This window comes from Nuphar pumila, chromosome 1 (assembly GCF_984573655.1).
Source record: "Nuphar pumila chromosome 1, dmNupPumi1.hap1.1, whole genome shotgun sequence".
Lineage (NCBI taxonomy): Eukaryota > Viridiplantae > Streptophyta > Magnoliopsida > Nymphaeales > Nymphaeaceae > Nuphar > Nuphar pumila.
Window position 1 is genome coordinate 119698337 of NC_143249.1, and position 72089 is coordinate 119770425.

General features: G+C 36.0%; 1 protein-coding gene across 1 annotated transcript; it reads left to right on the forward strand.

Annotated features, from left to right (window-relative positions):
• Positions 1–23593: 23593 nt before the first annotated feature.
• Positions 23594–28650, forward strand: LOC149849127 (CASP-like protein F16). The gene is made up of 3 exons (XM_089998559.1): positions 23594–23849; positions 23913–24033; positions 28160–28650. The coding sequence occupies exons 1-3, from the start codon at positions 23620–23622 to the stop codon at positions 28196–28198; spliced, it is 390 nt and encodes a 129-aa protein (XP_089854685.1). The 5' UTR covers positions 23594–23619; the 3' UTR covers positions 28199–28650.
• The last annotated feature ends 43439 nt before the right edge of the window (positions 28651–72089 follow it).

Below are 72089 nucleotides of genomic sequence, written 5' to 3' on the forward strand. Positions count from 1 at the left end.
AGAAGGGGAAGAACAACAAAACTCGGGAAAGAAGAAGAGGAAGGAGAGATCCAGAGGAACAGAAGGAGAGATGGGGAAGTACGTGGAGATGTTGGACATGGGGGTGAGGATCGCTGCAAGGTTTCATTCTCACTGCCCGCAAACGGCTCGAATGTACTACAAACCACCGCGCACAGACCACAACGATGCCTGGGACCATCAACCCACCGACGCCAATTCGGTCATTAGCTGCCGGAGCAAAGCCGCCGCGTCTGCTGCCTCTGGGGATTTTCCTGTGTCCGAGATCATTCTTCGTATCGTTGTTTGATTGAAACCTTTAGTAGTTGATTTTTTTTCTTTTCTTATTTTTTGACGGGATCTCTCTCTCTCTCTCTCGTGTCCGTGTTGTTAATGGTAATGATGTGGGTGGTCATAGCAATGTGGTGTTTTTTTTATAGGTGATCCCTTGATTCTTACCATAAATCATACATCCTTTTTCTTTCTAAACAATATTTGTTTGCAATACTTCTCTTTTTTTTCTTTTTTAATTCAAGTTTTACACAACCGGCATGACGACCTTTAAGTATAGCAGGCTGAGCCATTACATTGGTGACTTGCACAAACTGCTCCTACCAGATGATGGGAGCTTCCATTGGTAAAAATCGTTATGGTTTGGGCATCCTGTCATTGGGCGGAGAAGCGTGACTTCAACCATGACCCTATTTCCTCAATGTAAAACTCTACGGGTACTTTTCTCTCGCTCATAGGAGATAATTTCTCATTGTCTTCAACCTTGTGATAAGGAAGGCACATCCGATGGAAATTCTCAACATTCTTCAATTGAACATTTTAAGCTAATCCACCTAACCAGGATGCAAAGCGTGAAAAATAACAATCACTCTTGGCATAGAGAGGTGTTACAAGTACATCATGCTTCATTCTTGTATATTTTGAGTCCAAATTAAAATAGCGCAATGATGCACCTTGTGAATGAGGCTAAACTGAATAAGATATTATTTTGATCTTTGAGTGAACTTGTGAACTGCAATGCCATCAATTAATCAAAATTTATACTTCCCTATTTTTTTATTTATGTAACTATCTGGATGTCGAGTTTTTCCAATTTCTTATTTATAATTGAATTTGATTTTAAGACTGCTCTTACATTGAAAACTTTTTTTAAGGGAGATGTCTTAACGCTTGATTTTGCTGTATGCTTGTGTCCTTGGGTTTTCTTCCTTGACTTCTCCCACTAGATATAATTGTTACATTCGATTTTATATCCTTTCTTCCTTGGTTAAATTAGTATAATGATTTTATTGTTGCATTTATGCCAGAATGAGGATTGGTTTTGCTTTCATTCAGGCCGGATCAACTGAATCCTTGTCAAGTTTAGCTGGTTCCAGCAATTCTTTGGTTTATGTTCTATGCTTATTCATAACATTATTGTTTAGTCAAACTTTAAAGACTCACTGGTTAACTATATTCTCATGTTGTCTTTTTTTTGTTGGCTGTTGACTCCAGTTAAGACTCTTATAAGTTTATGTGCAAGCAGATGCATGACTCTGAAGTGTCTAGGAATCCTTCAGTTTATGATTACCATGAGTGATAAATTGGTGACTGGACTTGGTCCTCTTTTCCATAGTTCAGATCAAAATACACTCAGGCTCAGAAATTCCTGTCATCTTTTTTATTTAAATAATTGACAACCATAGCTAGCCATCAAATTGGACTGTACGTGCTTAATGCTGGACTTAGGTCATGGGTTTTTGTTGTAGCATGTTAGTGACCTGAAGAAAATATATTTACATTAGTAAGAGATTCTCTAGTTTAACCCTTTGATGTGTGGGTGAGAGAGCAAAGTTTCAAGTTCTTTAGAAATGCATTGTACTAAGAAAAATATTTTGTATTATTGAAAACTAAAAACCTATCTGTGGTTATTATGTTCACACCTTTGATGTGACATTAAAGATAACACTTCGATGCCCATCATGCCAGCCCTGAAACATTAATATTTGATAAGGACAACAGATGGCATTTTACCAAGTGGCATTAACACTAATGTGCACATCCACAGGTAGAAAGACATACCCATATGTGCATGCACACACTTTGAAAAGTAAAAAGTCAAATTGCTGCTTAATAAATAGCCACTTTGCAAATTGGTTTGTGGTGACAATTACATGGTGGTTGCATATGCAGTGCAACTTTCATATTTATGAAATAGGTTTTTCATAGAAAAAATTGCTTAATGTTATTCATTGCGGGAAAGCTGGTTGTTGTTGAGGATTCGCTCATACTTTGCAAGGATTCTCGTAGAAGTTAAATCTAATGTAGAGGTCTCTTATTCGATCCTCATTATCTTGAGCAGGTTATATAAAAGAGATATTCACATTGAAGCTGAATTGGATGTGTATATTTGTGAGGTATGTAAGGCAAGATCGCATGCCACTGTATATTGCTTGTGCAAAAATCCAGCATCTAATGTGCCTGATCTTAGCAAAGGATGGTAGCAGTAGAAGCGCAAAGTTAAAAAGGTATAGGTTTCGAAAGTCTCATCTGAAAATCATAATTCTGTTAAGACTCTTGAGGAGAATAAGGAAGGTGAAGAGGCTGGTACTCCCTCACAGCAGCCAATTGAGGATGTTATTGCTCTTGATGATGCCTCACATTTAGGAAATAACATCCCTACAAGAAAAGATGTCATTACCAACCATCAAAACGGTGATGATAAATTATAATGGTTAATAATAAATTAATCTCTATGATAAACAATGTCATAGTAAAAATAGCTATAACTGATGATATAATGTTGTCACTCTTATCCCGTTGGTTATATGAATATGAGCACGTGAAAGATGGTCGAGATTAAATATTGCCGACGATATTATTGTCGCCTTTCAAATACGATGATAAGTAATTGTTGCCAATTATCCTTTATATTTTTCAGAGTATAGATGACGATAATTATCATCACATGTATTTTTAATTATTTTCGACGCTAATTATCATCGCAACAAATGCTATTATTTGTAATCTAATAGTGATGATAATTATCGTCGTCCATATGTTGGCAATAGATTATAAATGATCAACATAATGATAATAATATATATGATCGTCAATATGCCAATTATTTGTAATCTATTGATGATGATAATTATCATCGTCCACACTATAACATCAATTATGATAAATATCGCCGTTGATGTTAAACTTATCCCTAATATTTTTTATGATGATAATTATCATCGTTCATAGTGTAACTTAAACTTGTCCCTAATTCTATTGGTGATGATAAATATCATCGCCAATAGTTAACATCAACGTCGTGGTGACGGTAATCATCATCATCCACAGTGTTTAGCCCTAATCCTATTGGTGATGGTAAATATCATCGTTGATGTTAAACTTATCACTAATCTTATTAACGATGATAATTATCGTCATTGATAGTGTAACTTTATCCTATTGATAATGATATGTATCATCGTCAATAGTGTAACATCAATGACGATAATGATTATCATTGATATAAAACTTATCTCTCTTATTAATGATGGTAATTATCATCGTTCATAGTGGATCATATTGACGATGATAATTATCGTCGTCAATAGTGTATCATCAACAATGATAAATATCATCGTTAATGTTAAGCATATCCCTATTCTTATTGATGATGATAAATATTGTCGTTGATGTTAAACTTATTGTTAATCTTATTTATGACGATAATTATTATCGTCCTTAATTTTATCAGTGACGATAAATATTATTGTAGATAGTTTATCATCAATGATGATAAATATCATCGTCTATGAAACTTATAACTATTCTTTTTGCAGGAGGTCTCCCTCCCTTTTCTTTTTGTTCTCTCCTGAAACCCCCTCCTCTGCCTTCTCCTTGCCCTCAGTCATTGCACTTGCCTCTACCCTCTCCACTCTCGGACAACTGCGTTCTCGCCCTTTGTCGTACACATGTCATTGCCGGATACTCGCCCCTACCCTTAGTTTGCAGCCATAAAGTTGAGATTTATCTGAGCCAATTTCCTTGGATACTTGGGTAACTAGCTCACCCACTTATTCCTCTATCTTTTCTTCAGATTTTGATACACAGATAGGAACATAACTTCCTCTATCTCCTTTTTTTTGTTGGTTATTGCTGAATGCAGGTTTTCCTTGATCTTTTTCAAGCTTATTTGCTTTCTGCATTTAGTTATTGTTATGATCATGCATGAAGAAAAATTAAAAATACATGCTTGCAAGAATGATTGTGTGTTATTATGGAAGGAAAATGCTCGAAGTGCCAAACTTCAAGATGGTACTATGAAGAATGTTGTGATGGTAAACATAAAAGTTTACCTTAAAAGGTTTTGTGATACTTTTCGATTAAGCTCAGGTTGAGACCGTTGTTTATGTCAAAAGATACTACAAAGGCAATGAGGTGGCATAATGGTATCACTTGCTCATTCTATTGAGGCAGAATCTTCATTCTTAAGAGTGCTTGAAGGTGACTTATGTGCATTTCTCTGTAGAGAGATGATGATAGCTTAGTTAAAGTAGCAATGTATTTTTATATTTGTGGGGTATTGCTCTTATACCGAGTACTTTGCTTCTATTACCAATTAGATAGCGTTTTTTTTGTTGCATAGGTATGCATGTTTGACACCTATTGTATCGAGTGCATTCTTTAAATCGTCATAGTTTGCTAACTCTATATTATTGCCAACAAAAAATGACTAGTACCTTCTTATCTCAAAATTTGCTCCTTATTTCTTGCTTCTAGAGTTTGTGTCTTGAAAATGACCAGTACCTTGTCATCTCAAAATTTGCTTCTTATTTCTTGCTTCTAGAGTTTGCTTCACCATCGATATTAAATATACTCCATAATATTTATCGTCAAATTTAATTGCTATATCCGACGATAATTATAGTTAGCCATTTAAACATATATGATTTTTGATATATATACAAACGATTATTATTGTCGACTTTTAATGTATATTGACAATATTTATCACCGACATTGAACAATAAAAGGAAACAATATTTATCGTCGCTTTTAAGTATCATAGTCGACGATATGTATCGTCGGTTTAAAATAATATAAGAGATGATATTTATCATCGGATTTAATTAGTATAGTCGACAATAATTACCGTCGCCTTTAATTTATATTATCAATGATATTTTAGAGCCGATCATTTTATACTGATGATATCAAATCATCAAATTTATTTTTATTAAAATGACAATATCATCGAAAAGAGTAATAAAATTGACCATAAAAAGCCAATGTTTGTGGCGACGATATTTATCATCGTTTATATTATTGGCCACCATAAATCATATATTGTCGGCGATAAATATTGTCGGTAATGTCATGTTTTCTTATAATACGTGTTTCTTTTCTTGTTTAGATTGAAGGTTGTCCTATTTCGAAGAAAGAAGTTGATGCTTGCCTCTCTGTCTAAGACATTGATAGCCAAACTTCGCTTCCCTCTACGCTTGTGCATCACACCAATGAAGATGCGTTTGAAAAGACCTTTTTTGACAATCTTTTTTATTCTAACCTGGCTTCTCCTAAGAAGCAAGAGATTGACTAAGGTTGGTAGCGGAGACCCTTTGCATGATCTTGGTCCACTGCCTTCAAACATGGTCTTTAGACCATCGATCAAGGAGACTCACCGTATATTTACAGAGACGCTTTGAGATGCCCAAATTAGTTGCATAGGTGTTTCTCTCGTGCCCTCTTTCAAGTTAGTACTAGAGAGCACTAAAAAGGTGTGCAGGGGAAAAAAATAAAATAGAGATACTCAGAACTCCAATTAATATACTTGAGGTGTTCAAGTAGAAAGATCAAAGAAGTATATGATTGTTAGCTTCATCTTGTTGGCCATTTACTGATGGGATGTGTCGGAATCTTCTAATGTAATCACCATCCCTTCCCCAGTGATATTTCATGACTTAGAATCTTTGATGTAATTCTTTTCATAATCATATTTTTCTTTAAATATATATATATATATATATATATTAATTCAAATGTTAAGTGTGAACTACCATCCAAAATATGAGCATGTGAAAAGCTGGCTAGGTTTCCAAATGGACTGCACGTCCATCTTGGCCAAAGGCATGGTCAAATTGTTTCAAATACTACTTTGTTTTTACTTTGAAAACTCGAATTGTTCTAAACTTTTGACTGGTGTTGACTCCAAAATATTACGCTTGTTCGAGAGCCAACGCCAATTCAATCAAATGCCAAAACCGCCTGAAATTTAGAAAGAGCTCCCAAACAGTTTCTGGGGTTGGCAACTCTGTAAATTCTAAAACTTTGTATTAGCAATACATGGAAACCCACGGAGGTTTATGCTGTCAGGATAGCGACTATAAGTACATCTGGCAGAGCCAAGTGGCATTTCACAAATCATACCCAGATCCTTATACCAATCCGATCCTATAGGTCCAACCCAAATTCTTAATTGGACTTGCTTCTTTATTACCCAACACAAATCCTTTCAGATGATCAACTACTGCTGGGATTGGATCACAATTAGGCTCGTGACTCTAACGGGCTAGGTATGAGCCACGTGCTGACCCGAACTGGGCCTAAGCCTAGGCTAATTAATTGATAGGTTGGGGTTAACCCTAAACAATGTGGGAAATTAGGCAGCAAATAAATGTGGTCCATTTAGAGTGATAAATGGGATGTTGATGTTGCAATGAATGCGCCTCCAACTTGTCCACTGGTGATTTAAATTTTGAAGGATGATGAATGCTCCATGCCTAGCATTAATTCTATGCATGTGGAAATGGAAAAGATGAAAGGAAGAATAAGTGATCTTACACCAGCTATGCAAATATACAAACCTTATAATTCAACCTTTGGATCAGAGACAATACAACAAGATGTATATCAGCCATTCTTCCCTTCTCACGCAGATAGGTTAAACATACATAACTAGTGGGAGTTAGAAGATTATTGTCCATGACAAAGAGCACCTCCCAAGTGTAGGTCTGGGAAACTAGATATTGAGCCGCTCATGGCTTGGCTCTTATTCAGCGTATAAAGAGCTCATTCGATAGGCTCGACTAGTGGGACACATAAAACAAGTGTTTGGCTTGTCTTGGATCATATATGTAGGTTCTTTTAACTGGTAATAAATACATTTTAAGTGTTTGAAGTTTAGAGTTTTTTTATTTTTTTGATGAATACAAGCAATAAGTTTACATTGAGAAATCACTCTCCGGCTCCGGATCAGAGACTTAGCCACGCTGGCTTTGCCTGTCATGCTTAGGGTCACTGTCCTGGCAGCGTAAAACTCTGTGGGCTTACCCCTTGCCCTCAGAAAGTCGCCACGCTTCAGCTTGTGCAGGGGTTGATGCCCATGAGATCTGAACCTAGACCACCTTCCTAGTGGCCTAGGTCCCATCCCACTACGCCAAACCCTTTTGGGGCATAAAATCTTATTACTTGGAATTGATATAATGTATTTGCTTTTGTAAATGAGTCAGCTTGTCTATAGCTCAGTACATTTAGAGTCTAAATTCTATTTATTTATTTTGTTTTGTAAACAAGCCAGCTTGAACTCAGCTCATTTAACTCAGACATGCTATGAGCTCAAGATGGGCTCAGCTCCCCACAAATACAAGCCACACTTGAACACCCTGTCTGGTTCGCCGGGCTCATTTACTAGCCTACTCAAGTGTCAATGCAATCAAACCCCATTAATTAGGTACTAGAGTCCATGTACCAATGAACATATGCACTGATCTGATACTACCAACTTGTTATGCCAACTTGTTATACCTAACGAGTTGGTTTAGGCTTCATCTCTTGGTGAGATTCTCTGTATTTTTATTTTTTCAAAACGAAGGGGTACCATCCAATTAATTGCATGCATGCACTTTGGAATGCGTGGCAATTCTTTGGAACATCCAAGCATATGCGGAGCAAGTTATATGTTACCCCCCCCCCCGAACAGGGCTACCCAGACCGGCTAGTATCCCCATGTGTGTCCGCATCACATAGCATCGTAATTTGGTGTCGTCACAAAGACTTAAGTACCCTTTACCGCCATTCTCTTTTTCTTCCTGGAACGGACATAAATGCCCTCCATCTAGAAAATGAAAACGGCGGTTCGTGAAAAGGACAAAACTGCCTTCCATCGTGATCGCGCCAAAATTTTCAGCAAAGTTTGCGTATGTAGCAAGCTTTATGTTGTAGGATTTCAATAGTTCAAAACAATTCATTTTCGCCCTAAGCAGAAAAGTCTATCGAAGCATACTTTGCCTTCATCTGTTGTCGCTGGATCATCCGTTTCCTTCATATGTTGCCTTCTTCTGTTGCCGTCGGAGCATCCTTTCCTTTGCTCTGCTACCGCCAGAGCATCTGTTTCTATCTTATGCGCAGTCGCAGCATCGTTACCACCATCTGTTTTGTATACGTTCTGACTGTTTCTTACTCTACAGTTGGACTACCCAAAATCTTATCATTTCGGTGAGTTTCGTGTAAGGTTTCGTTATGCAATTTGAAGATTGCGATTTATATAACGATTTGTAAGTTTGAATCTGCGATGATTTATACATTCAAAGAAATAGGGATGTGTGTTTATTAAGATACCTCAATTTGTACATAAGTTTGCTAAATCTTACAACGTTGAGTACTTATGAAGCCAAATATTGCGACGATTTGTAATCATGATGATCGTTTAACAAATGGGATAATTTGTATTATTAATGTGTTGTGCAGGTTAGTAATGTCTGCAGCTCATCAGAGAATAAATACCCCGTCGTTCTATGGGTTGTGTATTAGAGAAGTGATCCGCCAGTCCCATCTATCTCAGTTTTTAAAGATACAAAAATATACTTAAGATTGAGAATGATAAAGACAGGGAAAAAGCGTTGGAATTGTATTATGCGGAGGATTATCCATCAGATATTGAGGCTGCGGACCAAAGGAAGAATGCTGAAGAACTAAAGATGCAGAAGAAGGATGACCAAGAGAAGGCAAATCAAAGAAATAAGGAGGAGAATGAAAAGAAAAGGCAAAGGAAGAAGGCAGAGGAGAGGGAAAGACAAAAAAAGAATGAGAAAGAGAGGGAAAGGCAATTGAACAATCTAAAGGAGGATGCTAAGACGGAAGCGCGAAAGCTGTTGTTGGAGCATATAGCAATGCGAAAGAGGGTAAAGCTACTGAAGGAGGCGGAGGAGAGGCGAAGGCAATTGAATAAGGAGGAGGAAGAGAAGGAACGAAATAAGCTTCAGGATGAGGAAGAAAAGGAAAGGTGAAGGAGGGAGGAGTTTGAGGAAGAGAAGGAAAGGCAAAGGAAGGAGAAGGAGTTTGAGGAAGAAAAGGAAAGGCAAAGGAAGGAGAAGGAGGATGAGGAAAAGAAGGAAAGAGAAATGAAGGAGAAGGAGGAGGAGGAAGAAAAGGAAAGAGAAAGGAAGAAGCCGGAGGAGGAAGTGGAGGAAAGAAGGAAACAACATGAGAAAGAGAAAGAAAGGCGGCAGAAGGAGAAGGAGGACGAGGAAAATAAGGAAAGAGAAAGGAAGGAGAAGGTGGAGGAGGAAGAGAAGGAAAGGGAAAGGAAGGAACAAATTGAAAATCAGATGATACCGATGATGGAGCTAGGGACGGTAGAAGTGGAAAAACAGTGGGAGGCAGTGGACCAACCAGAAAGGCCTAGGTTGGAGGGATTGGTTGAACAGGAGAAAAGTGCGACCAAGGTAAATAAATTTGTCCTGTCTGTGAAGATTTAATACTATGTTTAGCGATTTTTGTATAGTGATTACTGTGTTAGGTATTAATATGTATAGCGATTACTGTGATAGTGTGTGTCAACCAATATTATTTATAGTAATTAGCAGAATATTATTTATAAGTACAAATGGTACTAATTTACAATTAGTACGAATGCTATGTTATTGTGTGTTACAGGGAGGTCAGAAGAGAAGTAGAGCACCAGGTGAAAAGCTTGGATGTCAGTGTCAGTGGCATGTAGTTCTGTCGTTGTATGGTTAGCTGAGTGCATATCAGAATGACCGATTACGAAATATGCACTTTGGTGGCCTTTTGGACCAGCAATATTTTGAAACTTGCTTGAAGACCATGACCCACCTGGTAAATAAGTGGAATGATAAGACGAACACATTCCAGTTTGATTATTTTGAGATCACCATGACCCTAGAAGATGTGGCGTGGATAACTGGCCTTAATTGCGTTGGCAGTGTTGTCCTATTACGGGATTCAAACTATAATGCAAGGGAAAAATGCATGGCCCTTCTAGAAATGTCGATGAACGAATAGAGTTAATGTATTTCTGGTGGAATCAATTTCACATCAATGAAGGTCTCATCTTTTCATAATAAATGGAAATGACGTTCTGCTACTTGTGCATCTGAAATAGCTGACCAAGAGTTGCGCTTCTTCCTTTATTTTTTTGGTCTTACTTTATTTTTCGATTGTTCTGGTTCGAGAATAAGTTACATGTGGTTGCAGTACCTGGAAGACTTAGACGCAGTCGACAACTATGCATTGAGTGCCACTATGCTCGCACACTTGTATAGTCAACTCTACCATGCGAGTAAGGGTACGAAAATAGTCGGGGGATTTTTGTCGTTTGTTCAGGTATTTGTTTATTACATACTTAATACTTGTAGACTAAGCTCATTGAAGGTTGTAGTGTTACTAATATATTATTTTTGTTAGGGTTGGGTGTGGGAACATATTATCCCATTGCGTCCACATTGTGGCCCTGCGATTTATGGTTTTCCAAAGACCGGTCGCTAGACTAGAATAAACATCACAGTTCATAATGCTAAGTCCATTTTAGATGGGCTGCAACTAAATGAGGTAAATGTTCTAAAACTGTTTACAATCGGTTCAGCATTTATCATTCAGTATTATAAACCGTTGAAATGTTTAGCATTCTTAAGTAATCATCGCTGCAGGATTTTGTCTTCCTTAGTACATATCGTTGTCGCCATATCATTCTTAAGTAAATTGTAATATATTTGTCACTCGTTATTAAAAAGAATTACCAATGTACAGGTTTTGTGGAGACCGTACGGAGATGGAGAGGACGATGACCAAGACGTTGTTGCCAAGGCTGCTAGATTGTTTGACCGTGATTTGTGACTGTTTTGCAATTATGAAGCCGAGTTGCAGCATGGTTGTCGAGTTCTCCTACAATCTGGCTTGGGGCAGTCTATCCCAAATAAGCCTTTGGAAGTGAGAAGGAAGATGAATAGTGGTGGGGGCAGGAACGTGAATTGGTACGAACGCTACAGGGATGAATTATTAATTTGGAACACAGGTGGTGTCCATGCCGTAGCGTATGATTATAAAGGACGACAATTTGATCTCTTTTATTTCCAAAGGTATTGGGAACCTATGCGGCGAAATCTAGAGATTGAGAAAATTGGGAACCCATGCCTCTCAACTGCCCCCTTTCATGTGGCATCCCAGCATCTACAACCCGTCCGCCGTCCCCCTCCGGCTACAACAACGATTTCCTCAGTAACAAATCGCGATGAAGAGCAAACACATGTTACAAAAGAGAACGTTGTCTCCGCCGCAAGGTTCGAACTGATGGAGAGGGAGCATAAGAAATTAAGGACGGATATAAGTAATATGGGGAGACAATTAAACTCAGTGGTAGAGATGATGACTAGTTTTTTTAATCAGATGGACGCAACCAAGAGGCCACCGAGGATAGACAGTCCACCAAGAAAAAGAAAGAGACGAGTTCTCTATCATATTTCATTTGATTCGTCAAGTGCCACGGAATAAACCCTAGCTATTCTTTTTTATCACGATAGTTATTTGTTGTAATTCTATAAGTAATTGTCGTAACGTGACATTCTTTTATTGTTTAATTCTTTTTTATTACATCTAACAAACATGTTTCGTCTATGGATCTCGTAAATAAATAAACTTTAATCAAAAATAGATGTTTGTTGTTCAGAAATCATGGCATTGCCTAACCTCCTTGATTGAATGAAAATCGCAATATAACTCGTAATATAACTCATCATTTTTTAATGAAAATAGCAATAGATGTCTGATTGGCATGAGTAATATTGTTCACAAATCGCAATATAACTCATCATTTTTTAATGAAAATCGCAGAAAACATGTGATTTATGCGGTCAACAAGGTCCCGTAATCGACGTTAGGAAATGATTAAGGTCAGCATCGATATAATAGATCATTTTTGTTCAGCAATCATTGTATTTGTCTTTGTCTTGATAGAAAATCGCAAATAGGATTTGCGATGTATGTTCTGACGTCGTAAATGATAACAGTCAACAGCGATAAGAAAAGTTTGATGCTCAGAAATCGCTATTGATGATCATCAGTAAATTCAAATCGCGCAATAGGTTGACGGCCAAAAGCGGTAAGATATGGTTCCTGCTTAGAAATCGTTCATTTGCAGGGACACCTTAAATGCAAACTACGAAATAGGATTGCAATTCAGGAGGTCAACAACGCCTTATAATATTCGGCTTTCGTAAATGAAATCATCGATAAGAAGATTTTGATGATCGCAAATGGCAGTATTGCTCAACAACGTGCACAAAGCAGTAATCGAGGTCATAAGGCATTCTCATCCAATCGTCGTACTACTGACACGCCTCGCATGTTCTAGAGTACACTAAGTGGAAAGGGATATAGGTCATCAATAGGCTGGCCATGTAGGAAATGGAACGTTTGTTGTTTAGAAATCGCAATTTTCCTCGTCGCCAATGAATAAAAATCGCAAAACTCATACGCGATTAATGGAGCCAAAAATGGTTATTATAGCTCAACCTCCTTGAATGTGACGTATATTGTCAACAATCGTTGTATATGTTAATTTCAATTATATGCAATTAACAAAGGTTACTAATGTTTGGTGGTGTAATAGGTTAGTGATTCATGCAACCGCCAATGGCTTGTAATAATCGCCCTTTGTAAACGGTGTAAGTCAACATCGATTTGCGATGTATGCGGACAACAAGACGGAACAATTTTGTCGGTGTTAAATGATAATAGTCTAAAGCGATAATGAACGTTTGTTGTTAAAAAAGTGATAAGGAACGTATGTGTCATGAATATATCGATGTATCCACATATGATAATCAATACAATAATCATCAAAGATTATACATACCTAGACAACGGGTTTGGTCGGGTCGGGTCAATCTCCCACCCAACTATTATTATAATATGCAGTCGAAACAATATTTTTTTATTTATTTAAAACGCAATCAATTAATTTGTGCGCGGTTTTTAAAAAAGGACGGTATGTGAAACAACGTTTCCTTTATATTTGACTGACACGTCAATTTCGTAGCTGCGTTGCAAAGGGGTCATCGATATCTTCGTCCAGGCATGACGCCAAAGAAGAGGACGATGGGAGAAATACGACCAGGCATGGTGCCGAAGAAGAAGACAACAGATAGACAGTCAGCGTCGACGAAGAAGAAGACAACCACATCTACAGGACCAGCACTAGCACTTAAGGCGTATATTTTTTGAACCTCGTGACCGGTTTAGGCAACATTTGTCTTTTTATGTTGTATATTTGATTTGTGTTATTTACTATAGAAAATAATTACAATGTTGAATTCTGAATATTATGCTCATGGTGTACTCAGTGCAACATCCACAAATAAGGGTGGGCGACAACGCCCTAAAGAGTTCGAAGAGAACATCAATCAGATGCAAGATGAATTTGCAGACGGGAACACTATCAGTAATTTTGTACGTATGTAACCACTATCATTTTTTAGGTCATCGGTTTGTATGTTTTAAAGTTCATAAATTTTTGCAACCAGACAATGTGTGATTTCATCAATTATATTCAAAGCAACGCAACAAGCAATATTGTACGCATCATCACCCCTTATTTCATGGTATGCCTGTTCTGCTATTGTTTTCTTTGCTTTTATGACTTACTCACGTTTCTTGGTGGTTAAACCTAAATATTTCGTGCAACAGACGTACGTCCGGCGAAAGCCATACAACAGTGGATTCGTAGATGCACTACCTTGTTGGAATACCGATGATCACTGCGTAGACTTTTCGAATTTTGAAAAGGTAAGTGAACAAACATCTTCTTCAAGGTTTAGTCCTAACATCCTCATCACGATATCTCTATGGATTCATAAAATATTGTATCGATTCACAGACTTTACTTCCTACACTCTAGCAAAATCTCGAACATTGGGTCTTATATGAGATGAATTTATGGGAAAAACAACTATGGTGCTACAACTCATTGAACTGTCACAGTGGTGTAGAACGTGACGCTATGCATTTGGTAAGCTTCTGTCCATAGGTGAATCGTATCTTTTTACGGTGGACCAGATTTTACTATATTCTCCATTTATCACAGGCGGGATTCATAAACGATGTTTTGGGTGTCGACATTACCGAGTGGATGTTGCTCTGTGCTGACGATGCTCCTTTACAAAGTAATGGGTTCGATTATGGCATATTCGTAATGAAGCATATTGAAGCAATATACAATGGAGAAGAACCTTGTTTCGATGCTGTATGAACTTTGTATCCGCTGTTATTGGAGAATCCTTTTATATATTGGTTTCACATTACATATTTTGTTGCAGGAAGATATACCAGAATTACGCAATGAACTATGCCGAAATTTGATTGAGTTTAAAAAGTCGGCTGACATAAATAATCAGCCAACAAGACTACTTACAAAGGAAACGAACGGCACGATCCAAAAAAGTTTAAAAGGATGTAAATAGATTTCTAACATATTTTGGAGACTGTCTACACCAATTTTCGTAGGCAAATTTTGTAAGAATACAAATTTTGTAAATTTGTCTCGATTGAAATATAATTTGAACTTTACTAAACACACTTGTAAATCGTTGTACTGCTTCATCTACTAAAATTAAATCGTAATGAAAAATAGTTTTATGTTGTATGCGGTGAACCAATGCTAGTAATGTTGCTCTTCAGTAATTAAAAAAATTGCACAACGAAAGATATTTTGTTGATGTTCTGAAATCTTTGTATAACTCACACTCTGTGAATGAAAATCGTGGAAATAGATTTCTGCTTTATGTGGTCCACAAAGGCATGTAATGTTCGCCCTTAACAAATGACGAAGTAATTATCGATAAGAAAGCTTTGTTCCTCAGAAATCGTTGTATTGCTGAACTTACGAGAATGAAAATCGTAATATATATGCCCCATCGTGAATGAAAATAGTGCATAGCTAGAAGAGATGCTTGATGCTTAGAAATCGTTCTATTGCTCAATCTCATTGAATTAAAATCACAAATGGCGAACCAGTCTGAATAATGTCTCATTTTTTGTGATGGGTTTAGTTGGGAGAGTGACTCGGGCCAACCCATTATCGAGGTGTAAATTCATAATCTACACCTAAGGCGATTTGTTGGGACGAGGGTGAACAAAGTTGTGGATTTTTATAAGACCAAAAAAGATTTCTATAATCAAACCCACACGATACGTGCTACAGTGATTTTAACTACTATGTTCAATCGCATTGATTAGTTTTTTATACAGCTATATGAAATGACATTGTTTAATTTCATTAACGCGAAGTGTATTTTATTTGAGATTTGCTCGCTGTTTTTGAAAATTATTGTATTTATTTGAAAACTGGCGGAGGGTGATAAGACGTTTCATTTATATATGAATGACACATCACACAGGTTAAAGATGTGTTTCACTTTGCTTTGTGAATAAGGAACCGACAAACCGATAATTTCTGCATAAACGACTTGTTTGTGAATCGAGTGTATAACCAGCTTCATCGCAATTGAGGTATTCGTCTAGACTTATTTTAGATGTCCGCAAACTCATAATTAAAGGAAACGTTGTTTCACAGTCCAAAATTTTTCAAATTATTACACAAGATTTCATGGTAGTAGCAGTCAAAATAACGTTAGACCATGATTTCTGAACAGCAAACCTGTCTTATCGTTGTGTACTATTTCTAATTATGAATGCTACATTAATGGCGCTTGTTGACCGCATTCATCTCGAATCTCTTTTGCGATTTTCATTCATGGAGTGTGAGCAATAAAGCGATGTGTAAACATCAAGCATTTTCTATCGATGTTGACTATTATCATTTCGAACATTACAAGCCTTTGTTGATTGCATACATCGCAATCTAATTTTGCGATTGTCAATCATGCGGGTTGAGCGTATATCTTTTATCTTAAAAATTTTCATTACTTGCGCATGCTGACCGTATAAATCGCATATTTTCCTTGCGATTTGTATTCAATGATGATGAAGAATATTGCGATTTCTGAACAACAAACGTTCTTTATCGCTGTTGAGTATTTTTATTTTAGAGCGAACATATACATGTTTTTTTAGAGCATGCATAAATCATGTTTGTTGTAAGATATGCGCTCATGATAAAGGTCAAAAGCGGTAAGATATGTTTGTTGTTAAGAAATCGCTATTTTGCTGAGACACTTTAAATGCAAACTGCGAAATAGGATTGTGATTCATGCGGTCAACAACAACTTGTAATATTCGGTCGAAATAGGATTGATTACACACAAGTTAGTTGTATTGTCTCTAAAATCTACTTGAAATAGACGAACATGAAATTACTCTAGCGTGGTAGGCACCGTTGTTCGTTGCCTTTTAGATCCTCATGGTGGCTGCATTATTTTCTCCTCCACAATAAGAAAGGCCATCAATTTTTGACAGAGTTCCTCACGGAATTCAGGTATATCAACCTATAAAAAAAAACTGTAATGTGGAACCAATAGACATGCATTTAATCCCCAATAACAGAGGCCAAGAAATGGCATACAACGTCGAAACAAGGTTATGCACCATTGTATATCGCTTCAATGTACTTCATTACAAATACGCCGCAATCAACGCCATTATTTTGTAAAGGAGCATGGTCTGTCGTGCGATAGATCCACTCGCTAATGCCGACTCCCAAAATGTCTTTGACGAAACCGATCTGAGAATAATGCGGACGAAAGTAAATTCATGACCCCAGTACATGACACGATACTTCTATAGATGGAATCTTACAAGATGGGAAATGTCAAGTCGTAAACCACTGTTAACATCCAACGAATTGTAACACCATAGTTGTTTTTCATGTAAATCCATCACGTATAAGACCCAATGCTTTTCAGATTGCCAGAGTGTAGGAATCAATATCTGCAAATGGATCGTAAAAATGTTGTTAGCATTGTTATGTTGTAACCTTGCAATCTAGGTTTGTTTACTTACTTTTTCACTTGACAAAAGGTCTCTGTAATGATTATCGTTAACCCAGTAAGGTAGGTCATCTTTAAATCCACTGGAGTATGGCAAACGACGTACGATAGTCTGTAAACCGAAACATTGTTAACAACAATGTTAAAATACGAATCAACTGGACTAAATCAATAACCAAAAAAAATATAAAATAGAACTGATATACCATGAAATAAGGGCTGACGATGCTTATAGTTTTGCTTGTTGCGTTGCTTTTAATATAACTGACGAAATCGGATATAGTCTGTTTGCAGCAAATATGATGTTGTTAACGTACGTACACATGGCTTACGTATATAGATAACTCCTACTAGTTTCATACAAACAAAATTACTGATCATGTTGCATTGTGCGAATTCATCGTGCATCCGTTTGTTGTCCTCTAGGAGTGATTGATTGAGTTTTCACCCAACTTCCTCGGTGGATGTTGTACTGAAATGAATAAGGAATTTGCAATGAACGATATTGAAATTACATTATACAATACACAACACAAATCGCAAAAACGGCATAAAAGAGATGGATTTTAATGAAAATGGAGACGATGTGTAGACAATATATGCCTGATTCGCCATCATTGGAAGTATAGTTGTCTTTGTCAGCCTCATCGACCACAATTTGCTATGTAGCTGGTTACATGTTCAAGTGATGAACTCGAGGTTTATAAATGAACCGTTGGTTTGACTGTTGCTCGTTCATGAAGTAGAAGATAATCACACCATCCAGTACTTGTGCGACTATTTATGAGCTAAAAGATCTATTGCTCAACCACCGTGATCAATGAATAATGTACGATTAATGAAAAATTTGTCAATACATCCTTTGTTGTCCGTATGAATCGCATATGTGTCCTGCGATTTACATTCAATGACGATGAGAAAAATTGTGATTTCTGAACGACAAACGTACCTTATCGCTGCTGGCTATTATCATTCAACGGAGAACATTACCATGTTTTTTTCACAGCATAAAACGCAAATATATTTTACGGTTTTTAGTATAGGAGGGAGAGAATTACAACGATTTCTGAACATCAATCATTTCTTATCGATCTTTACTTTTATCATTTCCGAACGTCGATTACATGTCTGTGTTGACCGAATAAATTGCAAATGTTTTCTGCGATGTTCATTCAGTTTAGGGTATAGGGTTTATGTTACAGGGAATCAGGTTGAGGCTTCATGTTCAATTTTTGTCTCAATTTATACTATATTATGCTATATATACATCGATTTCTGTATTAAAATCGTTACTTTGTTATAAATTTCTCATAAAATCGATGCACAGTATTTGAACAATGAATCGATGTAAATATGTATTAAGCGTATACGAATGACTGTTATAGATTTCTCATACAAATCACAGCCGAATAATTGCACAAATCACTATACAGCGAATACAAAATCGATTCACGCACCACCAAGCATGGACCATAAATCGTTACCGACAAATCAAAATCCAGCGAATACGAAAGACATCCTCGGCAAGATCAGTGGATGTTAGGAGTTCTGCTGCGGTCCAAATAAGAAAGGAAACCCAACAATTTCTCAGTAAACGAGCTCTGCTGTAAACCCTAAACTCTTAAGTTCTTAACAAATCCGACAATGTGGAAAACGGGTCATGCAAAGATGCATGACAAGTTAATTAATAGCCCAAACGAGATTCCTGTGTCCCAGTTTTCTCTTTCGAATTCAATAGAGCCTGTCATGAAACAGAAAATATAAGACACTGCCTTAAGTTTCACAACAAATGCAAACCTCATCCCAACATTGATTACACACCAAAAGACTTGTAAAACTGAAGCTATCATTGCCGGAAATCTGGTCGGGAGGAATGAAGGTTAGCACGTTGGGTATTACGTATTTAGGGTATTGTTACATGTTGGACATTACACGAGTTAGATATTGACAAGCTTCACGTAATGGGAAGCAATATAATGTCTTACATACCTGTTCATGTGAAGGGCTTTGTTGTTTTTTATTACAGGTTGGTTGTTTTTTAGACCTTTTCTTGACAACCAATTCTAGTGCACCCTTTATCCTCCGACGACTACGATCAGATGCAGGTTTTCTTTTGATACCCTTCGCTTCATGAATATGTTCATCATAATCAACAACGTTCACTACTGAATTGTTGAAGATGATGTTTAGGCTACGGCGCAACTTCTCAGGAGTGTCAAGCGAAGCATGATTTTCAATTACGTTGTTCGATCACATTATCTTTGACTGATATTCATTCACTGTAACGGACTGAAGGTTAATTAACTGCACATTTTTAAGTAACTTCCTTGACGCTTTTCTAATGCATACATAGCCTTCTTCACTTTTCGATGCCAAATCAGCAACATGCATAAATGACCTACACAGTTGTTGGTAATGGAAGGCTATATGGCATTTCTCGTCGACACCAAATTTACTCACATTGTCCATATCAAGCATTTCAATCTTTGCTTGTCTTCTCCATCTTCGCATTACATAAGACTCTGGTATTTCTTGTATCTTCTCTTGATTAAGTGTCTTTAATGCATGACAGCATAAAATACCTTTGAATTCATACATTTTGCACGAACATTCAACTCTTCCATTGTCAACATTGTACGTGACATGTGCTTCTTGCCTTTTGTGATGATTTTCGCCCTCCCATAAAATATGGTATTTGTGCATATTCTTGGTTTGCACGGGTCCTTCTATATTGCAATTCATGACATGAAACACCTCTTTCTTGATCCATTCAAATACAGTTAGTGTATACAAATCTGCAGGTCACATCAATATTTTCATGTCAAAAGTTAGAGGTCGTGTATTGAAGCATTTCACATCTTGTTCAAGCTCATTCTGTCTTAGACCGTCTACAAATAATTCATATTGTTCTATGAAGCAAAACATTGTTAAACATGAATACAGGGTTTTCTTCAGTGTGGCATGCATAGATTCAGCTCTTTGTGTGCTTATCATACCGGCACAAAAGTATTGCCTTCCATATGCCAATGCCCACTTCGCTTTTTCTGCATATAAATTTTGTAACCACTGACAATTTTCAAGGTCGTTTATCTAAATCATTTCCTCCCAATCAGACATAAAGGTGATCTCGTCTACACTCTCAAGTACACACCTAGTAAACTTTTTATCAAACCCTATCTTCTGATTAAATATGTGTCCTATGTTCTTTGCTGCATTTTGAAAGATATGCCACAAACATAGGCGATGATGTGCATCTGGCCATACATGAAGCACTGCAACCGCAATTGCGTGATCACCATATGTAAGTACAGCTTCAGGTTGCTTCTCGTTCATTGCCTGTGTAAATACTCTGAACAAGCACTCAAAGCTTTACTTGGTCTGGTCATACAAAAACGCGTCGCCTAATATACAACTCTGTGAGTGATGGTTCACTCCGACAAACTGCACAAATGGCCACTATTCAGTATTAATCTTTATTGTAGTATCAAATAAAAGTACATCATTGAAGCATTCATAATCTACTCTTGACTTTGAATCTGCCCAAAACATATTCACAGCATATCCATCTTCATTCAGTTGCATTGCACTAAAGAAACCAGGGTCATTACTTGATTTTTTCTGTAAGTAATCAACCAAAGAACATATTTCTTTATTCTTCATGTTATATGTCATCTTCCTTCTCAAGTGGTTTCTTAGATCCAAAGGTGTGAATGACATATTATCGCGACCACCATCTATGTGGGCAAACAAATTGTATGTCTTCCTTGGTGCAATGCTGACGCTATCGGCTATTTCAGCCATTGCAGCATGTGCTACAGTTACTTTACGATGTGACATTAACATAGGAGTCATAAATGATGCAGATAAATCATGATTATGATCACTGATTAAAGTATGAACTACAAATTTCCCATTTGGATGTCTTCTCAAAATCATTCTCGCTTGACATCCACATCTTGATTCTGGCATGCTCCTTGTTGGATTTTCCATTGATTTCTTTCAACTTTGCTTGGAACAAACATATGTCTTTCTCACCACGACACCTTGTGCATTTTTTGACCAAGAAAACCTTCTCACACTGAAGCCAACTTTTAAGGCATAATCATTGTAAAATTTATATGCAGCTTCCTCATTATTAAACTGCATTCCTTCTACCGGAACATAGTCAAGTGTACTTCCATGTTCATTCCCAGTGCCTACACTTTTATTATGTGTACTGTCATGATAATCTACCTCATTATTGAATTGCATTTCTTCTACTGGAACATTCAAGTCAAGAGTGGGTCTAATGCCTGCATCCTTCTTATCATGTGCATCATTAGTGCAGATGTTCAATTCTTCAGTTGTGTCATTAGTATAGATGTTCAATTCTTCATATCTTTCAATTGATTGAGCTAGATCATCTTCATTACAACCTGATGATAAGCTCAACAATGTTATAAGCAATATATCAGTTTGTGTTGCCAGCAAAATAGCAAACAAATTGATATTAACTAACAAAACAATATCTCACAAATCGGTAGTATGTTACTAATACAGTGGTTTGAGATACAATGCATATAATGAGTGAATGTAGGATACCTGATGGGGTAGAGGCCCTTCCTAGCATTTGTAAACAAGCATTCTTGTCAACAGGTCCTAGTGTCTTACAAATATCGATAAATTTTCAACCATCGTAAGAACAAGATCTACCTGCAGTAACAAAACAATGTCTTAATGGCACACAAGACGACATGTGTTCTTCATCGATAGCATGATGAGATGGAAAGCTACTCACAACGCTTTAATGGCACTGGTCAGAATGTTTGTGCGTTATTGCTTTCTTCCATAATGCCTAACGACAATGCAAAAGAAGAGAAGACACGAGAATGTTTTGTAAGCAATATATCATATTGCGTTAGCAAGCGCATACGTTTACTACGATTTAATCAGGATGCATATAACAACGGATACCGATAAGGGTTAGCAAGTCAAAGAAACGATTTAATGAATGACAGTATAAAAGCAAGTGCGGTTTGATATTTGCTTATACTGAGCATCGAGTTGTCACTTACCATGCCAATAAAAGACACGAAATGTCGTACATGTGTGTTGACGATAACGCTGTCAGTAGATCCAAGGGGTTGTGAAGTGAGTTCAATAGAAATCGCTGACAGAGCAGCGATTTGAATGCGAAAATCGCCACCGCATGCGTGTAACGATGTGTTTCTGCACGCACACGTTTTCAAAGTCTGTGTACAAATATCTTATGAATACATATTACAAAACATATAATATCTTACAAATCGATATACATATCGAATAATATATTGAAAATCAATACGGCAGTTCAGCATAATAACTTACAAATCGACAATACAAAACCATAATATTTAAAAGGTCGATAAATATATCGCACAATAAATTACAAATCGATACGGAAGAAATTGAGCATAATAGCAAACAAATTGATATTATCCAACAAAACAATATCTCATAAATTGGTAGTATGTTACTAATACAGCGGTTTGAGATACAATGCATATAATGAGTGAATGTAGGATACCTGATGGGGTAGAGGTCCTTCCTAGCATTTGTAAACAAGCATTCTTGTCAACAGGTCCCAGCGTCTTACAAATATCGATAAGTTTTCAACCATCGTAAGAACAAGATCTACCTGCAGTAACAAAACAATGCCTTAATGGCACACAAGACGACATGCATTCTTCATTGATAGCATGATGAGATGGAAAGCTACTCACGACGCCTTAATGGCACTGGTTGGAATGTTTGTGCATCATTGATTTCTTCTATAATGCCTAACGACAACGAAAATGAAGAGAAGACACGGGAATGTTTTGTAACACAAGGCAGGCACGAGAAGGCGACAATGTGTTGTAAAAAGGGATAAAAAATAAGGCAGAAACCTCGACTGGAGACGAAGGCAAAGTTTGCGTTGACAATGAGAGCTACTGTTACAGCAGATGGCGCAAGAGTTTAATGAATAACGAACGTCTACACCTTAAATAGTTAACATCAAACTTTCTGGATGGAGGACTTTTTTGTCCTTTTCTCAAACCGTAGTTTCTCAACTTTTGAATGGAGGATATTTTTGTTATTTCCTCGAACCGTCATTTCAGGGCAAGAAAAGCAAGTAAGGGTGATTAAGTCTTTGCAACAGCACCAGAGTCCGATGCAAAGTTATGTCAACATACACGGGAATACGAGTCCCATGTGCGTAAATACGTGGTGCTCATTCACCCCCCCCCCCCCCCCCCCGAGCACAGACGTGGGATTCAGTGAATCATCGGGGGAGAGCATACACCACCCTCTCAAGCATATGCATTGAAAAGGGAGGTGCCAAATGAGTCCTCTCTCTATCTCTACATTGCCTAGAAAGTAAGCAACGGAGAGGATGGAGAAGGCAGCAGTAGCCATGGACGTTGTCGGGGATGGCAGGGTGGCAGGCTTTGTATCAACAGAGCCAGAGCCGCAAGAAACAGGGAGAATATTGCGCACAATTGAGGTTCTGCTCTGGATCCTTCCCATGGCCCTCAGCATGGTAGCTCTCTTGGTTATGCTAAAGAATCGTCAGAACAATGATGAATTTGCACACGTTGCCTACAGTGACATTGGTGGATTCAAGTAAAGCTCTCTCTATATATATATAATGGTGTATAATGTTGAATTAATGATCTTGATACGTAGGTACCTCGTATATGCCAACGCTGTATGTGCTGCCTACTCGCTCGTCTCTGCTCTCTGTGTTACAGTGCCTGCTCGTTGCGCAACCAGGTCAAGTAGATGGACATTCTTCCTTCTCGATCAGGTATTCATCTTCATGCATATAAAGAGAAATCTCTCTCTCTCTCTCTCTCTCTCTCTCTCTCTCTCTCTCTCTCTCTCTCTCTCTCTCTCTATCTATCTATATATATATATATATATATATATATATATATAAGAAGCCAAGGGGGCACCATCTTAGGGATGTCAATGGATTGGATTTTTTCTGATACCCAGCCGACTTCGTTTAATCGGTTTTGGTGATCCAAAACCATACCCAGTTATAATGGGATGCGAATATGGTTTTCATTTTTTGCTACCAAATCTGACATATATTTACATTTGATGAATATCCAAATCCATTTACATTAAAAAACCAGAATATGCACCATTTACATCCTTAGGACACCCCATGTGTAGAGGGCAGATCTGGTACTGGATCAGCCCAGTGAACAGATGCCATGCATCCATTCATTGGAATGCCACTCCCCATGATTGGATGCACCATGTCCAGTGATTTGACCGAGTACCTTGCAATGTACTCTGTCCCAGCATTAGATTTCTTCTCTCGTGCAAAACATAAGCAGAGTTGCCGCTCTTGTTAGACGTGAATAGAAAAGATCATTTCTCTTCCAGTTCAAATCTAATTTGATTCTTAATTTCATTGTTTTTTCACCTCTTTTCACATTTTTTGCTTCGTGTGCCCATATATGTAAATGATGTGTGATACATAATTCATCATGTATCTTTTGATTGTTGATAACGGCTCCACCAAAGGAAATGTTTGATTGAAATAATGAGTCGCCCATTTTATGAAGAGTAGATTCAATGATGGGAGTTGAATACTTGTAAGGTGTTTAGCCCCACCCATGTAGTGGCTGCCTCCGACCATTAAGAATGGAGGCCTCATGCCTGGTGGTTGAATACTTAAGCCTTAGTCTACTCGCAAGGAGGAGCAAAATTTCAATAGCAAGATGAGAAAATGTAGAAGATACAAAGCTCTCAAAACCCTAATCTCTAAATGCACACAAAACTCTCATACCCACTTCTCAAAAAGATTTTATATATATATATATATATATATATATATATATATATATATATATATATATATAGAGAGAGAGAGAGAGAGAGAGAGAGAGAGAGAGTAATGGGTTGGTGCCAAACCACATGCTAAATAAGTTTTTGGGGCTTTTTTCATTTTATTTTTAAATTCTAACCTTATAGATGTGATCTATCTACTTAATTTTATATAGGGATCAGCTCTTGAAACGGTTGATTCCAGCACATGGGTAGGTTTTTATAAAGTTCAAAAAATCAACGGTCCAATATCTTTGTAATATTTTGAGGCTCCAAACATCATTTTTTTCATCAAAAACACATGATCCAGGTGTAGATTCTTAGTAAATCGACCATGCCCAACACATTTATAGGGCTGGAACTGCATAAAAAGCACCGGAAAAGTCCAAAAAAACCATTTAGCACACCGTTTAGCACCAAATTAGTTTAGTACAGACTCATTTTCCTATATATATATATATATATAGAGAGAGAGAGAGAGAAGCTACCCGATTTTTTCCTTAACAGTATGATACCTTATTGCTTGGGACCGTCAATTTTTTATATTTTTTCAAAATTTTGACCTTACAAATATGGTAGGTTGATTTACTAGAAATTGACACTTGGATCATTTGATTCTGATGCATGGATATGTTTTTATGAGGTTCAAAAATCAATAGTCTACAATTTTCATAAAAATTTTAAGCATCAAATACCATTTTTTCATAAAAAATGCATGATCCAAGTGTCAATTTCTAATAAATCAATCATGCTGAACACATCTCTAACATCAAAAATTCTAAAAAACACCAATTCTTATTGGGTAGGGTTTGTAAGTTTTCTATCTGGAAAGATTTCATCTCTCTCTCTATCGGGTAGTGGGAAGCTACTTGACTGCATCCCTACAAAAGAGAAAATTACAATACTGGATAGGGTCGAATCCCTCTCCTTTCACAACAAACCCTATTGAAAATTCTGATTTTACCGTGAGCAAAATATTTTTGGATTGGCTCATTGATCTGGACGGGGCTAGAATTGAAGACACCCACAACGAAGATCTTGTTCAATATGTAAGAATCAAATTGAATAGGCAATCGAATCAGTCCGCTCGATTTTTTCTTGAAACTCAACCGAACTGTTTTTTTTTTAATTTGTTTTTGTGTTGGCTATTTTTAGAATTGGATTAAACCTTATAAGGCATCATTTAGTTTATTTCTATATTTTCATATTTTTTCTTGATATTTTAATATTTATTTTAAAAAACAAAAATTAAAAAAGGCTGATTCAAAAACAGTTTGATTCAATTCTGCATGGTTGGCAAACTCGGCGAGTCAACCCGTGACTCGCCCGAGTTGCCTGGCATCCATGCCTAACCGAGTCAAAAAACATTAGGACTCGATTAGGTCTAGACTCGACCGAGTTCATACTTTGACTCGTCCCAGTTGATTGAAACTCGGCCGAGTTGACTGAGTTTCAAGAGACTCGGCCGAGTCAGCAGAATGCCATCTACTTTTTTTTCAGCAACCAATTTAATTAATTTTTTAATATGTTTAGCCACCACCTTTACACCCAAATCAGAGATATATTCTTTTAATGACTTCACTTAATCCTTTGCACGCTGTTCACACCTTTTTAGAAAGATTGAACTTTTAATTAAATATAATTAAGTCCGTCTCATTTTAAAACGTTAGGCACTATCCTTAGGCCCAATTAAGGATGGCTTAATGATTTCAGTTTTGTGGATGCAAGAAGAGTTTTTCTTTTAAATTATTGTTTTGAATAGGCACTGTCCCTATACCGAATTAGGCATGCTTCCTTCAATTGCTTATTAAATATCCACCACTCCATAGGCCAATCATAATCCTCAACTTTAACTATTTTTTCTTTTTTCAATCACGATTTTTTTTCTTTTTCTTTATCTTATTTTTTTCTTATAAATATAGGTTACTCTTTTTCTATAAGTGAAAAAAACATTGAAACTTTGAAATTGCATATGTTATATATATATATATATATATATATATATATATATATATATATATATATAAGAAATCTGTATTTAAAATTAATATACTCAGTTTTTATGTTTATAAAATATGTGTTTATATAAATTATATATATATATATATGCATATAAATGTATGCACACGTACACTTCTATAATCTATATAAAAAATTTGAGAGGATTGTTAAACATACTTATATGTTAATTTTAGTAATAATGCATATATTTTTTTTATAAATTGCATATTTATAATTTATTTTTAATAAATTATATGAAAATCATGGCTCCTCCCGTTCATAGAGTTGACTCGCTTGAGTGATCGAGTTGGATATGGCCGATCCGATACCGAGTTCCCAGAATGCCAATCATGCAATTCTGAAGCAGCTGATTCTCTGTATCATTTTGAAAAACAATTCGGTTCCTGACAACATTGATCTTGTCAAATGCTAGGCATCATCACGTAACAGCCACCTGCAGCCCAAAAAAACTAGTAAAGATGGCTCTATGTTTTGGCGCTCTGCCTCCCATGAGGGCAGATTAGGTCATATTGAATCACCCCATTGAATATCACACTCGAGAAACTATGCATCACACTTGGAATGCAGATAGAAAGGGGCCACACACATCTTGATCAAGTGGGATATACGGTGGGGATTGAATATAACCCGAATCGGTCATATGCAGTATAACCTGATCTTCTCTCTTTGCTTACTGTGTTTTCTTTTATATCAAACCAAGGATCTCCACCCCAGTGCACCAGACCCCTTGGGGCACCAGCCAGCCCTATCTGCATACAGTAAGAATTCTCAGGAGAAAATGAGAAAAGCAACTCCTAAAAGCTACTCTCTTATCCTGTCTAGACAAGCATGAGAAAGACAGATTGGTGAATGAGATTGTAGGGATTCAGCTCAGGGATCCCTTATGACGCCAGCCAATGACATACCAGCATTTTGAGTGGGGACCTGCATTGGGCTGTTGTGGAGTCCATGGAATGCTGTCATGTGATTGGCTGGTGTCACATAATGGATCACTTAAGAGATCCCTGGTTCCCAAGCTTGAGGATGGTGTGCTCCATTTTGCTTGGCTCCTAACTGATTGAAACATGCAGGTACTCGCCTACTTGATGCTAGCAGCAGGCACCATCTGAACAGAAGTTATGTATCTGTCCTTCAATGGCGACCTGACCATGACATGGAGTGAGACCTGCAGCACCTTTGGCAGCTTCTGCAGAAAGGCCACTAACTCTATAATTATCACATTTGCTGTTGTTCTGTTCTACATCCTCTTGTCACTCCTCTCCTCCTACCGCCTCTTCAGCACCTTCCACGCTCCGAGCAGCAGTTCGATTGTCGCATCGAGGCAGCAGCCTCTCCCTTAACTGGTTAGGTTAGCAGTTAAAATGACATTTCTTTAGTTCCACCCTTTTTACATACAATAAGATGTCAAGCACTGAAGCAACAGCCATGTGCATGCTTATAGTTTCAGAGTCTGTTTATTGGCTGATGTATTATGTAACTATCTTTCAATGGTATTTGTTGTATGATGATGTAAAGGTGTCCCTGCTAGTACACTCTGGATTCACAGGAACTGCAGTCTCTAGCACCTCCACCTTTAGTTCAGAGGTACATATACATGAGTACTGCAGAAATTAAAAGAAATGCCTTTCTTTCATGTGACTTATGTGCCTATTGCAGGCTCTGCAGCACTTTGGTGCATGGGGGAAAAAAGATAAAAGGATATTTCACAAAATTCCAGATTTTCTATGATATCATTTTTCTCACGTCAATCCAGCAACCAATAAAACCTAATTACCAATTACTTTATGAAGTTGAGGATGAACTTTTATTTTTCCCCAATACCAAGTCCAAAAACTAAAAAAGGGGCTGCAGTGCATCTTATTTTGTTTTGCAATTGCATGACAAGCGTCTTAAAAACAGGTTGGTCTCGCTTTTCCTAGTTCCATAGGTTACCTGAGGCTTTATAGAGATTGGAGGCAAGCATGTAGCCTTTACATAAAAATGCCAAGACTTCACATTTAATGGAGTGTCACTGCATGGTGGGCACCTGCCTGACAGTCATTCATCTTGGCCTCTCTCCAAATAGGTGTGGTGTTGGTCTCAAGAAATGATAAGTTGAATGGTAAGCAGCAATGGAGCTACATTAAAAAAATTACCTCAAATGCCAATGCCACCGCATAAAAAAAACTAGGAGATATTTACTGGATTTAAGGACCAGCGTTAAAGAATGAGACATACCTCACTTTAAGGACCAGCGTTAAAGAATGAGACATACCTCACTTTAAGATGGTAAAACCAACTTCCAAGAAAAATAAAACTGTAATGGCAAAATTATCTCCCTGTTAAAAATCCCAATTGAAATGGTGACAGAGAGGAATGATGCGAGCATTCTAGCGGGTTCTATTATCACTTGAATTGCAGAATATTATCTGTTGCATGCCTTTATGATGCATGATCCAGAACGTAAATGAGCTATTTCAATTACTATCTCATCTTTCAAGCAAATGTACCCAAATCAAGTCAAAGCAAGGGAAGAATGATTCCAAATCACGGGCATGTTTTCAATGCCCTGGGATTCTTCAATTTTCTCAAGACCCTGTGATTGTAAATCACAATGGCAACATTTTCTCAAGGTTAGTGAAACATGAGAAACGTCCAACTTATGATTGCAAATAACTGTGATTGTTTCTACCTTGAATCTTATAAAAGTTGGTCTAAAATTGACCTCACCGCACTTATATAGGTGTTCTGCCCAACTAGAGGGAGCCACGTAGTGGCTGACCCCTTATAAAAAACAGAGGAGCCCCAGTGTCACAGTTTTACTTTTTTTAATAAGCCATTGTGGCGCGATGGTCCATCATTACCGCTGCAAGCCTTTCTATCACTCTGTCACGGGCACAAAATGCTTCGCAAACCCGCGACGCATCAAGCTGCCCAAGTTGACCAACCTAACGGCCAAAGGTGCAACCAACACATTTTCGTGTGCTGAATCATTTTCATTGGCTTTGTGCACCACCATGTGCGCAGCTGCCTAGCGAAAGCTGATCAAGCGTATTTTCAAATGTACATTTCATGTAGTCAATGTCGCTTAGTGCATAGTTGTCTCATACTATCTATCACTTTCAAAAGAAGCACAAACTTTGTTTTAGCCTTGCGTGCCATGAAACGTATTGCAGCTTCATGTGCACGACATAGTAAAACCTCACCACCAAAGGAACAAGACTTTGCAGCCCCCAGTCCGAAGACCAGTTGATGATTGAACACCATAGCAAATAGCACCACCCAAACTCATTCGCTGGCACCTAGGCATTCACTCGCCTAGCCCCGAGTCACCATACTTGATTGGAATCACCTAATGTGATCCCTAAAAGAATTAGCCCTAACCCACATGCACCTCCGTGGGTCCAACCACTACGCGTGGAACGCTCTTGCAAGCCGAAAGGTCCTTAATCAAATCCCCAAAGGAAACATCCTTTGGTCCACTTGCACTGCTTAACCGAACAACTCTCCACGTCTATGCCGCCATACAATGATGTACTAACGACGATACTGATGCCTATCGCATATTGTGCCAACACTGCATGTCACCGATCAAGCGAACGCATACCGCGCGTTCCTACACTCGATGCATTTTCTACTCGGTAGAGCTTAAAATCGGCCCAGGACATTCTCCCTCACCTAAAACCATTGTCGTCCTCGCCAATACTGATGTAGGTAAGAACACAGTCTTCACTGATATGCCAATTTTCCTTTGTACTTATCTTTGATTTACTCTTTTTCTTCAGCCTAGTCAACTTGTTCTGGATTACATCCACCATCGCCACAACCTTTAACACGTCAAGTCTCATTTCTTTAACGCATCTTTGATCACTTAGACAGTGATCTTCTGCTTTATCAACATTGAGCATTCTCTACTCGTGAGACCCCAGTGCAGTCTCAAACACAAACGGGTCATCCTCGCCCGCACGACAAACTTGTCGTCTTTATGCTCATGACTAGGGTGCCTTCCAACCCCAGCAAGGAAAATTCCAAGCCCTTTGTGGTCCTCGTAGAGAAAGACAGCCTCCAACATGTACTGCAGGGATATCAACTCCTTTAAGCATCAACTTGTGGTTTTTCAACGATCCAAACTAATCCTTAAGTGGGAGACACCTCCTTGCATATCATCCCAAAGTGGTCCTTCAAAGCGTCTTCCTGGGTACTCGTCCTTACATGGGCACCTTTGGCCCAACGCTGGAACTCTTCTTTCGAAGTGAGCATGGTGTAACTCTCTCTTAGAGTTAACAAAATGTTTTCGTAGGAACCAACGATCCACGCACAACAACTTTTTTCTGCACATACAATCCATTGAGAATCTACCAACGCAAGGGATTAAAACAATGAGCATTCTTCTCAACGTGGGTACTCCGCTAACCCATAATCTTGGAAGAGAATCTAAAGGTTTAATTGAGTCTCACATACCCAAAGGTACAAATCCATCCAACCGAATTCAACATGCATTCTCTGCATGCACAAGGCAAACGTCACGCTCCACCTGTGAGCCTAATGCACAACTGGTAGAAATATTTGGCTTATCTATATTCCCTTAGCCAACTAAACAACAACCTTACACTTCTACTTGTCATCGACAAGATGTCCCATACCATCCTGCCAATATCTTGCTTCTGTACTCGGTCAACCATACTTCAGCTGCGAAAATTTATGTAACCAAGATAAACCATTGTTGTTGGTTAATCTTTTTGCAATGGTATTTTTAAAAGATATTTTTCACTAAAAGATTTGAAAAATCGACAACCAAATAAATAAAAACCGACTTTCCATGAATGTGGCGAGTACAGGTCAAATCCTCAGAGAACGGGAAATATTCAAATTAATTCTAAAAATTTTAATTTATTAATATCAGACATGTTACAACTAAGTCAAACAATACAATTCTAATTAAGTTATAAACTAAAAACAAAAATTAACTAAAAACATGTTTCTAAAGTCCTCTTTAGATCGCCAGAGGTATTTTTGTCTTTTCACCATAGCTACATTTATGCTATCATTCTGAATACACCTTTGACTTGTTGTAAACTTATCAACCTAAAACACAATAAGATACAAAATTAGTATACAATTATGATAAGTGATTCAAAAAATTACACTAAAACTAATTCTACAAAGAATTACTAAAACTAAATTACAATTAAAAATAAAAAATAACTAAAATGCAATTTCTAATTAAACTAACTAATTAATTGAAATCTAACCAAACTAACCATTGCAACTATACTAACTAAAATGCATAAAAACAAGAAAAACTATCAAAAATCAACTAATTAGCTAAATAACTGTTTTGCCCTCAATGTAGTGCAAAATTGAAATCTGACAAGTTTTCAAAAACAGACTGTTTAGATGCCCAAACAGAGTCTGCATTTGATGATTTTTCTTTTTTTCTTTTTCTGACAGATTCAAGAATCTATCAGATTTTATGGATCTCAAAAATTCATCTGAAAGCTCAGAATTTAAGCATTTCAAGTTTGGAAAAAATCTGAAAACACGGCTGTCTCGAAATTGGAATTTCTAAAAATCCAATTTTTGCAAAATACTTAAAAAATAGACCAAATCAACTTCAATTAAGCTTATTTTTGCTCTGCTGACAGTGAACACACCAATAAAGAGAATAGAACAAAAAATTTAGAAAAACTCAAAAAAATTGCACATAAAATAACGAGTGCAAAATTCGGTTTTGAAATTCAGTGCACTATTCACTTGAAAGAGTTTAATTTATTCACTAATAAATTAAAATAATTGCAAAACAGTCATTTACAAATCTAATAACATTAACTAACAGTAAAGACAATAAAGACTTCAATCTAATCAAGAAAATCTAAATTACTTAAAAACAATACAAGTTAATTCTAAACTAAATTTCTAAACCACATGTAATTGCTAAACTAATTTAACATACAATACAACTATGGATTCAAGTAACTAAACTAATGAAGTTATCTAACCTAATTCAACTAACTTAATGTAAACTAATTAATTAACTTGAAAAAGAAAATTGAATTTAATACTAACTTTAAATTAAAGTTAAAGACTAACCTAAACCTAACTAGGGTTAGTTGAGGTCTAAAGGTGATGGTTATGGGTTTGACTTGACTTAGAGGTTCATGCCCCCCTAGGTGGACCACTATGGTTAGTCACTAATTAACCAAGGTTAGACTTGCCTAATAGAACACTATACACAATTTTTAATTAAGACCTAACCACTCTACCTAGTTACTAAAAATAATCAAAGCAATTAAATTAAAACATGGAAAGAAAGGAAAGAAGATTCAAATAAAAATCTAGCCTAAGAATAAAATGGAAAGTAAATCAAGACAATTGCAAGACACCCTTTACTTACCAAAAATGACATGAGCCCACCACACAAATTTTGAAAACTCTACTTACAAGTCAATACTTACTAGAAAAAGGTCATTTCTATGTTAACTTATTTAAAATCTATGACTTCCTAAAATTATACTAAAAATCTCACTTACCTAAAGGGTTGGACAAGAATTCAAAATTTTCCGAAAACACCATTCACGATTTTGAGCATTACATAAAAAAAAATCTACACTGGTTAAAAAATTCACAAAGACACCTATTTACCACTTGAGACTTACTCACAACACACAATGGACTAATTTAGTAATTACTCTACACATGAAATTTTCCTAAAGCTAACAACAATCAAGTAAACTTTCTAAAGCACCTACATGGTTTTGGCTAAAGAGACCTAAGTAAAAGTCAACACTCAAAAAAAGAAAAATAAGGAAATGCTATCCTACCATACCTTACGATTTACCAAATCTAAATCAAGGACTTATATTTAATTTACCTACAACTAAATAAAGAACTCACAAGGACTTACCTAAGGTAGCATCACACGGTTTTCCAAAATTCTAATCCAAGTCAACCTTACCAAAAAATGACGTGTGACACTAACTATGCTATACTAATATACATCTTACAATAAAGTACGTAGCCCTAAATCTATTTAAATTAGCCTAACTTAAGATGGCAACCTATATAGAAATTAACCTAACATACACTTACTCGATTTTGAATGCAATCTAACAAGTTCAACTATTACTAAAAAATGAGTTTCAAGAAAAATTTATGTGTTATCCTAATGATTGTAATAGCTAACAGATATGGACCTACTCTGGATTAGTATAACCTAATCTCATAAATTAACTAACAATTGATGCACAAAATCAATACAAGAAAGCCCTAACTACACGCCTAACACATTAATTGTATTAATTCTAAGTATGCAAACAACAAATAAAGTCAAAGAGCTATGGTTAACCTACTGTAACCTATTGCTGGAAATCAGAATTACAAGTGACTGCTGAAGTTAATACTGACAGGAAAATCATGATCAACCTAATATAATGACCGACCCTAAGTTAATCAATCAATCTCTCATATACTCGGCTAGCATTAAATTGTAATGTTAATGGTTAGATCTAACTGCAGCTAGATCATAACCAAATATGCCAAAATAGTACACAAAACCAGAAACAGGAAAATAAAACAAAAAATTTAGATTACAATTGACACTATTTACAACATCCAGCCGATTTCCTCATAGATATGGAATTAAGCGATTTGACCATCGGTTGAACAAGAGATCCAAAGTCGGTTCTTGTTCATGTAAGAACTCGATTTTGACACAACTGTAAACTGTAAATAAGATGGGTTTTGGATTGATACGACACTCTAAGGTTGAACCAAAACGCAACACAACACAACACACAAGGGTAGACTCAATTTACCTAGAAGAAGGGGATAGAGAAGACCAACCTCAGAGGGTCGTTCGACGAAGGAGCGGGTGAGGTAGAGCAGTCAGTTGGAGATGGTCCACACGCCCAGCACATTCCTTGGCTGCTTGCACGGTAAATTTTGGTTGTTGCACCCGTCCGGAAGCCGATTTCGAGAAGGTTGAAGAAAGGAGAAAGAAAGTCGCAATGGAGGAAGAGCATGGCTACTCCTCGTGATGTAGACAGCACACCATAGAGGAGAAGTGCCTTAGGTCTGCAACACCTGCAATAAAATGTCACATATAGCCAAGAAATACACAAACACAAAATAAAAAAATAATGTGAAAAAGAAAAAGAGGTGAAAGAGGAGGGTGTGAGAGAGAGAGAAGGGAAAGAGGAAGAGAGGAGATAGAAGAGAGAGGGGCAATTTTCCAACTTCAAAAATGTGTTGACCTAAAAAATTATGCTATTTATACTCTAAGTTAATCCTAATTCTAAAAATCTACTTAATTCTAAAGTTAGCTTTCAACTAAATGCCTATATTCTATGTTATTTGCATTTAACTACCAAAACAAGTTTGAAAGAGGGGGTTTTCGAAAAATACTATTGAAAAACTCTTTAAATCACATGGGTTTGGGATATTTAAGGTTTGATTCCAGTCCAAGATCTAAATTAGAGCTCTTGGGTGAGAACTGGATCCAGTCTACCTCGAAATCTGATCTAAAACCCTAAAAATGCGATATTTTCTCATTTTAACTCCAATTCAAGTAAAATTCAAACCGAGACCTCTTTATACCTAATTGCGTCCATACATGAGTTTTAAACCATTAAAAATATGTGAAAATGCATGAAATTGATATAAAAATGATGTGCATTTCATGCATCATCAAATACCCTCATTCTTGAATGTTTGTTAGTCCCTTAACAAACTAAACTAAACTACCTAAGTTATGAAACTAGAAAATAAACAAATATGCAAATAAAAATAAATAAAACCTAATTCACTTTCGTAGGAATCATGGTTGCATTTAGCTCATGCAACAAGCTCTTTAAACCCCTGGGTTGACCCAGTGGACGAGTAAGGTCTCGTGAGAGTTTGTAGAGATTCTACCCACAAACATCAATGTCATGTAGAAAATCAAAATTCTTTTTCAAAAATATTAGGCAATTAAGAAATGAGTTTAAGCAAACATTCCATGTAATTTACATTTTCGTAACAAATTTAAAATTTTTATACCTCCACAGTAAAAAAAAATCCTTTTGCCTTTCTAAATTTGTAATTATCTATGAATTTTCTCAAAAAGTCAAGTATTATCATGCTATTATTTATTTATCATCACTTGTATGTTTTTTGTACAGTATTTCACAATTATTCCTAAGCAATGAATTTTTTTCTTAAGCTCATTTTTTTATGGTTTTCAATTTTCTCATTTTCCAATTTTTCTCAATTGAGCACTATTTCAAATATCCAATTTCATGACTCATGTAGCGAGCTTTGGGTCAGTGACTCCCGGGCCAGATGACCTTAGGGCATCAGATACAGAGTATCCCTCAGACTTAATTGCTCGAGTCACTAGACCTTTCATTTTAATAGTTTACGTATAGTCTTTCTTCTGTCATGTGCAATGTCTCTATCTATTGGGCTTTCTATGAAGTCCGTGTAACAAGCCTTCGAGTCGATGACTCCCAAACCAGGTAGCTTTAGGGCACCAAGTATAAAACACCCTTCAGACTCTACTTGCTTGAACCAAATAGGTCACAGATATTGACTAGACAAGAAGATGATCTTCTTTGTTATCATTTTCATCATGAGACTCAGACACTTCAACTTGTGTCTAAGTTCAGCTACTGGGAATCGTGAAGACATCAACAACTAAACGTAAGCTCTTTTCTTTTAAGCTCATATCTCTACATTTTTTTTAATTGCTTAGTTTTTCAAAAACATATTGTCCATACTTATACTTTAGTGATTCAAAACAATTCTAACATTCAAATACTATCTTTTCTTTGAAATTTACATAAATACCTACTCTTTTTAGATTAGTTCAAAAAAAAATCACATGGGGCTTAAAAATTTCTAAATTGTCAGATTATGTCAAAAACATTCATAAATGCTACAAACTTGTTTCTTAAAGACCTAATTTTATGAGTTTTAGCTACCTGAACAGAAAAAAAATTTAGTGTGCATCTAAACCATCCCCCCATGCTTCAATGACATTGTCCCTAGTAGCATACAAAAATGCAAACATGTAATGCAGATGCACACTAAAGAATAATAAAATAAATATGGAAGAAAAGATAGATACAACCTGATATGTGCAGGACCTCTTGAGTTGATGATTGACTGGACTTTGCACCACGACTATGCATATATGAATGCATAGTTTTTTGCTAATCTGACCAATGGTCTGCTTCTGAAGTCATGTCATGTGTCGGGTAAACTGCAACTCATACATTAAAGCATCAAATGCTAAAGTATATTTGCATGACAAACATAAAATTCAAGTCAAAATAAAATCAAAATAAATAAAATCCTATTCCTACTATGTACATATAGTACATTGTCTCTGCTCAGATGTTGGAAGCTTACAGTTCTTTGCCCTTGGAATTCAGCACAGGTTGGCTCGGTAGACTACCCCTGTTTCTCCTCATCAAAGCATCTACTAACTAGCCCATCTGCATTTCAAGCTTAGCTATCGAGTGGGTATGGGAGTTAAGCAATTGGTTACATTTCTCTATAGCATTATGACTTGAGGTTTTCACCTCCTGCAATGCTTGAAGAATCTTCTCCTTAAAAGACAATTGTGAAGCAGACTCTTGAGGGGTAACCATGGGAAACGTAGGAGAGGGTTGGGGGTAATTTGGCCTATGAAATGTCTGAGTGAAAGAGTTAGGCCTAACCTGGTGAGACTGAGGGGCAAGGACTGGGGCTTATTGATTTTTTCATGAAAAATTAGGGTGGTTTCGCCAACCCGGATTGTATGTAGAAGAAAATGGGTTATTTGAGGGAATGGTGAACCCCTGAGCAGCCTGAACTTGTTCATGAACAAATTCAGAGTATTGAGTTATCGAAGGGCAGTCAGTGACAAAATGTGTCAGACTATCACAGGGAGTACACACCTGATGGATGGGGAGTGGGCCCGTGAGAAGTTGATCCAGCTTCTGCGAAAGCATATCCACTTTGCTTTGCAGTGCAGCAGTCAGACCAATCTCGAGAACACCACCTTTCTTGGGAATGTTGGGTGTGGGTCTCTCAGAATGAGAGCTAGAGGCATGATGCAACGAATTTTTTGCTAAAGTATCAAATAATCTTCATGCCTCATCTTCACTCTTCAACATGAATATCCCCCCATAATAAGAGTTGATCATCTGACGATTCTTGTCAAACAATCCATCGTAGAAACTCTGCACCAGTTTCCATCTCAGCACCTGATGGTGGGGACATTTCCTCAGGAGATCCTTCATCCTCTCCCAGGTCTCATGAAATTTCTCACCATCTAGTTCTGATAAACTAGTGATGGCTCTTCTAAACTAGTTTGTCCTACCTATGGGAAAGTATTTCCTTAAGAACTCCTGTTGTATCTAATCCCAGGACCCTATTTCTTTAGAATCTAAGGATTTTAGCCAATACTTGGCCTTGTCCTTTAATGAGAATGGGAAAATGGTCAATCTCAAAGCATCGTCCTTAAAATTCTATATCTTCACTATAGAACAGATTTCGAGAAACTCGTCAAGGTGCCTATAGGGATCTTCATGACTAAGGCCATAAAAGGATGGGAGCATCTGAATGACACTAGCCTTAATCTTATAATAAGGTGCTCCTATATCGGGTCTTCGAATACAGGATGTCTGGACATACTCTGTGAGAGTGAAGTACTCCCTTAGAGCATGGGGAGGAACTGGAGCTTGAGGATCCATGTCATCCATTGTTCTTGAACTTCGAGGAGAATGTAAATTTTTCTTTGGATCGTCGACAAAAGGATGCAATGGAGTACCTAAAGCTCTTCGCCTCTGCATACACTGGTGCTAAGACTAGATGTATGGGAACGAACCTAAATCTAATCTAAACTAAACTAAATATAAAAATAGAATCACAAAAGCAAAGAGTAAATATCAGTAAACTACTCTAAACTATGTCAGAATTACTCTATGAAATTAAAATAACAAAAATAAAACTAATTCTAAATTAGCAATTTTAGCAAATATAGAAAATCACAAACTATGTTCTTTAAACTCACTTGTCTATTCGCTCCTTGAGGCATGTAATCCAGTGAATCCTAGAAAAATAGTACATGAATCCTATATTTACTAACTATGTTAATCCTAGTAACTAGAACAAATAAAAACAATTAACTAAACAAATATTAATAAACTGAAATATCAGAAATAACATAATATAGTCGTTGTTCCCTAGCAACGATGCCAAAATTTGGTTGATATTTTTGCAATGGTATTTTTAAAAGATATTTTTCACTAAAATATCTGGAAAATTGACAACCAAATAAATAAAAACCGACTTTCCATGAATAAAGCGAGTACGGGTGGAATCCTCAAGGAATGGGAAATATTCAAATTAATTTTAAATTTTTTAATTTATTAATATCAGACATGTTACAACTAAGTCAAATAATACAATTCTAATTAAGTTACAAACTAAAAACAAAAATTAACTAAAAATAGGTTTCTAAAGTCTTCTCCAGATTGCTAGGGGTATTTTTGTCTTTTCACCATAGCTACATTTGTGCTCTCATTCTGAATACACCTTTTGACATGTTGTAAACTTATCAACCTAAAACATAATAAGATACAAAATTAGTATACAATTATAATAAGTAATTCTAAAAATTATACTAAAACTAATTCTACAAGGAATTACTGAAACTAAATTATAATTAAAAATCAATAAAACCAAAATGCAATTTCTAATTAAACTAACTAATTAATTGAAATCTAACTAAGCTAAATATTGCAAATATAATAACTAAAATGCAGAAAAACAAGAAAAACTATCGAAAATCAACTAATTAGCTAAATGACTGTTTTGCCCTCAATATAGTGCAAAATTAAAATCTAACAAGTTTTTGAAAACAAACTATTTGGATGCCCAAACAGAGTCTGAATTTGATGATTTTTCTTTTGTTCTCTTTCTAACAGATTCAAGAATCTTTTAGATTTTACGGATCTCAAAAATTCATTTAGAAGCTCCAGATATAAGTGTTTCAAGTTTGGAAAAATTCTAAAAATAGACCTGACCCAAAATTGGAATTTTTAAAAATCCAGTTTTTGCAAAACACTTAAAAATCAGACCAAATAAACTCCAATTGAGTTGATTTTTTGTCTGTGGATAGTGAACACACCAATGAAGAGAATAGAACAAAAATTCCAGAAAAACTCAAAAAAAATGCACATAAAATAACGAGTGAAAAATCTGATTTTGAAATTCAGTACACTATTCACTTGAAAGATAAATTAAAATAATTGCAAAACAATCATTTACAAATCTAATAACATTAACTAACAGTAAAAACAATAAAGACTTCAATCTAATCAAGAAAAACTAAATTACTTAAAAACAATACAAGTTAATTCTAAACTAAATTTCTAAATCACATGTAATTGCTAAACTAATTTAACATACAATACAACTATGGATTCAAGTAACTAAACTAATGAAGTTATCTAACCTAATTCAACTAACTTAATGTCAACTAATTAATTAACTTGAAAAAGAAAATTGAATTTAAAACTAACTTTAAAATAAAGTTAAAGACTAACCTAAACCTAACTAGGGTTAGTTGACCTAATTAGAGTCTAAAGGGGACAGTTATGGGTTTGACTTGACTTAGAGGCTCACGCCCCCCCTAGGTGGACCCACTATGGTTAGTCACTAATTAACCAAGGTTAGACTTGCCTAATAGAACACTACACACAATTTTTAATTAAGACCTAACCACTCTACTGTGAACACCCCAAATTTTTCAAAAAAATCAAAAATTCTTGTTTTACCCCTGACCCCCATCTTCTGAATAAATGGGTCAACTTCTAATCAAATTCCATTCATTTCTCGGATTCACTGGTTGAAGATCCGAAATCCAAATTTCATTTCCATATATGACCCAATCTCAGATCTAGATCTAATATCTAAATCCGATTCTGAGTCCGAATCTTTTATTTTTAAAAAAATCAAAAAAATCAATTCTTTATATTTTCTTAGAGGCTTTATCTGGATCCAATCTCAATTCAAGATCCAAACTCAATATTTTATCAAAATATCGGATCCAGACCCGTTTTGAAACCCAATTTCTGAAACTTAACCCTATATTTTCTCAAAATCCTCTTTTGTAAAAACCTCAAGTTTTACAAAAATACTTCAAAACCCTTGTTTAGATCCCATTTTCTTAAAAATCCCTCATATTTACCTCTTGGTTTTAGAATCTTTCTCAAAAAATATAAAAAGATTTCAAAAAAAGATATTAGCTTAAAACCCCTTTTTCTAAAATAATTTTGTAAATAGAATCACCATTTTGAAAAAACCCTTTCAAAAAACCACCTTTTTTAAAATTCCTAAAACCTAAAGGACCATTTTTGAAATGAGCCTAATGACCTTCTGTTATAAAACAAAGTCGAAGGTCGATGCATTTTCCATCGCCTCTTCACCTCCCTATCCGAGTTCCACCATTGCTTCTTCGTCTTCCTCTTCTCTCCCCTTTTCCCCTTCTCTTTCCTTTTTTTTTTTATTGTTTTTCCCCCTTTGATCGACTGAAAGAGCTTCAGTCCCAACAACAACAGCCAAAGGAAAGTAGTGCATCTTCTTCCCTTTTCTTCTATATTATTTTCCCTTCCATTTCTTTGTCGCATCTTCTCTGGTTCTTCACGATTTTTTTTCTTTTTTTCTTTTCCCTTCTTATTTGTCACTATTCACTAAAGGCAATCCTATATCATCGACCTGCCTATCGCAGCCTCGATGATACATATTGCAACAACTTCGTTATCTTTATGTTTATCCGATGTTTCTATTGTTGTTTTTGCAACTTGGCTATTGTAATTAGTTTTCTCTCTGTTTCAATTCAGTTTTATTTCCTTCTGTATATCTGTTTGAATGCTGCCATTCGTCATGCTCCCCTCTTATTTCTTGTTCCAGCATATGCAACACTGTCTATATAGATTTGGAAGTGACCCGCATAGTAGCATATGATCTGATCCAGTATCATATCGGATCTTCTTTGCAGCAATACTTCTTCATCTGTAATTATATCCCATTTGCGGTTTTGAGTGTCCTTTTTTTCCTTCTTTTTCTTTCTCTTTTCAAATTAACGCACTATGTATCCTCTTTTTCACAAATGCTAGTGTATTAGCTCATCTACAACCTTAATTACATTCCATTCAACATTTTTATTTTTATCATTTTGTGTAATTGGCATATGCTTTTATTTCATCTTTCTTTATAGTCTAGTTCAAATATGAATCGTCGTCCACTGTAAGTTTGAAGTCAAATCTTGCAGTCTCATGTTTTCATTATGATGATTCATTTTAGATTTGCTGTAAAAATCAATAACAGACGTTGATCAGTTGTGTGTCATTTGCATGGCAACCAACCCAGTCTCCAGCATCTATACAGTTTGTTTGCTACGAACATTTTAGACTTCATATTAATTTTCATTCCCAGCGTCTTCGCCTCAACTGTATTAACTCCCTGTTTCAGCATAGTAATGGTGTTAATATTCTGTAAGTTGATTTGATACATCAAATTAAACTGAGTTACTGCCTTTGATTCATCACCCTGTTGACAAGGCCACCATAATCCCTATCCCATTTGTTTCATTGCTGACACCTTCTCTCTGCACCGTATATTTGTACGCATTCGAGTCACTTTAGAATACTTGGTCAGACTCATTCAGAATGGGTTTTCAATGTAGAATTTGTTGATAATGCCAGGGAGGCTAATGTAAAAAGATTGGACATTCCCATTGAATCCATGTATTTGAAGGGGGATGACCATCAGATTCCTGTGTTATCACTTGTAGATGATGGTTGTGGCATGTCACACAATGAGGTTGTGAGAATGCTTCTTGTGGGATGTAAGCAACCTGAAATGGATGATCCAAATCATATAGATTCGGTGTCGGGTCTAAGATTGAAGCAATGAGATTGAGAGGGAGTACTCTTGTTTTAGCCGAGCATCGAGCTCAAGATTAGTAACCTTATTGTTACAATCTCTCAATCAGAACAAAGATTTTTGTTTCAGCAAGTATTTTACATGTGAAAAATTGGCACTGCTAGGGGGAAATAGCGCAGGGTCTGATTGTTGTTTCTATGAGCAATGCTTACTCATCATTCGATTAGTAGGCTACCATCTCAGCAAATTGACATGAAAAGGCCTTAAAATGACTTTATTCCATGCCCTATTGCATAAACATTTGCATTTCCTATATATTGTTACAAACTATGAGTACATCATCTGCTGCTCCATTCATTTTCCCCACTTCAATCCATGTGTTGCACAATATAACATCTATATACCAACGCATACCTTCCTCACTGTTGTACCTACCACCTGCCCAGCACATCACTCGTTCTATCTCCACATCACAACACTTCATGATGTGCAGCATTGCAGCAACTTCATTATAGTCATATAAGGTATCATTTTAGCCTTGTTTTCTATATATAATCCACTCCCTACATGATTTGCACCTCATTACACTTTGCTTCTTGTACTTCTACCCTTCACCACAGCACCCTTGCTATAACTACACATATATGACACCTTCATTTTTTTTCTGTTGTGGTTTCCCTATACTTTTCTATAATAGTATCTACACACCACTTCAACCTTCAACCACCCGTTACACAACATCTATCACATCTTGTACAACACACAGCAACACAGCATGTCACACTCCTACATTCACCATCCAACACTACCATGCTTACACTTCATTCATTGTTTTCACAAGCATTACCTGTGCACATGCTCATTGTGCACACCCTTACACTTCACCCTCTATCATAGCACCCTGTGTAACACCTATTGCACTCACTTTCTACACTCCCAGCACCCTTCACAGCTACATTCACCAACTATCTCTCCACCTTCACAGCAATGCCAGCATTGCTGCGCCTACATCATTATCACTCCAGCACACCTTACCATTCCACTTACTATCCACTATTACACTTCCAGCACCCTCATCTTCCCCTGTCTATAACACCATTCCCCTGTGTACAGCCACTACAACATCCCGCCCATCATCCTCAGCAAAATGATCACTTGGTGTACATTCACTTAGGCATATTATACACTTGTTGCATACTCATCTACCTGTTACACAACACATGTACCCTGCAATTACATTCACAGGCTATACGTTCTTAACAGCCACCTGCTAGCCGCCCTCTTCATCACCTGTTGCAATCACAGTAGCATTGCACTGTAACTCCCCCAGCATACAGCAGCTATACCCTCCAGCACTTACACAACACTCTGTATATCACACTACACAACATATAGCAAACCTCCATCTACTGCACATGCCTCCTCATCCCCTACAGCAGCACTTATGCTATACACTACCTGCTCTATCTTCACCACAGCACTCTTATACTTGTTGTACACTGCGGTACTTCCTTTTATAACACTTGTACCCTCTTCATCACCAGCACAGCACCACTTACATTTCATAGGATTTTTTTTTGTTGTTGTAGCTTTATTAAGATGCATTCCTCTACACTTCCAGCCACTTTCACACACTTTCCTTCTTCATCTTCTGCACTAGTGATGTTGACCATCTCATTACCAGCCACCTGCTGCATTCATATTGCTACACCTTTTTATATTACTTGTTTCCTTTGCACCTCAGTATATCTTCACATCATTTTCCCACACATTGCTTGCACAGTGTAATGGATCAATAGGGTTGCTCAGCTATTATATACTTAGGCACATTAAACCACTTGTATGTCACTTTCTTGCACATTCATTAATATAACTCATGTATATTTCCTGCAAACCATGTGCCATTCATCTTGTAGTTGATAATGCTTGAATCTATATTAATTAGCTGTCATCTAATCTTCATCCATCATGTTTTTATACATATTATCATCATTTTAGTTCATGTTTCACCCTCATTAATGTCTCTAGTCTCTGATTTACATGTTATATGTGTTGTAGCCTTATTTATTTAGCATAAGCACTATATTTAGGTAGATGCATCTGCATTTTATCATTAGCCTAGGCATGACCATATGCATGTTGGTTTTTAACATAGTATTTTTCGTTTTCTTCTATATGTTGCTTTGTGCTAACTCAGTTTTTGTAGAAAATATGTGAAAAATGTTGATTTCCCTTCCTAGATTAGGAATTTTGATATTTCAATTTTAATTTAAGTTTGTAATAAGTTGACATTAATGAGAATTTTATATTTTCAGCTTAGAATAGAATGTATGAGCAAGTAGATCTCATAATCGTTTGTTTCATCTCATCTTAATTTTACTTTTATTTCAAAAACCAACAATGGTGAAATACGAATGGCACGTGCACATTTCTAATAAGAGGTAAATAATTTTAAGTAAATGATTCACATTTATGGCCATAGTCAAAATGTGAACAATACTTAAGATTTTTATCTTTTATGGAATAACACTTGATTTCATCATATTTTCCTAAAATATTCTTTTTCTTTCTTTTATCATAATTTAACATGTGAATTAACTTGAGATATATTTGTGGCAATACTCATGGATATATTAAAAGTTAATTTCATTTTAAATCATATAAAGGCACCAAAATTTATTTTATTCTTTATCAGAATTTAAATATAGATTATATTATAATATATTTGTGACCATAGTCGTGAGTATATTATAATTCTAATCTTATTTCAATTCTATTAAAGAATGAAATATGTTTTTAAAATCCTAATCTTTAAATAAATTTCAAAGCATCCATCATTTAGGATAGAATTGCATTCTTTTTCATATTGTTTCAAATCATCTTCCAAAATCCAAGTGATTTTGAAATAAACCTTCAAAAACTCAGTTTTTATCTTCTAAATTCAAAATCATTTTCAACTTTCATTTAAAAATTCATATTTATCATTTTATTCTCAATTTCTATCTTATTTCAAATTCCAACTTTCAAACTCCTTTCAGATTTCAAAGTCAAAATTCTATTCTCAATCCAATTTCAATCTTAATTTCGAAGTCTAAATTCAAATTTCAGTTTCCAAATTCATTTCTAAGTTCAAAATTCAATTTCAAAATCAATTCAATATTCCAATTTCAAAGTTCAATTCAACTTTGAAATTTCATTCTGATTTCAAATCCTATTTTCAATTTCATTTCAAAGTTCAAATTTCAATTCTAGTATCAATTCCAAATTCAACTCTCATTTTCAATTTCCGTTTCACTTCAAATTTTAAGTTTGGATTCGAATTCCAGTTTTCCAAATCAAGTTCAACTTTTTGAACCATATCTTTAAACATGTTTTCAAATTTATTTGAAAATCACTTGGAAAATCTAAAATTTCTGAAGCATTTCTCAAAAGCATATATCTTTGCATTTTCATTGCACAAGCATGATTCAATGTGTATTTTAGGATTTCAGAATAATTATTTAGACAAATTTAGGAAAAGCAAAGGTCATGAATTCAATCCTTGGTTCGATTACCCCTAGTAAAGGCGTCAGGAACGATTGAACCTCGTACCGATGAGTGATTCTCGTCTCTCCATCATTTTCCTGCAAATATTTTAAAAATAAAGGCGAGTAAATTTTTTAAATATTTTTCAAATAAAGGTCAAATGAGACTTTGCAAAAGAGTTTCTTTTCTTTTTTTCTTTCTCTTCTCTCTTCTTTCTTTCTTTTTTTCTCCTTCAAAAAGGAAAAAAGGGCAGAAAGAAAAAAGAAAGAGAGAAAAAGAAAAAGGAAAAATTTTGCAATGATCACAGAAGTGGCGACTGAGATGAGACTCGTCTTCGACCGGTCGAATTGATGCCTTTAATTTGCTTAAAATTGTCTAAGTCTTTATTCTACAAATGCCAGCTTCATTTTCATGCAAACCTTAGGAGCCTAGACTGTGTCCTAGCTGACATAATGCATATAGGATTTAAGTATGGTTTGGTAGGACCATATTGAGGAGATTTATGCATGTTCACTTAGACTTAGGTCTGAAATACAACACTCCTCAATCTAGGGATTGAATGTAAACAATGTATGCAAGTGTATGCTTCTTCCGATTTTCAAAATTCTACCTCTTTAGGACTATGCATTAGAGCCATCTGATTTCTTGCATGTTGAGCATATTTTCAAAAACATCCATACCTATATTATCCCGGTCTTCACTTTGCGGGGCTGTCTCACTAAACCATAGTTCGGAAAAGAGCCTCATAACTAGACCACTTATTTGGGTTAACACCCCCTACCACGTACTAAGGACCATAGTCCAAAGTATATTGATAGGCACTCAATGATGTTGGGAAGCCATTACCTTAGAATCGAAGAGAATTTTTATGCCATGTACTTCGAGCTTCGGCTTGAGTATATCGACATACTTTGATCGAAATCAGATAATCTAAACCCTAGAGTTAGGATTAAGGTCTTACAAGCCTTTTCAAATATTGTATTTAGACTCCGCTTCTAGGGTGTGTTGTTCTGTAGATCATTGTTTGTAAAGTTTTGCTTCTTTTGTGGATATTATCTTGTAAATCCTAATTTACTTAACCTTTTCAAAACCCTGGATATTTTAATTCCAAATTTCCTCTATTTTTCAAAATCCAGGTATGTATATTTCTCTTTCTTTATTTCTTCAATATAATTTTCTTAAACCCTGAGTATTCTTCAAAATTTTCCTGTATTTCTCAAAATCTAGGTATATATTTCTCTTTCCATATTTTTTTCAGAATTATTTTCTAAAAAACCCTAGATATCTGTTTTGAAGTCTTCTTCTGTTTTTCAAAAAACAAAAGTCCAAGTATATTTTTTTCTTTTCTTCTTCTGATTTCTTTAATTCTTTTGATCCTGCCTGCAATTCTTTAAATTTTGAATCTTTGCCATCCTTTTTAAACTTCTCTTCTTCTTCATATCTCCTAGTATATCGTCCAATTCTATTCAAATTTTCTGCCTTCTCACATAAAATCTCTTTCATCAAGAGATCTCTTTTCAAATCCTTAGATATCTCCTTCATTATCTCTCTTTCTCCCAAACATTCTTCAGTCTAAAGCATCCATTTATTCTGCAGAAAGCATTGGCAATTCATCATGGTTCAGACAAGGACAGAAAAGAGGACATTTTAGCGCAGTGACAGCGAGATCGAGGAAATGAACTCTCCCAGTTCGTACAGAGGACGTGGCCCAGAAGAGGAAGACGATGTCGATCCAGCCATGTACAAAATATTCCAGAAGATGATGGCAAAGATGACATCCGAGCAGGCTAGGGCAGGTCCAAAGACGGTATCTTCTAAAAGCAAGGCCAAAAGAAAACCCGTGAAAAGGCTTGTCAGGGTCAGCAAGAAAAGAATCCAGCAGGACAGTACCTCTGAAGGTACAGAATCGGTAGAAGAAGATTCTGAAGAAAAACAGGTTGTGTTCATCCCATAACATTTGCGACAGTCCAGAAAGGTGGCAGAAGAACCTGAATCAGTGAGCAAAACCAAATATGGGATCCCAACAGAAGATCCAATCCAAGCACTCACCAAGATAGTCAAGGACTTACAAGTCCGAGACAAAGGAAAGAAAGTATACACCAGGCAAGACTTCTACCTCGAGTTTGATGGGGATAATAGTTTAGAAGATCTCCTCAGAAAATTCATCAAATTTGATGGATCCGGTGATCCTAAGGCCCATCTAGCAATGTTTTTTGCAGAATGCATCAGATTCAGTTAAGACAACCATGCTCTTTTCTTGTGCTTACCCCGCAGTTTGGAAGGCATAGTTGCTAAGTGGTACGCGAAGCATATCAATCCCATTGAATTGCGGGATTTCGACAAGGTTGTTAATCTGTTCATTGAGCGATTTCTGTTTAACACGAAAGTTCTACCCACGCTCAATCATTTGTATAACCTCAAGCAAGAAAGCAATGAGAAGGCCAGAGATTTCATCCGCAAATGGAGAAGTCTTTGCAACAAGATGAGTAATCCCATCTCTGAGGAGCATGCCCTCCAAATCATCCTCAACAACTTTTCACAGCCATTAAGAAGTCTTGTTTCCACGTACCCATCAAAGTCATTCATCGAACTGACAAAACGAGCTAAATGGCTCAAAATGGGAATGGAAAAAAGAGTATATGAGGGCATTACTCTGGTCAAGAATGCTCAGGATCAAAAGAAAAAGGCAAATTTTACATTCTTCGCTAACTCTGGCGACAATAGCAGTAAAGGTGGCAAGAACAAACATATGGGTCAGCAACAGGAGTTCTTCAAGCAAAATGATAAGTCGGTTCGGTCCAAACAAAAAGAAAAGATAAAGTGTGACGGTTGGGGTTATGACCACTAGTTCACTCCTCTAGATCAGTCCCTTGAAAAGGTACTTGAATACATGTTGAGCAAAGGAATTGTTAAACTTTTGAGAATTGTTGATCCTCCGGTCACCCTAGGAAAATGGAAAGACCAATTCTGCAAGTTCCACCGAGCTATGGGGCACGAAACTGAGCGATGCTTCATCTTCAAAAATATTGTTCAAGACTGCATTGATAAGAATCTTCTGGTAGAAGACGAGGAAGAAGAGCAGCCAACCATCCAAACCAAGCCTTTCCCGAACCACTCAAAAAAATTATGATGACAAAATTTTCTACTTTCTTCCTTTTTGCCAGTCACCTTCTGGGGGCAAGTCAGCCCCAGTCTTTTTGTGACCTTTGGTTGAGTACTTGTAAATATTCAGTCTTTGTTATCAGCTTTGCTTATCAATGAAATGTCAGTCTTCTTCGTATCTTTGATGTTCAATACTTCTTTCTTTTGCAACACTGGGGCATTTTTTATTGTTAAATTTTATTTCATTTCAAAAATCTTTCTTTTAGTGATCTTCATTAAATTCCTATTCTTTTTTTCGCTCAGGTTAAGGGATAAACCTGAATCATTTTCCATGATTTCTTCAAAATCCTCTTCAATCTTTATTCATTTCCCTTTGAGGTTAAGGGATAAACTTGATGCCTCCTTCTAACGAGTTATTCCTTTTCAGTTTCTCCGTTCAGAATAAGGGGTAAATCCTAAAAACCAGGCCACATACAATTAACTATGATGGTCTATTAAATTCAGAATTTTCATCAATCTTTGTCAAATTCTCCTCAATTGTTGTTCATCTTCCCATTCAGGATAAGGGATAATCCTGACATCTTTCTCGAGAGAAATAAGATTACCCATAAGGGTTTATCCAAAATCGTGAAATTTTGAAAATTTCTACAAAACCTCTGTCATGATCACTGAAAGCTTTCTAAAGCAACAGTCATTTTTAAAATCATGAGTTCAATATTTTTGTCAAATTTTTGCCAATCTTTTTCAAGTCAACCCTCATGTTGATCCTTCCTCAAAATCAACCCTCGTGTTGATTCTTCCTCAAAATCAACCCTCATGTTGATCCTTCCTCAAAATCAACCATTATGTTGATCCTTCCTCAAAATCAACCATCGTGTTGATCCTTCTTCAAAATCAACACTCATGTTGATCCTCCCTCGAAATCAACCCTCGTGTTGATCCTTCTTCAAAATCAACACTCGCGTTGATCCTTCCTCAAAATCAACCCTCATGTTGATCCTTCTTCAAAATCAACCATCGTGTGTATCCCTCTTCAAAATCAATCATCGTGTTGATCCCTCTTCAAAATCAACCCTCGTGTTGATCCCTCTTCAAAATCAACCCCCGTGTTGATCATTCTTCAAAATCAACCTCTCGGTTGATCTTCTTCCCAAAAATGAATTTTCACTTGTTTTTCAAATAAACATTCTCGTCTCACTTTAAAGATCCCATATACAGGTAGGATCAAGCAAAACCTTTTTGTCAACAATTCTTCATCAATTTCCAATAATTCTCATCAATCTTCTTTTCGTCCCCATTCAGGATAAGGGGTTAATCCTGAAAATTAGCCCACATACATCTAACTATGATGGTCCATTTAAATCATAAATTAAAGAATCTTTCATCAAGAAATTTTCTTCCAAATTCAAGTCTCAGGTTTACTCTCTTCAAAATTTCTTCTTTCCCTTTAGGTTAAGGGATAAACCTGAGCTTCCCATTCAGGATAAGGGATAATCCTGAAACCATTCATAGAAGCAACCCAGTCCTCTATAATGGTCGTTCCAAACCCAGTTTAGCACTGGTCCTTCCAAACCCAGTTTAGCAATTGGTCCTTTCAAACCCAGCTTAGCACTGGTTCTTCAAACACTACAAGAAACATGTGGATTAGCGACGACATAAATCCGTTGCTAATCTAACGCTAATATGTTGCTAAACAGTTTAGCGACGGATTAGCGTCGGATTAGCGATAGAGAACTTTCATCGCAAATTTTTTGACGCTAAGTAGTGCCAGAACTTATCCGCCGCTAATTTTGTCGCTAATTTATGATGGATTAGCGACGAACATGATCCATCGCGAGTCCTTCGCTATTTTAAATTAGCGATGGATAATATCTGTCGTTAAATTTTAAAAAACAAAATTTTAAAAAAAAAATTGCTCGTTGTCGGCGTGTTCTCCGGCAGGGAGCAATTTTTTTTCATAAAACCGGCGTGTTTCGGCGTCGGGATGCTCTTCCGCAGCAAGTCAGTCACGACGGAAGAAGGGGTCATAGTGGAGACAGGATCCAGGGAGGAAGAGGCGGGACAGGCGGTGGAGACTGGCGAGGGGCACCGCAGGGAGGAGCGGTCAAGGCAGGCGGCGTAGCCAGGGTTGACGGGGGAGAACTTGCAGGAGGCATCGGGCTAGACGATGACGTGGAGGATGGAGGTGCCATTGGTGCCCGAGCAGGAGGAGACGGGGATTGCTGCAGAGCAGCACACAATCTAAGACGGAGCAGGGCCTGTCGGAGTCGGTAAGGATGCTGGCATTAACGGCGATGATGTAGGCCATGGTGAGGAACGAGGATGGAGGAAATATTCAGTCTTTGTTATCAGCTTTGCTTATCAATGAAATGTCAGTCTTCTTTGTATCTTTGATGTTCAATACTTCTTTCTTTTGCAACACTGGGGCATTTTTTATTGTTAAATTTTATTTCATTTCAAAAATCTTTCTTTTAGTGATCTTCATTAAATTCCTATTCTTTTTTTCGCTCAGGTTAAGGGATAAACCTGAATCATTTTCCATGATTTCTTCAAAATCCTCTTCAATCTTTATTCATTTCCCTTTGAGGTTAAGGGATAAACTTGATGCCTCCTTCTAACGAGGTATTCCTTTTCAGTTTCTCCGTTCAGAATAAGGGGTAAATCCTAAAAACCAGGCCACATACAATTAACTATGATGGTCTATTGAATTCAGAATTTTCATCAATCTTTGTCAAATTCTCCTCAATTGTTGTTCATCTTCCCATTCAGGATAAGGGATAATCCTGACATCTTTCTCGATAGAAATAAGATTACCCATAAGGGTTTATCCAAAATTGTGAAATTTTGAAAATTTCTACAAAACCTCTGTCATGATCACCGAAAGCTTTCTAAAGCAACCGTCATTTTTAAAATCATGAGTTCAATATTTTTGTCAAATTTTTGCCAATCTTTTTCAAGTCAACCCTCATGTTGATCCTTCCTCAAAATTAACCCTCGTGTTGATTCTTCCTCAAAATCAACCCTCATGTTGATCCTTCCTCAAAATCAACCATTATGTTGATCCTTCCTCAAAATCAACCATCGTGTTGATCCTTCTTCAAAATCAACACTCATGTTGATCCTCCCTCGAAATCAACCCTCGTGTTGATCCTTCTTTAAAATCAACACTCGCGTTGATCCTTCCTCAAAATCAACCCTCATGTTGATCCTTCTTTGAAATTAACCCTTGTGTTGATCCTTCTTCAAAATCAACCATCGTGTGTATCCCTCTTCAAAATCAATCATCGTGTTGATCCCTCTTCAAAATCAACCCTCGTGTTGATCATTCTTCAAATCCATCTCTCGGTTGATCCTCTTCCCAAAAATGAATTTTCACTTGTTTTTCAAATAAACATTCTCATCTCACTTTAAAGATCCCATATACAGGTAGGATCAAGCAAAACCTTTTTGTCAACAATTCTTCATCAATTTCGAATAATTCTCATCAATCTTCTTTTCGTCCCCATTCAGGATAAGGGGTTAATCCTGAAAATTAGCCCACATACAGCTAACTATGATGGTCCATTTAAATCATAAATTAAAGAATCTTTCATCAAGAAATTTCCTTCCAAATTCAAGTCTCAGGTTTACTCTCTTCAAAATTTCTTCTTTCCCTTTAGGTTAAGGGATAAACCTGAGCTTCCCATTCAGGATAAGGGATAATCCCGAAACCATTCATAGAAGCAACTCAGTCCTCTATAATGGTCGTTCCAAACCCAGTTTAGCACTGGTTCTTCCAAACCCAGTTTAGCAATTGGTCCTTTCAAACCCAGCTTAGCACTGGTTCTTCAAACACTACAAGAAACATGTGGATTAGCGACGACATAAATCCGTCGCTAATCTAACGCTAATATGTTGCTAAACAGTTTAGCGACGGATTAGCGTCGGATTAGCGATAGAGAACTTTCATCGCAATTTTTTTGACGCTAAGTAGTGCCAGAACTTATCCGCCGCTAATTTTGTCGCTAATTTATGATGGGTTAGCGACGAACATGATCCATCGCGAGTCCTTCGCTATTTTAAATTAGCGATGGATAATATCTGTCGTTAAATTTTAAAAAACAAAATTTAAAAAAAAATTGCTCGCTGTCGGCGTGTTCTCCGGCAGGGAGCAATTTTTTTTTCACAAAACCGGCGTGTTTCGACGTCGGGATGCTCTTCCGCAGCAAGTCAGTCACGACGGAAGAAGGGGTCATAGTGGAGACAGGATCCAGGGAGGAAGAGGCGGGACAGGCGGTGGAGACTGGCGAGGGGCACCGCTGGGAGGAGCGGTCAAGGCAGGCAGCGTAGCCAGGGTTGACGGGGGAGAACTTGCAGGAGGCATCGGGCTAGACGATGACGTGGAGGATGGAGGTGCCATTGGTGCCCGAGCAGGAGGAGACGGGGATTGCTGCAGAGCAGCACGTAATCTAAGACGGAGCAGGGCCTGTCGGAGTCGGTAAGGATGCTGGCATTAACGGCGATGATGTAGGCCATCATCTTTTATATTTTGCATTTTGTTTTGTGCTAACTCAGTTTTTGCAAAAAAATCTGGAAAATGTTGATTTCCCTTGCTAGATTAGGAATTTAGATATTTCAATTTTAATTTAAGATTGTAATAAGTTGACATTAATGAGAATTTTATATTTCCAGCTTAGAATAGAATGTATGAACAAGTATATCTCATAATTGTTTGTTTCATCTCATCTTAATTTTACTTTTATTTCAAAAACCAACAATGGTGAAATACGAATGGCAGGTGCACATTTCTAATAAGAGGTAAATAATTTTAAGTAAATGATTCACATTTATGGCTATAGTCAAAATGTGAACAATACTTAAGATTTTTATCTTTTATCGAATAACACTTGATTTCATCATATTTTTCTAAAAAAAAAAATTCTTTCTTTTATCAGAATTTAACATGTGAACTAACTTGAGATATATTTGTGGCAATAGTCATAGATATATTAAAAGTTAATTTGATTTTAAATCATATAAAAGCACCAAAATTTATTTTATTCTTTATTAGAATTTAAATATAGATTATACTATAATATATTTGTGACCATAGTCGTGAGTATATTATAATTCTAATCTTATTTTAATTCTATTAAAGAATGAAATATGTTTTTAAAATCCTAATCTTTAAATAAATTTCAAAGCATCCATCATTTAGGATAGAATTGCATTCTTTTTCATATTGTTTCAAATCATCTTCCAAAATCCAAGTGATTTTGAAATAAACCTTCAAAAACTCAGTTTTTATCTTCTAAATTCAAAATCATTTTCAACTTTCATTTAAAAATTCAGATTTATCCTTTTATTCTCAATTTCCATCTTATTTCAAATTCCAACTTTCAAACTCCTTCCTGATTTCAAATTCAAAATTCTATTCTCAATCCAATTTCAATCTTAATTTTGAAGTCTAAATTCAAATTTCAGTTTCCAAATTCATTTCTTAGTTCAAATATCAATTTCAAAATCAATTCAATATTCCAATTTCAAAGTTCAATTCAATTTTGAAATTTTATTCTGATTTCAAATCCTGTTTTCAATTTCATTTCAAAGTTCAAATCTGAATTCCAATATCAATTCCAAAGTCAGCTCTCATTTTCAATTTCTGTTTCACTTCAAATTTTAAGTTTGGATTCGAATTCCAGTTTTCAAAATCAAGTTCAACTTTTTGAACCATGTCTTTAAATATGTTTTCAAATTTATTTGAAAATCACTTGGAAAATCTAAAATTTCTGAATCATTTCTCAAAAGCATTTATTTTGCATTTTCATTGCACAAACATGATTCAATGTGCATTTTAGGATTTCAGAATAATTATTTAGACAAATTTAGGCAAAGCAAAAGGCATGGATTTGATCCTTGGTTCGATTACCTCTGGTAAAGGCGTCAGGAATGATTGAACCTCGTACCGATGAGCGAATCTCGTCTCTCCATCATTTTCTCCCAAATATTTCAAAAATGAAGATGAGTAAATTTTCTAAATCTTTTTCAAATAAAGGTCAAGTGAGACCTTGCAAAAGAGTTTCTTTTCTTTCTCTTCTCTCTTCTTTCTTTCTTTTTTTCTCCTCCAAAAGGGGAAAAAGGGCAGAAAGGAAAAAAAAAAGAGAGAAAAAGGAAAAGAAATTTTTTTACAATGATCACATCTACCTAGTTACTAAAAATAATCAAAGCAATTAAATTAAAACATGGAAAGCAAGGAAAAAAGATTCAAATAAAAATCTAGCTTAAAAATAAAATGAAAACTAAATCAAGACAATTGCAAGACACCCTTTACTTACCAAAAATGACAGGAGCCCACCACACGAATTTTGAAAACTCTACTTACAAGTCAATACTTACTAGAAAAAGGTCATTTCTATGTTAACGTATTTAGAAAAAGGTCATTTCTATGTTAACGTATTTAGAAAAAGGTCAGAATTTTCATCAATCTTTGTCAAATTCTCCTCAATTGTTGTTCATCTTCCCATTCAGGATAAGGGATAATCCTGACATCTTTCTCGAGAGAAATAAGATTACCCATAAGGGTTTATCCAAAATCGTGAAATTTTGAAAATTTCTACAAAACCTCTGTCATGATCACTGAAAGCTTTCTAAAGCAACAGTCATTTTTAAAATCATGAGTTCAATATTTTTGTCAAATTTTTGCCAATCTTTTTCAAGTCAACCCTCATGTTGATCCTTCCTCAAAATCAACCCTCGTGTTGATTCTTCCTCAAAATCAACCCTAATGTTTATCCTTCCTCAAAATCAACCATTATGTTGATCCTTCCTCAAAATCAACCATCGTGTTGATCCTTCTTCAAAATCAACACTCATGTTGATCCTCCCTCGAAATCAACCCTCGTGATGATCCTTCTTCAAAATCAACACTCGTGTTGATCCTTCCTCAAAATCAACCCTCATGTTGATCCTTCTTCAAAATCAACCATCGTGTGTATCCCTCTTCAAAATCAATCATCGTGTTGATCCCTCTTCAAAATCAACCCTCGTGTTGATCCCTCTTCAAAATCAACCCCCGTGTTGATCATTCTTCAAAATCAACCTCTCGGTTGATCTTCTTCCCAAAAATGAATTTTCACTTGTTTTTCAAATAAACATTCTCGTCTCACTTTAAAGATCCCATATACAGGTAGGATCAAGCAAAACCTTTTTGTCAACAATTCTTCATCAATTTCCAATAATTCTCATCAATCTTCTTTTCGTCCCCATTCAGGATAAGGGGTTAATCCTGAAAATTAGCCCACATACATCTAACTATGATGGTCCATTTAAATCATAAATTAAAGAATCTTTCATCAAGAAATTTTCTTCCAAATTCAAGTCTCAGGTTTACTCTCTTCAAAATTTCTTCTTTCCCTTTAGGTTAAGGGATAAACCTGAGCTTCCCATTCAGGATAAGGGATAATCCTGAAACCATTCATAGAAGCAACCCAGTCCTCTATAATGGTCGTTCCAAACCCAGTTTAGCACTGGTCCTTCCAAACCCAGTTTAGCAATTGGTCCTTTCAAACCCAGCTTAGCACTGGTTCTTCAAACACTACAAGAAACATGTGGATTAGCGACGACATAAATCCGTTGCTAATCTAACGCTAATATGTTGCTAAACAGTTTAGCGACGGATTAGCGTCGGATTAGCGATAGAGAACTTTCATCGCAAATTTTTTGACGCTAAGTAGTGCCAGAACTTATCCGTCGCTAATTTTGTCGCTAATTTATGATGGATTAGCGACGAACATGATCCATCGCGAGTCCTTCGCTATTTTAAATTAGCGATGGATAATATCTGTCGTTAAATTTTAAAAAACAAAATTTAAAAAAAAAATTGCTCGTTGTCGGCGTGTTCTCCGGCAGGGAGCAATTTTTTTTCATAAAACCGGCGTGTTTCGGCGTCGGGATGCTCTTCCGCAGCAAGTCAGTCACGACGGAAGAAGGGGTCATAGTGGAGACAGGATCCAGGGAGGAAGAGGCGGGACAGGCGGTGGAGACTGGCGAGGGGCACCGCAGGGAGGAGCGGTCAAGGCAGGCGGCGTAGCCAGGGTTGACGGGGGAGAACTTGCAGGAGGCATCGGGCTAGACGATGACGTGGAGGATGGAGGTGCCATTGGTGCCCGAGCAGGAGGAGACGGGGATTGCTGCAGAGCAGCACGCAATCTAAGACGGAGCAGGGCCTGTCGGAGTCGGTAAGGATGCTGGCATTAACGGCGATGATGTAGGCCATGGTGAGGAACGAGGATGGAGGAAATATTCAGTCTTTGTTATCAGCTTTGCTTATCAATGAAATGTCAGTCTTCTTTGTATCTTTGATGTTCAATACTTCTTTCTTTTGCAACACTGGGGCATTTTTTATTGTTAAATTTTATTTCATTTCAAAAATCTTTCTTTTAGTGATCTTCATTAAATTCCTATTCTTTTTTTCGCTCAGGTTAAGGGATAAACCTGAATCATTTTCCATGATTTCTTCAAAATCCTCTTCAATCTTTATTCATTTCCCTTTGAGGTTAAGGGATAAACTTGATGCCTCCTTCTAACGAGGTATTCCTTTTCAGTTTCTCCGTTCAGAATAAGGGGTAAATCCTAAAAACCAGGCCACATACAATTAACTAAGATGGTCTATTGAATTCAGAATTTTCATCAATCTTTGTCAAATTCTCCTCAATTGTTGTTCATCTTCCCATTCAGGATAAGGGATAATCCTGACATCTTTCTCGATAGAAATAAGATTACCCATAAGGGTTTATCCAAAATTGTGAAATTTTGAAAATTTCTACAAAACCTCTGTCATGATCACCGAAAGCTTTCTAAAGCAACCGTCATTTTTAAAATCATGAGTTCAATATTTTTGTCAAATTTTTGCCAATCTTTTTCAAGTCAACCCTCATGTTGATCCTTCCTCAAAATCAACCCTCGTGTTGATTCTTCCTCAAAATCAACACTCATGTTGATCCTTCTTCAAAATCAACCATTATGTTGATCCTTCCTCAAAATCAACCATCGTGTTGATCCTTCTTCAAAATCAACACTCATGTTGATCCTCCCTCGAAATCAACCCTCGTGTTGATCCTTCTTTAAAATCAACACTCGCGTTGATCCTTCCTCAAAATCAACCCTCATGTTGATCCTTCTTTGAAATTAACCCTTGTGTTGATCCTTCTTCAAAATCAACCATCGTGTGTATCCCTCTTCAAAATTAATCATCGTGTTGATCCCTCTTCAAAATCAACCCTCGTGTTGATCATTCTTCAAATCCATCTCTCGGTTGATCCTCTTCCCAAAAATGAATTTTCACTTGTTTTTCAAATAAACATTCTCATCTCACTTTAAAGATCCCATATACAGGTAGGATCAAGCAAAACCTTTTTGTCAACAATTCTTCATCAATTTCCAATAATTCTCATCAATCTTCTTTTCGTCCCCATTCAGGATAAGGGGTTAATCCTAAAAATTAGCCCACATACAGCTAACTATGATGGTCCATTAATATCATAAATTAAAGAATCTTTCATCAAGAAATTTCCTTCCAAATTCAAGTCTCAGGTTTACTCTCTTCAAAATTTCTTCTTTCCCTTTAGGTTAAGGGATAAACCTGAGCTTCCCATTCAGGATAAGGGATAATCCTAAAACCATTCATAGAAGCAACCCAGTCCTCTATAATGGTCGTTCCAAACCCAGTTTAGCACTGGTTCTTCCAAACCCAGTTTAGCAATTGGTCCTTTCAAACCCAGCTTAGCACTGGTTCTTCAAACACTACAAGAAACATGTGGATTAGCGACGACATAAATCCGTCGCTAATCTAACGCTAATATGTTGCTAAACAGTTTAGCGACGGATTAGCGTCGGATTAGCGATAGAGAACTTTCATCGCAATTTTTTTGACGCTAAGTAGTGCCAGAACTTATCCGCCGCTAATTTTGTCGCTAATTTATGATGGATTAGCGACGAACATGATCCATCGCGAGTCCTTCGCTATTTTAAATTAGCGATGGATAATATCTGTCGTTAAATTTTAAAAAACAAAATTTTAAAAAAATTTGCTCGCTGTCGGCGTGTCCTCCGGCAGGGAGCAATTTTTTTTTCACAAAACCGGCGTGTTTCGACGTCGGGATGCTCTTCCGCAGCAAGTCAGTCACGACGGAAGAAGGGGTCATAGTGGAGACAGGATCCAGGGAGGAAGAGGCGGGACAGGCGGTGGAGACTGGCGAGGGGCACCGCTAGGAGGAGCGGTCAAGGCAGGCAGCGTAGCCAGGGTTGACGGGGGAGAACTTGCAGGAGGCATCGGGCTAGACGATGACGTGGAGGATGGAGGTGCCATTGGTGCCCGAGTAGGAGGAGACGGGGATTGCTGCAGAGCAGCACGCAATCTAAGACGGAGCAGGGCCTGTCGGAGTCGGTAAGGATGCTGGCATTAACGGCGATGATGTAGGCCATCATCTTTTATATTTTGCATTTTGTTTTGTGCTAACTCAGTTTTTGCAAAAAAATCTGGAAAATGTTGATTTCCCTTGCTAGATTAGAAATTTAGATATTTCAATTTTAATTTAAGATTGTAATAAGTTGACATTAATGAGAATTTTATATTTCCAGCTTAGAATAGAATGTATGAACAAGTATATCTCATAATTGTTTGTTTCATCTCATCTTAATTTTACTTTTATTTCAAAAACCAACAATGGTGAAATACGAATGGCAGGTGCACATTTCTAATAAGAGGTAAATAATTTTAAGTAAATGATTCACATTTATGGCTATAGTCAAAATGTGAACAATACTTAAGATTTTTATCTTTTATCGAATAACACTTGATTTCATCATATTTTTCTAAAAAAAAAAAATTCTTTCTTTTATCAGAATTTAACATGTGAACTAACTTGAGATATATTTGTGGCAATAGTCATAGATATATTAAAAGTTAATTTGATTTTAAATCATATAAAAGCACCAAAATTTATTTTATTCTTTATTAGAATTTAAATATAGATTATACTATAATATATTTGTGACCATAGTCGTGAGTATATTATAATTCTAATCTTATTTTAATTCTATTAAAGAATGAAATATGTTTTTAAAATCCTAATCTTTAAATAAATTTCAAAGCATCCATCATTTAGGATAGAATTGCATTCTTTTTCATATTGTTTCAAATCATCTTCCAAAATCCAAGTGATTTTGAAATAAACCTTCAAAAACTCAGTTTTTATCTTCTAAATTCAAAATCATTTTCAACTTTCATTTAAAAATTCAGATTTATCCTTTTATTCTCAATTTCCATCTTATTTCAAATTCCAACTTTCAAACTCCTTCCTGATTTCAAATTCAAAATTCTATTCTCAATCCAATTTCAATCTTAATTTCGAAGTCTAAATTCAAATTTCAGTTTCCAAATTCATTTCTAAGTTCAAATATCAATTTCAAAATCAATTCAATATTCCAATTTCAAAGTTCAATTCAATTTTGAAATTTTATTCTGATTTCAAATCCTGTTTTCAATTTCATTTCAAAGTTCAAATCTGAATTCCAGTATCAATTCCAAAGTCAGCTCTCATTTTCAATTTCTGTTTCACTTCAAATTTTAAGTTTGGATTCGAATTCCAGTTTTCAAAATCAAGTTCAACTTTTTGAACCATGTCTTTAAATATGTTTTCAAATTTATTTGAAAATCACTTGGAAAATCTAAAATTTCTGAATCATTTCTCAAAAGCATTTATTTTGCATTTTCATTGCACAAACATGATTCAATGTGCATTTTAGGATTTCAGAATAATTATTTAGACAAATTTAGGCAAAGCAAAAGGCATGGATTTGATCCTTGATTCGATTACCTCTGGTAAAGGCGTCAGGAATGATTGAACCTCGTACCGATGAGCGAATCTCGTCTCTCCATCATTTTCTCCCAAATATTTCAAAAATGAAGATGAGTAAATTTTCTAAATCTTTTTCAAATAAAGGTCAAGTGAGACCTTGCAAAAGAGTTTCTTTTCTTTCTCTTCTCTCTTCTTTCTTTCTTTTTTTCTCCTCTAAAAGGGGAAAAAGGGCAGAAAGGAAAAAAAAAGAGAGAAAAAGGAAAAGAAATTTTTTTACAATGATCACATCTACCTAGTTACTAAAAATAATCAAAGCAATTAAATTAAAACATGGAAAGCAAGGAAAAAAGATTCAAATAAAAATCTAGCTTAAAAATAAAATGAAAACTAAATCAAGACAATTGCAAGACACCCTTTACTTACCAAAAATGACAGGAGCCCACCACACGAATTTTGAAAACTCTACTTACAAGTCAATACTTACTAGAAAAAGGTCATTTCTATGTTAACGTATTTAGAAAAAGGTCATTTCTATGTTAACGTATTTAGAAAAAGGTCAGAATTTTCATCAATCTTTGTCAAATTCTCCTCAATTGTTGTTCATCTTCCCATTCAGGATAAGGGATAATCCTGACATCTTTCTCGAGAGAAATAAGATTACCCATAAGGGTTTATCCAAAATCGTGAAATTTTGAAAATTTCTACAAAACCTCTGTCATGATCACTGAAAGCTTTCTAAAGCAACAGTCATTTTTAAAATCATGAGTTCAATATTTTTGTCAAATTTTTGCCAATCTTTTTCAAGTCAACCCTCATGTTGATCCTTCCTCAAAATCAACCCTCGTGTTGATTCTTCCTCAAAATCAACCCTCATGTTGATCCTTCCTCAAAATCAACCATTATGTTGATCCTTCCTCAAAATCAACCATCGTGTTGATCCTTCTTCAAAATCAACACTCATGTTGATCCTCCCTCGAAATCAACCCTCGTGTTGATCCTTCTTCAAAATCAACACTCGTGTTGATCCTTCCTCAAAATCAACCCTCATGTTGATCCTTCTTCAAAATCAACCACCGTGTGTATCCTTCTTCAAAATCAATCATCGTGTTGATCCCTCTTCAAAATCAACCCTCGTGTTGATCCCTCTTCAAAATCAACCCCCGTGTTGATCATTCTTCAAAATCAACCTCTCGGTTGATCTTCTTCCCAAAAATGAATTTTCACTTGTTTTTCAAATAAACATTCTCGTCTCACTTTAAAGATCCCATATACAGGTAGGATCAAGCAAAACCTTTTTGTCAACAATTCTTCATCAATTTCCAATAATTCTCATCAATCTTCTTTTCGTCCCCATTCAGGATAAGGGGTTAATCCTGAAAATTAGCCCACATACATCTAACTATGATGGTCCATTTAAATCATAAATTAAAGAATCTTTCATCAAGAAATTTTCTTCCAAATTCAAGTCTCAGGTTTACTCTCTTCAAAATTTCTTCTTTCCCTTTAGGTTAAGGGATAAACCTGAGCTTCCCATTCAGGATAAGGGATAATCCTGAAACCATTCATAGAAGCAACCCAGTCCTCTATAATGGTCGTTCCAAAGCCAGTTTAGCACTGGTCCTTCCAAACCCAGTTTAGCAATTGGTCCTTTCAAACCCAGCTTAGCACTGGTTCTTCAAACACTACAAGAAACATGTGGATTAGCGACGACATAAATCCGTTGCTAATCTAACGCTAATATGTTGCTAAACAGTTTAGCGACGGATTAGCGTCGGATTAGCGATAGAGAACTTTCATCGCAAATTTTTTGACGCTAAGTAGTGCCAGAACTTATCCGCCGCTAATTTTGTCGCTAATTTATGATGGATTAGCGACGAACATGATCCATCGCGAGTCCTTCGCTATTTTAAATTAGCGATGGATAATATCTGTCGTTAAATTTTAAAAAACAAAATTTAAAAAAATTTTGCTCGCTGTCGGCGTGTTCTCCGGCAGGGAGCAATTTTTTTTTCACAAAACCGGCGTGTTTCGACGTCGGGATGCTCTTCCGCAGCAAGTCAGTCACGACGGAAGAAGGGGTCATAGTGGAGACAGGATCCAGGGAGGAAGAGGCGGGACAGGCGGTGGAGACTGGCGAGGGGCACCGCTGGGAGGAGCGGTCAAGGCAGGCAGCGTAGCCAGGGTTGACGGGGGAGAACTTGCAGGAGGCATCGGGCTAGACGATGACGTGGAGGATGGAGGTGCCATTGGTGCCCGAGCAGGAGGAGACGGGGATTGCTGCAGAGCAGCACGCAATCTAAGACGGAGCAGGGCCTGTCGGAGTCGGTAAGGATGCTGGCATTAACGGCGATGATGTAGGCCATGGTGAGGAACGAGGATGGAGGAAATATTCAGTCTTTGTTATCAGCTTTGCTTATCAATGAAATGTCAGTCTTCTTTGTATCTTTGATGTTCAATACTTCTTTCTTTTGCAACACTGGGGCATTTTTTATTGTTAAATTTTATTTCATTTCAAAAATCTTTCTTTTAGTGATCTTCATTAAATTCCTATTCTTTTTTTCGCTCAGGTTAAGGGATAAACCTGAATCATTTTCCATGATTTCTTCAAAATCCTCTTCAATCTTTATTCATTTCCCTTTGAGGTTAAGGGATAAACTTGATGCCTCCTTCTAACGAGGTATTCCTTTTCAGTTTCTCCGTTCAGAATAAGGGGTAAATCCTAAAAACCAGGCCACATACAATTAACTATGATGGTCTATTGAATTCAGAATTTTCATCAATCTTTGTCAAATTCTCCTCAATTGTTGTTCATCTTCCCATTCAGGATAAGGGATAATCCTGACATCTTTCTCGATAGAAATAAGATTACCCATAAGGGTTTATCCAAAATTGTGAAATTTTGAAAATTTCTACAAAACCTCTGTCATGATCACCGAAAGCTTTCTAAAGCAACAGTCATTTTTAAAATCATGAGTTCAATATTTTTGTCAAATTTTTGCCAATCTTTTTCAAGTCAACCCTCATGTTGATCCTTCCTCAAAATCAACCCTCGTGTTGATTCTTCCTCAAAATCAACCATTATGTTGATCCTTCCTCAAAATCAACCATCGTGTTGATCCTTCTTCAAAATCAACACTCATGTTGATCCTCCCTCGAAATCAACCCTCGTGTTGATCCTTCTTTAAAATCAACACTCGCGTTGATCCTTCCTCAAAATCAACCCTCATGTTGATCCTTCTTTGAAATTAACCCTTGTGTTGATCCTTCTTCAAAATCAACCATCGTGTGTATCCCTCTTCAAAATCAATCATCGTGTTGATCCCTCTTCAAAATCAACCCTCGTGTTGATCATTCTTCAAAATCCATCTCTCGGTTGATCCTCTTCCCAAAAATGAATTTTCACTTGTTTTTCAAATAAACATTCTCATCTCACTTTAAAGATCCCATATACAGGTAGGATCAAGCAAAACCTTTTTGTCAACAATTCTTCATCAATTTCCAATAATTCTCATCAATCTTCTTTTCGTCCCCATTCAGGATAAGGGGTTAATCCTAAAAATTAGCCCACATACAGCTAACTATGATGGTCCATTTAAATCATAAATTAAAGAATCTTTCATCAAGAAATTTCCTTCCAAATTCAAGTCTCAGGTTTACTCTCTTCAAAATTTCTTCTTTCCCTTTAGGTTAAGGGATAAACCTGAGCTTCCCATTCAGGATAAGGGATAATCCTGAAACCATTCATAGAAGCAACCCAGTCCTCTATAATGGTCGTTCCAAACCCAGTTTAGCACTGGTTCTTCCAAACCCAGTTTAGCAATTGGTCCTTTCAAACCCAGCTTAGCACTGGTTCTTCAAACACTACAAGAAACATGTGGATTAGCGACGACATAAATCCGTTGCTAATCTAACGCTAATATGTTGCTAAACAGTTTAGCGACGGATTAGCGTCGGATTAGCGATAGAGAACTTTCATCGCAAATTTTTTGACGCTAAGTAGTGCCAGAACTTATCCGCCGCTAATTTTGTCGCTAATTTATGATGGATTAGCGACGAACATTATCCATCGCGAGTCCTTCGCTATTTTAAATTAGCGATGGATAATATCTGTCGTTAAATTTTAAAAAACAAAATTTAAAAAAATTTTGCTCGCTGTCGGCGTGTTCTCCGGCAGGGAGCAATTTTTTTTTCACAAAACCGGCGTGTTTCGACGTCGGGATGCTCTTCCGCAGCAAGTCAGTCACGACGGAAGAAGGGGTCATAGTGGAGACAGGATCCAGGGAGGAAGAGGCGGGACAGGCGGTGGAGACTGGCGAGGGGCACCGCTGGGAGGAGCGGTCAAGGCAGGCAGCGTAGCCAGGGTTGACGGGGGAGAACTTGCAGGAGGCATCGGGCTAGACGATGACGTGGAGGATGGAGGTGCCATTGGTGCCCGAGCAGGAGGAGACGGGGATTGCTGCAGAGCAGCACGCAATCTAAGACGGAGCAGGGCCTGTCGGAGTCGGTAAGGATGCTGGCATTAACGGCGATGATGTAGGCCATCATCTTTTATATTTTGCATTTTGTTTTGTGCTAACTCAGTTTTTGCAAAAAAATCTGGAAAATGTTGATTTCCCTTGCTAGATTAGAAATTTAGATATTTCAATTTTAATTTAAGATTGTAATAAGTTGACATTAATGAGAATTTTATATTTCCAGCTTAGAATAGAATGTATGAACAAGTATATCTCATAATTGTTTGTTTCATCTCATCTTAATTTTACTTTTATTTCAAAAACCAACAATGGTGAAATACGAATGGCAGGTGCACATTTCTAATAAGAGGTAAATAATTTTAAGTAAATAATTCACATTTATGGCTATAGTCAAAATGTGAACAATACTTAAGATTTTTATCTTTTATCGAATAACACTTGATTTCATCATATTTTTCTAAAAAAAAAAAATTCTTTCTTTTATCAGAATTTAACATGTGAACTAACTTGAGATATATTTGTGGCAATAGTCATAGATATATTAAAAGTTAATTTGATTTTAAATCATATAAAAGCACCAAAATTTATTTTATTCTTTATTAGAATTTAAATATAGATTATACTATAATATATTTGTGACCATAGTCGTGAGTATATTATAATTCTAATCTTATTTTAATTCTATTAAAGAATGAAATATGTTTTTAAAATCCTAATCTTTAAATAAATTTCAAAGCATCCATCATTTAGGATAGAATTGCATTCTTTTTCATATTGTTTCAAATCATCTTCCAAAATCCAAGTGATTTTGAAATAAACCTTCAAAAACTCAGTTTTTATCTTCTAAATTCAAAATCATTTTCAACTTTCATTTAAAAATTCAGATTTATCCTTTTATTCTCAATTTCCATCTTATTTCAAATTCCAACTTTCAAACTCCTTCCTGATTTCAAATTCAAAATTCTATTCTCAATCCAATTTCAATCTTAATTTCGAAGTCTAAATTCAAATTTCAGTTTCCAAATTCATTTCTAAGTTCAAATATCAATTTCAAAATCAATTCAATATTCCAATTTCAAAGTTCAATTCAATTTTGAAATTTTATTCTGATTTCAAATCCAGTTTTCAATTTCATTTCAAAGTTCAAATTTGAATTCCAGTATCAATTCCAAAGTCAGCTCTCATTTTCAATTTCTGTTTCACTTCAAATTTTAAGTTTGGATTCGAATTCCAGTTTTCAAAATCAAGTTCAACTTTTTGAACCATGTCTTTAAATATGTTTTCAAATTTATTTGAAAATCACTTGGAAAATCTAAAATTTCTGAATCATTTCTCAAAAGCATTTATTTTGCATTTTCATTGCACAAACATGATTCAATGTGCATTTTAGGATTTCAGAATAATTATTTAGACAAATTTAGGCAAAGCAAAAGGCATGGATTTGATCCTTGGTTCGATTACCTCTGGTAAAGGCGTCAGGAATGATTGAACCTCGTACCGATGAGCGAATCTCGTCTCTCCATCATTTTCTCCCAAATATTTCAAAAATGAAGATGAGTAAATTTTCTAAATCTTTTTCAAATAAAGGTCAAGTGAGACCTTGCAAAAGAGTTTCTTTTCTTTCTCTTCTCTCTTCTTTCTTTCTTTTTTTCTCCTCCAAAAGGGTAAAAAGGGCAGAAAGGAAAAAAAAAAAGAGAAAAAGGAAAAGAAATTTTTTTACAATGATCACATCTACCTAGTTACTAAAAATAATCAAAGCAATTAAATTAAAACATGGAAAGCAAGGAAAAAAGATTCAAATAAAAATCTAGCTTAAAAATAAAATGAAAACTAAATCAAGACAATTGCAAGACACCCTTTACTTACCAAAAATGACAGGAGCCCACCACACGAATTTTGAAAACTCTACTTACAAGTCAATACTTACTAGAAAAAGGTCATTTCTATGTTAACGTATTTAAAATATATGACTTCCTAAAATTATACTAAAAAACTCACTTACCTAAAGGGTTGGACAAGAATTAAAATATTTCCTAAAACACCATTCACGATTTTGAGCATTACATCAAAAAAAATCTGCACTTGTTAAAAATTTCACAAAGACACCGATTTATCACTTGAGTCTTACTGACAACACACAATGGACTAACTTAGTAATTACTCTACACATGAAATTTTCCTAAAGCTAACAACAATCAAGTAAACTTCCTAAAGCACCTACACGGTTTTGGCTAAAGAGACCTAAGTAAAAGTCAATACTCAAAAAGAGAAAAAATAAGGAAATGTTGTCCTACCATACCTTACGATTTACCAAATCTAAATCAAGGAATCATATTTAATTTACCTACAGCTAAAGAAAGGACTCACAAGGACTTACCTAAGGTAGCATCACATGGTTTTCCAAAATTCTAATCCGAGTCAATCTTACCATAAATGACGTGTGACACTAACTATGCTGAGAGGGTGTTGTGTGTTCTCCCCATAACACAAATTCGTGTGTTCTGGTGTGTACGGAGGAATATCTTGGGACCCATGATAATTCATATGCCAATGTTTCCCATGATGACTTTATAATAAAATAACATATAAAAAAGGTAGATATGCTTTTGACAGAAATGTCCACCCGTAAGATAGATATGTGTTGGGCAAAATTGTCCTCCCGCTCCCTGTATATAGATTTGCATGTTCCGCCTTTGTTTTTAGCTTGTGCTACAACACATGGTCGCCTTCTCGTTCCTGCCTTGTGTTAGATAGAAAACTTTTTCTGGTTTGTTCCTACCTCGTGGAGATAACTATAAATCGAACGACTGGTTCGATCATTGGTGGGCGTCAAAGGGGGATTTGTCGGCCATCTCTTTTTACAGCCTTCTCTTCTTCTTCATTTTCGTTAGGCAGTATGGAAAAAAGCAATGATGCACAAACATTCCAACAAGTGTCATTAAAGCGTGGTGAGTACCTTTCCATGTCATCATACTATTGTTGAAGAACATATGTCGTCATGAGTGTCATTAAGGCATTGCTTTGTTATTGCAGGTAGATTTTATCATTTCGACGGTTGGAAACTTGAAGATATTTATAAGGCGGTGGGATCTCCTGAAAAGAATGCTTGATTACAGATAGGAGCAAGAGACTCTACCTCATCCGGTATCGTCCATTCACTCAGTATATGCAATGTAACCAAATTGCGGTTGTAGTAACATGTATATCGATTTGTGAGATATTATTTTTTTGTTAATATCGATCTATAATATATTATGTTGAGTTGACGTTTATCAATTTGTAAGATATTATGTGTTTTCTAGTGTCGATTTGTGAGATATTGTTTTGTTTGTTAATATCGATTTGTAATATATTATGTTGAATTGTTCTATATCGATTTATAAGATATTATGTGTTTTCTAGTGTCGATTTGTGAGATATTATTTTGTTTGTTAATATTGATTTGTAATATATTATGTTGAATTGTCGTATATCGATTTGTAAGATATTATGTGTTTTCTAGTATCGATTTTTGAGATATTGTTTTGTTTGTTAATATCGATTTGTAATATATTATGTTGAATTGCCGTATATTGATTTGTAAGATATTATGTATTTTCTATTATCGATTTGTGAGATATTGTTTTGTTTGTTAATATCGATTTGTAATATATTATACTGAATTGCCGTATATCGATTTGTAAGATATTATGTGTTTTCTAGTGTCGATTTGTGAGATATTGTTTTGTTTGTTAATATTGATTTGTAATATATTATGCTGAATTGTCGTATATCGATTTGTAAGATATTATGTATTTTCTATTATCGATTTGTAAGATATAGTTTTGTTTGTTAATATCGATTTGTAATATGTTTTGTTGAATTATTGTATATCGATTTATAAGATATTATGTATTTTCTAGTGTCGATTTGTGAGATATGGTTTTGTTTATTACTATTAATTTGTAATATATTTTGCTGAATTGTCGTATATCGATTTGTAAGATATTATGTATTTTCTATTATCGATTTGTGAGATATTGTTTTGTTTGTTAATATCGATTTGTAATATATTATGTTGAATTGTTGTATATCGATTTATAAGATATTATGTGTTTTTTAGTGTTGATTTGTGAAATATTATTTTGTTTGTTACTATCGATTTGTAATATATTTTGCTGAATCGCCGTATATCAATTTATAAGATATTATGTGTTTTCTAGTGTCAAATTGTGAGATATGGTTTTGTTTGTTAATATTGATTTATAAGGTATTATGTTGGATCTTTGATATTGTGATTCATTCAATCATTTCTTTGACTTGCTTAACTAATCGGTAGTTGTTGTTATATGCATCTTGAATAAATCATAGTAAATGTATGTGTTAGCTAACGCAAATTGATATTTTACTCATGACAGTGTTGAGCATATCAACTAGTTGTAGTGAAGATGATGTATCTCAATCATTGGGAAGTCATGGAGCAACGGGCATCAGTACTATCAACGCACCTGAAGAATTGAATATGTGCACTAATGATGCACATAATAAGAAGGGTGCAGGCACCTCAAGTCTACATGATAGTATACTTGAATCTGTTTCTATAGAGGGAATGCAGTTTAATAATGAGGAAGCTGCATACAAATTTTACAATGATTATGTCTTAAAACTTGGCTTCAGTATTAGAAGGTATTCTTGGGCAAAAAATGCACAGGGTGTCGTGGTGAGAAAGGCATATGTTTGTTCTAAGCAAGGTTGGAAGAAGTCTAGTGGAAATCCAACAAGGAGCAAGCCAGATTCAAGATGCGGATGTCCAGCGAGAATGGTGTTAAGAAGACTTTTGAATGGAAAATATATAGTTCATACTTTAATCAATGATCATAACCATGAATTAACTGTTTCATTTATGACTCCTATGTTAAGGTCACATCGTAAAGTAACTAAAGTGCATGCTATAATTGCTGAAATAGTTGATAGCGTCGGCATTGAACCAAGAAAAACATACAATTTATGCATGCACGTAGATGGTGGTCACGAGAATGTACCATTCACACCTATGGATCTAAGAAACCACTTGAGAAGGAAAAGGTTAGAAAACATGTCTTTGTGGACCACATGAAGAATGGAGGAATATGTTTTTTGGTTGATTACCTACAGAAAAAATCAAACATTGACCCTGGTTTCTTTAGTGCAATGCAACTGGATGAAGATGGGTATGCTGTGAATATGTTTTGGGCAGATTCAAAGTCAATAGTAGATTATGAATGCTTCAATGATATACTTGTTTTTATACGACAGTGAAGATTAATACGAAACAGTGGCCATTTGCGCAGTTTGTCGGTGTGAACCATCACTCACGGAGTTGTATATTAGGCGACGCTTTTTGTATGACCAAACCAAGGAAACATTTGAGTGGTTGTTCAGAGTATTTACACAGACAATGAATGAAAAGCACCCTAGAGTTGTACTTACAGATGGTGATCATATAATTACGGCTGTAGTGTCTCATCTATGGCCATATGACATCATCGCTTATGCTTATGGCATATCTTTCAAATTGCAGTAGAGAACATATGACACATTTTTAATCAGAAGACAATGTTTGATAAAAAGTTTAGACTGTGTGTATTTGAGAGTATAGATGAGGTCACCTTTATATCTGATTGGGAGCAAATGATTCAGATGTACAACCTTAAAGACCGTGTGTGGTTACAACATTTATATGTAGACAAAGAGAAGTGAACATTGTCATATGAAAGGCAATACTTTTGTGCAGGTATGATAAGCACACAAAGAGCTGAATTTATGTATGCCACACTGAAAAAAAACTTGTATTCATGTTTAACAATGTTCCACTTCATGGAACAGTATGAATTATTTATAGACGGTCTTAGACAGAATGAGCTTAAACAAGATATGAAATGCTTCAACACCCGCCCTGTAACTTTGGGCATGAAAATATTGATGTGACCTGAAAATCTGTATACACTAACTATATTTGAATGGACTAAGAAGGAGGTTATATAGGTCATGAATTGCAATATAGAAGGGCGTATGCAATATGAGAATATGCATAAATACCATGTTGTATGAGAGGGAGAAGAGAATCCAAAAAGGCAAGAAGCACATGTTACGTATAATGTTGACAACAGAACAGTTGAATGTACGTGCAAAATATTTGAATTCAAAGG

Coding starts and splice junctions, on each gene's coding strand:
- LOC149849127 (XM_089998559.1), top strand. CDS start 23,620: ATGGAGAAGGCAGCAGTAGCCATGGACGTTGTCGGGGATGGCAGGGTG. Junction 23,850..23,912: donor AGTGACATTGGTGGATTCAA/GTAAAGCTCTCT, acceptor CTTGATACGTAG/GTACCTCGTATATGCCAACG. Junction 24,034..28,159: donor CATTCTTCCTTCTCGATCAG/GTATTCATCTTC, acceptor TGAAACATGCAG/GTACTCGCCTACTTGATGCT.